Raw genomic sequence first — 60,948 nt, forward strand, 5'->3', positions numbered from 1 at the left:
ACACAACAAAACCTTAGATAACATTAGTATTATTTGGGTTCAGGCACAAGACAAGATTGCTGTTGTTTTTTTAATTCGTCTAAAAAATAAAACACACCCTCCATACCCCACATTCACAGTTTTCACACAAACCAGACTCTGCCTTCACCCTATCCCCTTCCTCCCTACCCTCTGTGAATGGCCCAAAACTCTGCCAGTGCCTCCCTGGGAAGAAAGCTCCAGGCTGCTGTGACGGCCCATGAAGAGGACATGTGGATGGCTTTGCACACTGGAAGGGCTACACAATGGTCTCCATCAACTAACTGTTCTTAAAGCACCAGCCTCAGTATCTGATGCTCCTGGGCCCTCCAGGTGCATCTACTTCTATTTCTCAGTTGTGAGCAAGGCAGCCACAGAGCTGTGCCCTAAGTCATGAACAAAAGTTCACATTGTAATCAAATAAAACACACAACCAAGCTAATCAGCCACATGTGGGGTCTGTGTATTATGATTTTTCTGCTTCTTGGTGATAAACTCTCAATGATAAGCAATGGCTCAGATAGGAGGCCTCTGTGTTTTTCCTCTGTCAGTTCTGAATCTTTAAATAGTCGTGGTGTGAGGTTGAATCCATATCACAAACACATCTACTGAGATTCGCTCTCAGGAAATTCCAAAGAGCCTGACCCATCTGCCAGGGCTCCCTGTGGCCCCCACCCCCACCCACACATACAGGCTGAGGCTCCCCGGATCTGCAAGTGCCCCTTCCTTTCCTCCCTTTATCAGGGTGTCTAGAATGTCAGCTTGTCCACTGGTCTCGGGGAGAGCAGATACTAAATTGGAATCCCTTGGATTCAAACCTTGGCCCTGCCCCCTCACAAGCTGTATGACCCGGAATGCATCACCTGTCTTCTCAAGATTTTAGTTTCCCCATCTCTCCCTGAGGTCGTTATAAGGACAGACAAACTAACAGAGCAGCGCCTTGTGCAGACTCTGGCATCAGACTGCTTGGCTATGAAATCCCAACTTGGCTCTCCCTCAACTGTGTGGCTTTGGACAAGTCATTTGATCTCTCTGAGCTTCAGTTTCCTCGTCTGCAAAATCAGAAGAGAAACAGTCCCTATCTCCTAGGATTGTGGTGGGGCTCGACAGAGACATTGCACGCACAGTGCTCGGGAGAATGGCTAACGCTCAGAGCGCATGCGACAAGTGCTTGGAATCCTGCTCGTGACGCTCTTATTTCCTGAAGTGCTTGTCAGTCCTGTTGCTTGTTCAATGCCTAGCACCCTTGAAGCCCTCCTCTCAAACGCACAGGCTCCCTGCTCCCACCGGAAGAGACAGCCTGAGGGCCCTGGGCAACGGTAACCCTGGAGCCCACAAGCCACAGCTACAGGCCCAGTAAGTGGTCACACTGACAACTGAACTTCCTGGGGGGGTGGGTAAAGGGGCGGGCCAGGAAATCTGAACAGGGAAAAACCAGGGAAAGAAATCAGGTGCAAAGGCCAGGGCGCAGGCAGGGCTGGCCCCCCAGACTTTGACTTGACAGAGATGATGGGCCCAAAAATGTGGGCCTTTGCCCTTAGCAACTCTATGACAAGATGCCCTGAAGCCCTGTCTTTGAAATGTGCTCCACTCAACTGGGAATGAATAATTTACAGCCTTTAATCTTACGCTGCTGAGGAGGGAGAGGGAGACGACCATCAGCTCGCCGGGCACCAGAAGATGAGAAGGGAAATATAACCCTTTTCCAGGGTCTCTGGCCTGTCAAGTCTCCCTCAGAGACAAGCTCCCATGGTCGCGACGCTGGCAGACTTGCTGATCCTTCTTTGCGGAGGGCCCACACCCCCGGATGTCAAGAGCTACATGAACAAGTTCGGAAATCGTGAGTGCATCAGTAAGACGAGCAGGGGAGAGAAAGGAAAAAATAATGTGTGAGTCATAAATGGGTAATGCCTGTTCCCACATTGCCAAATGACTTCCATTTCCCTCACTTAGATCCCACCTCTCCCATGGACAAACTACTTTTCTCCCTCATTCGGAGAATATCGAGATGGACCCTTCTTCACCAGCCTGTGGGCATGAATGGCACGAACAACACAAAATATTGCTAGCTCCAAGCGCCTACCTGCCAACTCAGGGATTTCAATCCTTTGCCAACTCCCTCCCATATCTGGGAGCCCCCAGGGGCATCTCACTCATGACTAGGCCTGGGTTTCCACACTCTTGATTGCTCTGCAAATTAGCTGCAACAAAACCCTTCAGTAAATGAGGTGGGTTGTTTTTTTTAATCTTATCATTACTTTAACCAAGTATGTTTGAGCACCTACTTTGTAGCTGGCAGGTGCTAAGAATTCAGCATTCTCCTGCGGGGTGGGAAGAACATTCCCGCAACCTGTGTTATGTTCGGGTGTTGGCAGGAAGGGGCCCACTGCAGTGTTGTTTGGGCCCCAAGAGGTTAAAAAGTAAATGAAATGACTCTTCCAGTTGGCATATACACAGTTTTTTTTTTTCCTCTGGAACACTCAGACTAGCACTGTCAATGGGTTCAAACGAACTTGATGACCAGCCTGTTCCCAGAACCACTGCCCCTCCAGGCCTCAGGCAATCACAGCAGCCAGACGTCAAGACCAGACCTCTTCAGCCTCCTGTGATGAATTCTCCTTCATAGACCCCGCTGTTCCCCAGCACCCCGGCTTTCACTGCCCCTTCCACTGGCCCCGCAGACACAACTCTAAATATGTTACCCCAATTGTGGACAGAGTTAAGGCTTTGAGTGCCCTCCTCCCCACTAGCAAAGTCTTCCTCTCCCATGAACTGGCAAATGCAGGGATACTGAGGGTAAGAAGGGTCATCACATCAGAAGTGATGTCACTTGCCAGCGACATCAGAAGCTGGGCCACCCCAGAGTTGGCTGTCTCCCTCTTCCATCCTGACTCTCAGCCCCTCCTGTGAGAAAAAGTCACTGAAGCTCTAGGTGGGATGAAAGACCCCTCCTCCGACATCACCTCTCCTGCAGAGCCAGGCCTGCTCCTCTCTGAGTTGTCCTGGGAGCCCAGTGTGAAAGCACCCCGGGGGGAAGGTGTTCCTGGCCTGGGAGCTTTAACGCGGCCCTCCCAGGTGGCACTCAAGGTGAGCAGAAAATACACTGAGAAAACTCTGAAGGGGTGGGAGAGTGTTACAGGGAGCTACACACCAACACTGGACACACACATCCCAGACAGGACAACCTATCCACGCCTTCGCACGACCTAACGCTTCCAACTTTGACCTGGACCGGGGTTCTAATGAATGTTTTCTCTGGCCTCCCACCTTAAGGCCAAGTTCCATTCCATTCTGAGACCTGTGACCCAATCCTTGGGCTGGAGAGCTTGCCTCAGCAGCTAACTAAGAGCAATAATAAAATCAGTAATAATGGCTAATATTTATTAAGCCCTATAGCCAAACACTATTACATAGAATTCATTTAATCTTCACACACCTATGAAGCAAATACATTATTAACCCCACTTTGCAGATCTGAAAGCTGAGGAATATACCCCAAAGGCTGATGGCCCTTCCTATCCACCTGCTAACAGACCTCTGCAAGGTTGACCCTTCACCTCGCACTTCCCCTGGACATCATATGGCCAGTTGGTGGCAAAGCTGAGGACTGGACCCTGCCAGGTCTGTGGAAATGCCTCACCTACATCTTATTTCATCCCCAACATGACTTCTGACAGTGAGCCAGGCAATGAGCATTATTGCACTATCCGTAAATTCCAATAGTGAGGCTCAGGAGGGACATGGCCAGGTCCACCGAGCTAGTCAGTGGCAAAGCTAGGAAGTATACGGCAACCTGTCCTCCTGCTTCCTACCACCCAGCATCCCCTCTACACAAATATCCAGCACTTAATTCTGATAGGCAGAGGTCCCACCCCTAACTCTTCTCCCTTCCCCAGCTCTGGTGCTGTTGTGTGGGGGTGGTCTCTGTTCTAAGGGAGACAAAAGGCAAGAGGAAAAATCAGCCAGGCAAATGCTGGGGGCATGAGGGTTTGGAGAAATTGTCTGAATGCTGTACCCTTCTCCCCTCCACCCTGTTCCTTCCCTGGGGAATCTTGGTGAAGAGAGACACACTGAGATGGAGGCCTCTTGTAAAACTAATTAAAAGGCCCTCCAAGCTTGACAAGCAGGTCCTTCGCTCCCCTGAGAACAGGCTCCTGGGCTCAGGTTGGCAGGTGCCCCTCTACCACGTGTGGGGAGTGTCTCTTAAGCACCTTGCCCAGCCTCACCTCCAGGGCCATGGCCCCAACCAGAGGCGAGGGGCTCTGTACTCCCCCTCAACCCTCATGCTCTGCCCCAGCACAGGAGGAAAGAGCAGACCCTGGTCTTGCTTTCCTCCTCTATCCTCACTCTCCTGTTTCTCTTTTGTTGAAATAAATCCCCTTCCCCCAGTCAGAAGAGCCACTTCCCGAGCTCCCAGATCCTGTCACCAGTCTTGTCAAACCTGGCCTCCCACTGCCTCTTCCAAGAAAAGGGGACTTCCCTGAATAGCCACCCCAAGTCTGCATCCCCCAGCCTGGGATGTGTCCTTTCACTGTAGTTGGAGCCTGAGTGCTCTTGACAAAGTGGGGGAGCTACCTGAACTCTATCACTTGGCCTTTATAAATGCTAGCTCGTCTTCAGGAAAACCCTTCACCCACCCTGTCCCCCAAATCTTCCTTCAATGCACAGAGCAAATGTGAATGGCTTTACCACTCTGGGAAGCTCCCCACCAATCACACCCAGTGTTCATCATTCCCCGCTCAGTGCCCACCAGGACCCCCCCCCTTTTGCCATCCCCATCACCCTGTGATGTAACTGTAGACCCAAAAGACTGAGCTCCTTGACATCAGGGCAGTGCCAGCACATATCAGGTGCTCAGGAAAGGTTGGGCAGTGACACAGTTTTCCCATTGCCTGGGAGGGGAGCCCTCGGAAGGCTGGATTCAAGCCTTTGCAGATCTAACACTACAAGAGGGCCTGGGGCCGAATCCACCGGAACCCGGGCAGGACTTGGGTACAGACAGCACACCACATGCATAGACCATGAGTAAAGCTAACATTAACTGGGCACTTACAAGGGTGCTGGGTGCTGTATGAAGCACTTTACACCCATTATCCTATTTACTCCTCACAATAACTATGTCACATGGACACCATTAGCCCCATTTTCAGATGGGGCAATGGAAGATCAGAGGGTTAATTAAGATGACCAGAGTGACACTGCTACTTAGCGGCAGAGCCTGTCTTCAAATTGGACTTGTCTGACTCTGGAGTGCAGGCTCTTATCCATACCAGCCCCTGGGCACTCATACCCCACTTCACACAGTGACCCCTAGTTCGGGTTTTAGGATCTGTGAGGGTCCCTCACGCAAAGAACCAGAGGCTCAGGTAAAACCGACAATGCCACCCCTAACCCTTACCCACCCGCCCTCCCCTGCCCCAGGTCCCTTGTGCGGGGACTCAGACTGCCAGAGGACACCATCAAAGGTAAAACATCCTGGTCAATTACACAGTCAATTCTCCGGCTCCAGCAGATAAGCCTCACCTGTCAGATGAAAGCCTTACCCTGGGCGCACGGCCACCTGCAAATCACAACTGCAGGGAAGCCCAGGGCCTGGGAGGCCGCTGAAACTCCTGGCTCAGACCCACAGGTGCACCTCCCCCTGTTCTCTCCTCACTCCAGCCGCCCAGGCCTCTAGACCCTTTCCCAAACGGGAGCCTTAAACCTGCCTCCCTTGTATTTTTTTAAATTATTATTATTTTTTATTTTGTTTTGATGAGTGGGAAAAGATATTAACATATAAGGTCAAGTCAAAGCTAACAAATACCTTCACCTACAGTTAATTGGCTACCTAGCAAACTGGCCAGCATGGATGGGCAACCTGGAGGAAGAAGAGATATCCTTGCTGGCCCAAGGCTCAGGGCCTGGCTTGGCAAAGGTCCCAGGTTCGAGGGCAGCTACAGGGTACTCAGAGCCACACACACATTGAAAAGAACTTAAGAGTCACTTTTAAGTGAAGGAGACAGTCTGATCTTGAGCACTTCATATTCTGAGCCCCCACATGCTCACCTATAAAACGGGTGGGAGTCCTAACGGATCTGTCTCAGAGGCTGCTGTGGGGGATTCACACAGCTCACTTAGGGGAAAGCCTTACAGGGAGCCCAGGGTCATGCACATACATGGGACTGTGACAATTAATAGTGACAATAGGACCTTACCCTTACAGAGTACTCACATGGAGCAGGCACTGTCCTAAGTGCTTTCCAAACATTCAGACTCATTTTAGGGATGCCTGGGTGGCACAGTCAGTTGAGTGTTGGATTCTTGGTCTCAGCTCTGGTCATGGTCTCAGGGTCATGAGATCAAGTCCCACGTTGGGTTCCACGCTCTGCACAGAGTCTACTTAAGATTCTCTCTCTCTCTCTCCCTCTGCCCCTCCCTCCTGCTGGCGGCTCATGCACTCACTCTCAAATAAATAAATAAATCTTTTTTAAAAACTCATTTTAGTTTCAGCACAACCCTCCGAAGTAGGAATTATTATTACCCCATTTTAGAGATGAGAAGACTGAGGCAGGTTAAGTAAGTTAAGAAGACTGAGGGAGGTTAAGTAAGTTACCTGGCTCACCTGGCTAGTGTGTGGCTGCTGCAGGCTTGTGAAGCAGGACAGTGTGGCTCCACACTCTGCTCTAATCACTAGACCATGCTGCCTCTCCAGAGCTGCAGTTTATGGGGAGAAAGATCAGGGAGTCAGCTTCTCTAGACAAGATGGCCAGAGGGAGCTGCCCCTGGTGGAGCACCTACCATGTGCCAAGCACTTTCCTCACTTCGCCATCCAGCAGCCTTGGGGGAAAGGTATCCTCACCCTCCAGTCCACCCATACCCTCCCCAACACTACCCCAGGTGACTAAGGGCCAGAAAGCCCAAGGTCTCCCGGCTGATAGGGCTTTGAGCCGTGTCTTCCCACTGCCCTTTCCCTTCGACTCCCACTCTTCCCCAGCTTTGTCTTCCTGAGCCCAAATCCCCTCCCATCCCCTGCATTCCTAGGTGCTGGGACTGTGCGCCCTGGGGGGTGGGCAGTGAGGTGACTAGAGGCTGGACATGGGCCACACCATGCTCACACCCCCGCCACAGGGTCCATCTCTCCCTGTGCAGGTAGCCAGCTGCTGGGCTCCCTACCTTCTCTTCCCATTGCCCGTCCTGTCCAAGGCACCCAAAAGAGCCTTGTGGGGGGCGGGGAGGTGTGCCTGGCAGGGCCATAGCTTGGCACTGGAGAGCTTTGGGCTATGGGTGAGAATTGCTCCCCTGGACCTGGCTGAGCTGCCCCTCAGAATCCCCAGACACTCCCACCCACATGCCCAGCTGTGCCCCCGGTTAGACTCAGGGTGCAATCTTCCCTCCTCTCCCCTCTCACAAGCCCAGGGGAAAGGAGGAGGGGGTCAAGTTCCTCTGCCTCTTCCTCCTGGAGCCCCAGACTAACCCTTAGAGCAACTGGGCTCCACAGGGCTCTATAGAGGGTGTGTAGGGTAAGGCTGCCCCCCACAGGCAGTCAGGGGAGGAGGTTGCTTTGCTCAGAAAACCTAAAATCTCTGTAAACCTGGGGTGGGGTTCTCTATGCTGGATTGTAGCTGGGACCCTGAGCCTCACCCCCAAACCCTGAAGCTGGGAGAGATCCATTTAAAAGGATATTAGGAGCAGGCTCAGAGTAGAGACTGCAGGTGAAGGGGTTCTAAGTCCAGCACCTGGATGTGGGACTGGGGAAGGCGGTGGGGACATAACTTCTGAAGCAGAACTCTCCCCAAGAGCAGGGTCAGAGGACATTTCCCCGCCCACCAACCACAATCCCACCCCTTTCACTGTCCCTACTGCTTGTTCTGGGACTTAAAAACTCCCGTCCCACGTGTACCCTCCGGCAACTCCTAAGTGTCCCAAAGTGCCTCCTAGGAGCCAATCAGAACCCCACCTGCTGCAACTGAAACCCAGGCCCAAATTCTCTGGTCCTGGCCAGTCCAGGGTTGGGGGAGACGGGTGAGTGGACACAGAGCTGCACCCTCAGGGCTGCCTGGAGTAGAGAAGCAGGCAGAGCAAGTACTGGAAGGGAGCCAGCAGGGTGGGGGAGTCCCAGGGGAAATCTTCAGGACAAGGGCAGCAAAGCCAAGAAGAGAGCATTTCCTTAAGACAGATGTCTCTGCTTCCTACAGCCCAAAGTCCCATTTCCATTAAGATACACTCACTGCTCTTTCGCCTAATTGGAACATGTCCGTAGGAAGGAACGCGTGCTGACACCAGCGGGAACATCACTAGCCAGCATGAGCAGGGGTTAGCCTGTGGCTGCCCCTGTGGCCAGGCCAGGGCCTGGACAGAGCAGCTTCTCCTTGGGTTGGAATGCCAGTTCTACCACTTCCCTTCTGAGCCACAGTTTCTTCTTCTGTTAGGAGGAAGAATAATCCTTGTCTCTTTTGGTATTGGGAAGAATTTAAGTGGGGTATTGCTTTGGAAGGTTTTAACACCAAGCCATACACCAACCAATATTCTCAGTGCTCCATACACGTTCAACAGCAAGTCCTTCTAGGCATAGCCTTGACTGGGTGGCTTATCCAGCCATCTTGGGTAACTTGCCCTTTCTGTGTCTCAGTCCATCTGTAGAGCACAGACAACAATACCCACCACAAGGTTGCCATTACACTTGAATAAAGCAGCATTTGTAAAAAGCTCCTGGCACACAGTAGATCTGTGCTGAGTCGGAATCATTGGTAACCAGACGCTATCAGCCAACTGTTGGACATAGCAAGGAACTCTGACATTTTAAAGGGAATTCTCAAGCCAGCTGAGGGGTTTCCTGACAGCACCTCCAGTGCTGTTTCCTCCCCCTGAACAGTTATACCCAATGTTTTAGGGCACAGGATTTCAGGGTCAGAGTCCCTAACCCCTCACTGGGGAAGAAGCAAAAAGATGTGTCTGCGGATTGGTGATGATCACCACTGGTTTCCCTGGTGTGGTGTGGACAAATTAGCTACCTGTCTGCACCTCAGGGCCCTCACACCATGCTAGACTCGCTCCAAACTCTAGCTCTGAGACCATTTGTATCAACTCACTCTCCATCTGCCTGCCTGAGCCCAGGAATCTCCAGAAGGACAGAGAGAGTGGGCTTCTGCCTGGCTCCATTCGGGGCTCTGTCCTGAGGATCCCCCAGAGCTGGCTAATCCTTGGCTAAGACAGTCCTTCTGAGCTGCCATATCTACAGGAGTCAGGCTGTGGCTGGGGAGAGGGCCACTTATAGGAGTAGCCCAGAGAAATAAGGGTCAGAGGATGAGTCACCAGTGACAGACTTGAGAGCAGACCTCACACCTGCTAAGTCCTGGGCCAGAGTACTTCCTCTGTACCCGCCTTTCTCCCGAGGCAGGGAATGGCTTCCTTGAGCTGGGGAGCCCTGTCTCAACAGTGCGTTACTCTGTGCTAAAGTGCACAGGCAGATCTGAGTTCAAAGTGTGGCTCTCCCACTTCCCAGGTACCTCATGCAAACCCACTTAAACTCTCTAAGCCTCTGTGGATTTTTTTTTTTTTTTTTTGAATCTGCAAAATGGTGGCAAAATTGCTTCCTTCACCAGAGGCTGGGAGGATTCAGAGAGAGGATGGAAATGAGTTAGGGAAAAGGACATAGCAAGTGCCTGGTACATGAGAAGCATGCAATATGGGGGAGCAGTTGCCACGACCACCCCTCTACGAATTGTTTTATATCCACACACACACAGAGGCACACACAGCATGCCTGCACACAAATGTGCATACACACCCCACACACACAAACATGCCCACTCAAATAAGCATGCACACCACAAACTGTAAATGTTAATGAAAAGGAAGAAAATTAAAACCTTAAGCCAAAACCTGGGACTTTGTCTCATCCCTGTACAAATTTTCCTTTGATGGCACTTGGGGGAGGGGGGAAAGAGGGAGAATAGGAAGCAGGAGGACCAGACATGACAAGGGGCAGGAATTCACCTAGGAGCTAACAAAAAAGGGACCTGGGTTTTCCACAGCAATCCTGCTCACCTCTCCCAACCGGCCCCTCTGGTCACCTAGCAACAAGCATTTATCCTGAACCCTTCCTCAATCTCCTCAGCAGTGCCTCCCATAACTCCCCATCACCCGCCCTCCTGGCACAAGCAGCCCTCGCCTGGAAATCCACCCCTGATGTGTCCCCTGTGCCCACTTCTCAGTGGGAAGCACTGTGGTGACCTCGATGACAAGGTGTTCCATGTGCAGGGAAGGGGCAGCCGGCCTGGGCTGGGCAGGATCAGGGCCCAGGAGGAAGTCCACAGTCCTGCCCTGGGAAGGGAGAAAGGGCAGAGCCCACTCTGAACCATCCCGCCGGAATCCAGAGCCATCGGAGAACAGTTTTCAGAAGACACAGATGTGAAGACCCAGAGCTGTGTAACGCCAGGGACCAATGTTTAGGGAAAGGCAGAATGGAGCAGGGGAAAGAAGTGAGAAGCACATTCGCTGAGCTTGTACTGGCTGTGTGCTGAGCATTTTACACACACTGTCTCAATCCCCACACCCTGTCGGATTAGGACTCCAACCCCTCATTTTACCAATAAAGCTGCTGAGGCCAGAGGAGAGAAGTCCCTTGGCCATGGTCAGAGAGCAGATGTGTAACAGCCCCGGGGAGGGAACTCAGATCTGCGGACCCTGGGACACTGGAATTTCAGGGCTGGTGCCAGGAGTCTATGAGACAGAGCCTGCTCAAAAACAGGCCTCTGAAGAGTGCCCAGCAACCACAGGGCCGTCAGGGCTTAACCAAGTCAGCACAGCCACCTTCCCCACCCCTTCCCAGTAGCCCTGGGCTCTGGGCTCCCATGGTGAGTCATCAGGCCCCTCCAGGGTTCCTCCAAGTCCCCAGGTCTCTGACAGGCAACGGCCATCCACCCAATGAGGCTTCCATGCCCTTCTGGAAGCCCCGAGCTGACTCTGGGAGCCCAGGGCTCTCTACTACTGAACCAGCACCATTCTTCAAGCTACGCTCTGCACACAGCTAGCAGCATGGCTGGCAGCTCCATGGAGGGGCAGTGAGGGGGAAAGAGGTACTTTCCCCCTCCCTGCCCCTCATCGAGGCGGCCAGCACCCCCAGGATAGGTCCAGGGTATGGGTTGGGCTGGCAGCATGGAGAGCCCTACCCAGGACGCCAGGAGCTGCATTGTTGGGTATGTGTCCACCATGGCCCCGGTGGCTGCCCTCATAGCTCTTTTGCATTCAACCTCCTGTCCTCTGCTTCACAGCCCCTGTGATCCAGTCTGCGGCCCCCAGAACGCGCGGCCCTCTCTCCCACCTCCATGCCATCCCTTGCCTCACACTGTTCCCACCTTCCCCATCATCAGTTCTTCCTTTCTCCCTACAGCTCAGCCGCTCTCACTGTTGGCTGCACATTAGAATCAAGAAGGGACATTCTGATTCAGTGGGTCTGGGCAAGGCCTGGGCATTAGCATCTTTTAAAAGCTCACGGGTGCGGGAGGATATCCCACCATGCCAATATGAGGACTTCTTCTAGTGGAACTGCCTCTTTTCCTCATACCTGAGCCCCAAAGTCACCTCTCCTCAGAAGCCTTCCCTAACCATCCCTCCACTCCCTGCCTGGACAGGGCACCTCCCCTCTGAGTTCCTGGGTCCCCTAATACCTCCAACTACCAAAGCCCTTAACACATGATACTACGACTGAGCTTATTACCAACCTGTAATAAGACAACAGTCAAGTCCAGGGCCAGGACTGGGTCTTCCCCGTTTCTATGGCCCAAGCTATGAAGAAGGCCTGCTATGAAGAAGAGGCTGCAGAAATGCTTGGTAAATAGAAGAATGAATGAACAAGCCCAGGTGCCACTTGCTCTGCCTACCGGTATCTCTTGCCATTCTTCCTCACACAAGCCTCCCAGATGGCTAAGCGGCCCAAAGGCCCCTCTGCGTAACCGTCTGGCTCCAGCCGCCCAGCCTTTGCTGATGCAGGGTCGTATGCCAGGGGTGCCCAGCACACAGGTGTCAACCTCTCAGATCATCCTACCTGTTCCCCAAGACTCACCTCCTTCAGGAGGCACCCACAATTAACCAAGTGGACCCCAACAATCCTCCTTGATTTAAAACACCCTGGTTACTTCCCACCACTTCCCCCCAACACCTGGTCTTAGAGAGTCAGCACTTGGACCGACCTCACAGATGACGCTCGGCAATAAATTCAGGCCTATGAGTCAAAAGACCTGAGTTCCTGCCGCCAACTTGCTGTATGACCCTGCGCCAGTGACTGAACCTCTTTGTGTCTCAGGTTTCTCATCTGTAAATGGGGGACATAATAGTACCCTCCTCACAGAGTTGCTGTGGGGATTCATGAGTTAATAGACGCATGGCCTTAAAGTAACACTAGGCACAGTGTCTGTTAGGCACTCTTATCGACCAATCGCTAGGCTTGCAGCTTTTCCAACCTGGTGCATTATTTTACATCCTCCGCCCAAGCCCTTACTCGTAGGCAGAGCCACCAGCAAGGGACTTCTAGCCCCTCGTCTGAGTCTGTTGATATTTCTGTAAAGACAGCCACGATATACCCAGGCCAGCACCCAGCCAGGACCGGGGCTGGAGGATGATCCACACCCCAGAGCTCAGCCCCAGAATGCAGGCCCACCCATCAGGATGGGGAGAGGAGCCTTTTTCTACACATCAGGTGGCTTTTCCTGCTTGCTTTTCAGCCTGCAAACTGCCCCCCACCCCACTACCACCAAGGCCCTGCACACTCTCCCCTCCCTTTAAACAGGCGGGAGCAACAAAGCGCGAAAAACATTGAAATTACCAAATGCAGTTTCTCTCCAGAGATGACAAATCTGTAGCAATTTGTATTTCCAAACAGGAGCCGCAGTTCCTGAGCAGCTCGCAGGCAGCTTCCCAGCCCCCACTGACCATCTCCTTGCTAGCAGAGAGCCCCCCCCACCCACCCCCGCCCCGACTCCACCCCTGCAGAGGAGGGGAAACCCCTCCCCCAGCCTCACTCCAGGCTCAGCAGTACTAGCCTGGGAAGGGGTCAGCACAGTGGCAGGAAACAGAAAAGAGACCCAGGCGGCAGGACCCTCGGGGTGCACTCTGCCACATGTGCTCCCCAGATGTCAGCCAGAGCACGCAGCGCGGACTCATGACCCTGGCTGCTGTATGGGCCTTCCTCTAACACACGGTAACGATGCAGCACAAGCTTGGCCACTTTATTTACTCCTGGCTCTCCTACCTGACAGTCGGGTGGTCTTTTTCCCATTTTACAGGAGAGGGTATGTCGGAAGAAGGCTCCGGGGGAGGCCCAAAGACACTCAGCTAGTAGGACAGGATGCTGGACCTCTCATGTCCCTGATGCTAAAGCCGGCGTGCTTCCCAACCACCACCTCGGACACCTCATTAGACCTTCCTTTTCTTGCCTGCAAGTTGGTTTGGACCAATGTTTCTTAATATATATATATATATATATATATTTTGTTTTTTAAGATCTTATTTATTTATTTGAGAGAGAGAGAGCTCGAGTGGAAGGGAAGGGCAGAGGGAGAGAGTCTCAAGGAGACTCCAGGCTGAGTGCAGAGCTCAAAACAGGGGATCAATCTCACGACCCCAGATCATGACCCGAGCCAAAATCAAGAGTCAGATGTTCATCCAACTGCACCCTAACATATATATATATGTATATATACATATATATTTATTTATTTTAAATATACACCTCTGTTTAAGCCACATCAAGATCTCATGCCCTGTCAGTGACCTACACTATGAAAAATGTAAAGGATTTTTTGTTTCCCAAAACAAAATTTTGTTTTCAAAGAGAAGCTCCATTTCCAAAGATCCTAACACCAAAGTTGCTTTTTTTTTTTAAGATTTTATTTATTTATTTGACAGACAGATTATAAGTAGGCAGAGAGGCAGAGAGAGAGAGGAGGAAGCAGGCTCCCTGCAGAGTGGAGACCCCCCCCCCCCCGATGTAGGGCTCGATCCCAGGACCCTAGGATCATGACCTGAGCCGAAGGCAGAGGCTTTAACCCACTGAGCCACCCAGGTGCCCCCGAAGTTGCTTTTTCATGTGCTAACTCCTCTTTGCTCCCAGGAGATTCTGAGGTGCTCCTGCAGGACAGGGCATCCATTCCTCACCCCGCCGCCTTTATTTGGGAAGCTCCAGGCTCAGACTCTGGGGCACTATCACTGCTCATACCCTATGAAAGGCAGCAGAGCCTATGTTTGGGGCGCCCCACTGCAGTGAGAGCCTGGGCAAGTTATTTCTCCAAACCTCAGTCAGTAACATGGGAATAAAACAGTAGTTCCTACTGATGCTGTGAGTTTTGGATGAGCAAATACCTAAAACACACCTAGAATACTGCCTGGCCTATGGTAAGCCCTAAGTGTTAACTAAGTTATCTTTTGCCAGCCTCCAGGAAAATTCCTGTAGCAAATGCCTGTCCCTTGGTTGGGCCCTGGGAGATCACTTTATGGACGTGTTCCATCACTGTGGCCTCTCACTGCTCATATGGCCCCAGGAATATTGTGGGTCCTATCATCTGCCAAAACCCAAACAAATCACAGCCTCTGGTTTGTCTGGATTCAATTCAAACAAATTCAAACAAATCACAGCATCTGATTTGTTTGGGCTCAATTCAAACAAATTCAAACAAATCACAGCCTCTGATTTGTTTGGGTTTGATTTCAAATATGAAGGACTTCCATTTCTTCTTATTTGAGAAACTAGCCATCTGGGAAATATTTAAAGTTAGATCTTTACCTCACTCCACGCTCCAAAATAAATTCCAGATGGATCCCGGATTTAAACGTAAACAATGAAACCATAAATGTACTTCTAAAAAATGAATCTGAAAGTGGGAAAAACACCTTTCTAAGTAGGACACAAAACCAGAAACTGTAAAAGAAAAGACAGATCAATTCAACTACATACAATTATTTATTTTTACATGAAAAAAACTGTAAACAAAATTAAAAGACAATTGATAAAGTCAAGGGAACATATTTCAATACATATTTCAGAGAAAGGCCTCATTTCTTAGAGAACTAGAAATGAATGAGAAAATAACAAAGACCCAGTTTGGAAAAAATGGGTAAAGAACAGACAATCCACAGAGAAAGAAACCAAAATAGTTCTCAGACATATGACATGAGATCCTCAGCCTCATTAACAAGGAAACACACAAAACCAGAAGCACGATACCTATGGCTTTTTATCCATCATTGAAAAAAAAAGTTGTCAATTATACTTCAGTAAAGCTGAAAAAAAATTTTTGACTTTAAAGTTTGAGAACATTCTTGGAGAAACAGGAAGTATCACATTTTGCCGGTGAACTGACAAAATGGGTATAGAAGGCATTTTGGAAAAAAAATTTAAGACTTGATTGACTGATTTTCAGGAAGTGGGGAGTGGGGTAGGGCAAGAGGAGAGGGAGAGAGAGAAAGAATCTAAAGCAGACTCCACACAGAGCACTGAGCCCAATGCGAGGCTCGATCCCACCATTGAGAGATCACGACCTGAGTCAAAACCAAGAGTCAGTCGCTCAATGGACTGAGCCACCCAGATGCCCCCAGCTGTTGTGTTCTGTCCAACATGCATAGCAGCTTGGTCAGCAATGGGAACAGAAAGAATGGCTTTCCCAGAAGCAAATTTTGAAGAGCCCATCCCAGCTCTTGCCCTGGGAATGTTTTGGTTAAGCAGACGGAACTATTCCTTCTTTCTTGGAAAATCTACCCAAGCAACGGATGAAAACCTTAATTAAGGCCAACTAATAATAACAGTAACAGCTAACGTGCTGTGATGTGTTTTCTAAAAGCCAAACAGAGGTAAGCATTTACCTCGTTCTTCATACAACTTTATCAGGTAGGTATGGTTATTCTTTCCAGTTTAGAAAAGAGGAAACTGAGGCTCCAACCTGGAGAGATTTACACTGCAGGTAAGTAAGCGGCAGAGCCCACATTTGGGCCTGGGTCTCTGTTACATCAGCCCTGCCCAGGTGGGTACTCCGTGCACCTGGTAGTTGTATTTCTCTGTATAAGCCACAGGGGAGCACCCTGGCTGGTGTGCGTCGGCTTCTTCCATGTATGTGTCATTGTGAATCAGCACCAAAGACAACCTTTCTCAGCACAGGACAAAATTAGGGCTTGGAGCTTAGGAGGCACGGGCCAGCTCACAGGACTCATCCAGCCCATGTGAGGCACACACTTCTGTCCTTATCCCCACTTCAAAGAGGCAAACAGGCTCAAGGTGACATACCTAGGAATGGCAGTTGTATCCTGCCTCCTTCCTACTGCATCTCTCTGTGGCACCTCAGTGCCTAAGAAACCGAGGCAAAGGCCTCAAGGGCAGGCAGAGGGCAGGCAGGGTGAAGTGTGGCCCCCTGCCTGCTCCTACAATGAGAGGTCCCTGAACAGAATCAGAATTCCATCCAGGGCCAGGGAGCCCCATCCCCTCAGGCACAAGGACAAGCACACCTGGGCTGCCAGCTGTCCCAGCTCATGGGGTCAGCACTGGGGGAGAGGTGTGCAGTAAGAGCACAGCTTCCTGGAACCCTTTAGCACAAGGTAAATTGTTGCCTCTGATTTCATTTCTCCCTTCCTCGCCCCCGCCCTATGGGGCTTCCTAAAATAATAAGAAAACACATTTCTCATCACTGCGTTTAATCCTTCAGGCAGGGAACGGGAACTGCGCATCCAGTTCCAGGCTTGAAATGAAGAGGGGTGGAGAAGCCCAGGGCCAGTGGAGTCCAGGAAGAGACTCAGAGGGGGAGATGGCTGGAAACGAAATTCTTGGGGAGACAGGGCATTGCTTCTCTACTATGTACTTAGCGCGTGAATCATGCTTTCACTCAACTAGTATCCACTGAGGTAGGCCCCGTTTTTCTGACTGCTGGACAGACAGAAAAGAGAAAGACACAGTTCAGGATTCACAGTGTAATGGGGGACACTAACCTATAAGCCACTAGCTATACAGATTATAGCATTCCACAAACTCGAATAGGGGAAAGTCTGGGCTTTCAGGGAGCAAAGACCAGGGAAGGCTTCACTCTGGCTATGGAAGACTTTGCAGTGGACAAGGCATTTGTGCTGCTCTTCAGAAAGGCAAGTGACGTGGGGAGGATAAAATGTCCATTTCATAATGGCATTCTAATACTGCACAGTAAATGTGTACAGGGCTTTACAGTTTGCAAAGGTACGATCATCTTAGTTCATCTCGTGCATCCCTGTGAAGCAGGGCTTATTCTATAACCCTCCCTGTGGATGAGGAAACAGAGGCCTGGGTGGGTGAAGTGACTCCAGCCAATCAATGGCAGAAATGGAATTCAAGCTCAGGTTTGTCTGACTCCATGAACCTGTGCTCTTTTTCAAGGAAGCCAATTTATCCCCAGGAGGAGGATGCTGCAGGGGAGGCAGTGGGATTGGAGTGGGCCCAAGGCAGGGTTAGGGAGGGCTGTGAAGAAATGCCCACGGCTCCCCAAAACAGGTCAGTTGCCACCCCCAGACCCAGGCCAATCCACCCACATTGCAAGGTCTGAGCTGAGCGATACCCTGCCCTTGGGGTGACATTCTCAGTCAGCCAGACAGCTGTAGTGGACAGTGGCCATGGTTAGACGATGCCGTTTAAAGACGATGCTGTCTGGTCTGTCAGCTTAGATTTCTCTTGCCTGTAATTATGGAGATACACGGAATGAGCTGCCATTTTGAAAATGGACTGAAGGAAATGGAACAAGGACTTAAAATGTGCCAGGTACTACACTGTATTATTCATTCTCACTGGCTCCTCCTGATTACCCTACCAAGGGAAATACCACAATCCCCATCTCACACAAGAGGAAACTGAGGCTCAGAGAGGTGACCACCCAGAACCTGAGCTCATGATCCTTCCCTTGCACTGTAAGCATCCAGAAAAGGAGCAACCACAAGTGCTCAGGACCTGAGGAGCTGGTGACCATCATCTGGCATCCTCCTGGATATCCTAGGGATCTGCACAGAGACCACGTCACCTTCCTTTTAAGATGATAATCTTAGGGGCACCTGGGTGCCTCAGTGGGTTAAAGCCTCTGCCTTCAGCTCAGGTTATAATCCCAGGGTCCTGGGATCGAGCCCTGCATCGGGCTCTCTGCTCAGTGGGGAGCCTGCTTCCCTTCCTCTCTCTCTGCCTGCCTCTCTGCCTACTTGTAATCTCGGTCTGTAAAATAAATAAATAAATAATCTTAAAAAAATTATAATCTTAATTTAGTGCTAACATTGATTTATCAGAGCATGACCCTGGGAGTGGCAGCCACAAAGTTAAACCAAATCACAAGAGAGAACCAAAATTCCCAAATGATACCATTTTCTTATCTAAGGAAGTATGAACCCAAGAAATAAAAAGAATATAAACAGAACAGCATCTCCTCAAGGTCGAAGGTTATTGAAGCCTGGGGACAAGAGGATAGTTCAGTATCTCAAGAGGCCAACAGATGCGAAGACTGACCATATGTCGTGGTGGCTTAGGGGGGGCCTCACACTTCTGTAGTGAACTGAAGAACTGCATAATGAAGGCCCCAATCCTGGGGGGCACACTGCGTACCCACCTCCTTTACTTATGGAGTCCCTGACAAAGCATTTCAATATGGAGCTGAGTGGGTTCCATCAAGGCCACTGATAAGGATCCAGCCAGCATCATGGCCGATAACTGACTGTTATGCAACCTCAACTGTTTGAGAAGGTGACCCCCAAAACCACTTAGGAAGGTATAATTATCTCCTTACTGGGTAAAAATCTTCCATCTTCAAATATAGAAATGTTTAGAAGTATCCTCAAGGATAGAAATTCAAACCCACGGGATAAATATTTTTAGATGTTAAAGGGTCCGTGCATATTGGCACCTTAAGTACTTGTAGTGTTTTGAGAATCTGGCCTATTTGAATAGCAAGTTGGCCTTTAGTTCCAATCTAAAATGTAATTTAATAATTGAGTTAGATTTGTGATTTTAAGGTGAAAAAATCATCTTAAAATTCATATGTGTTAAGTGTTAAAACACTTAAGATAACTTAAGATTCCCTTGCATTTACAAGAATTACTTAATTTCTTGGGAAGTTTTGTCGGTTAGGTAGTAAATTGTAGTACTTAAAAATAAGATGAAAAATATTAAATTTATCAAATGATATTTTAAGTATTTGAGGATGTTTGGCTAACTTTGTAAGTGGAACAAATATCATCCAAAGGCCCCTTGAAATGTCTGTTAAAATTTTGGTAGACATAAAAAGAAAAAGAAAAATCTTTTTAAGCTAAATCTTAAAATTCAGATTTTTATAAAACTTGTAACTTTAATGAATTAGATATTGCTTTCAAAAACGTAAGAATCCTCTTAACATCCTTTCTGTGCAAACTGTCTTCAGGCTCGAAAGAAATCTCAGTGACACAGAGGACTTCCTACATGCACAGAACTAATACTTTAAATGAATGATCTCATTCAGCAACTCTATAAAGTAATTACAATTACTATCTTCATCTTCTGGGCACTGAACGCTGGAGCCAAGACTCTGAACTGGGGCAGCTGGGGTTTCAGAACTATGTCTTAAGCCCTGTGCCATGGTTCCCACATAAGAAAGAACCCCCTTTCAGGGCTGGCTTGGAAACACCAGTGAAACAACCTTGTGATCGTGAGTGTTAGAGCTATAGCTCCTGTCCTCATGCCGGATTTTGACTCTATAGCACTGCTACTCACTATATGTTCCAAGAATCAGCAGCACAAGCATCACCCGGAAGCTTGTTGGAAATGCAGAATCTTGGGCCCCGCCCCAACCCTCACGGATGAGAACCGCATTCACAGGATGCCCAGGTGGTGTGGCTCCCCACCAGAGTCTGAGAAGCTCTGCTCTACAGTATTTCTTTGGATCAACCTCACTCTACCTGGCCAAACAAGTTGCTGCTCCTTATCCCTGTCCGCAGAAGATGCCAGCCTCTTGGGGATATGCGCAGCGTCGGTAAGAGAGGGGCAAAGCCACCTGGCCCAGGCCTTGGTGAGTGTGGGGCTCTCCCACCACTCCAAATTCTACCAGCAGTTGCTGAGAAAGGTAAAGTTTATTGAACTGCCCAAGGCCACGCTAATCTTTAATTATGCCATTAATGTTGGTCTCCCCCCAGGTAGCTGTTATGCCGGCTGTTATGGTGCTGCCCTGGCTTTAAACAGCTTGCAGATTTCCTGTCAGCATTAATGGAAGTTCTGCAAATTGATTTGGGGAGATTAGATGGAGAGAGGCTGGTGTGACTTGATGTGAAGCCCATTCTAAGCAGCTCAGCTACTCCCACCCTTGATTCCCACCCAGGGCAAGAGGAGAAAGAAAAAAAACGTCAGGAGATGTGGGTTCCGGGCCTGGCCCTCCAAAAGCAGGCTTGTGACCCAGGCCTGTCATTTCCTGCCTGGGCCTCTCCTTTAAAATGAGAAGGTTGGGCTAGTCCAGATTTACCAGTGATTTCTCCGGGCTTGCATGACTCCAGTGTCTAAGTCTCAGAGGATGCCAGAATGGCTTGCCTTCGAGGAAACGAGCTTCCTTCCTTCCTGCTTTCCCTCATCCATCCATTCACTCACCTCTGCACTCAGTCCACATGACTGGGGACCTGTAGGAGGCTCTGCAGTGGGCCCTGAGGACACAGGTGTCGATCAGCTGCTTCTGGCTGGCATAGTCACCCTCACCATGGACTGAGCTCGGCACCAGGTTGAGTACACTGCCTGCCTCCATCATTCCCTCTGCTCCAAGACTCACAGTGGAAGGACCAGAAGAGACTGTGAGATGGGGCAGAAAGAGAATGGGTCTTGTGCCAGGCCTGGGTTCTGGAGCCAGCTCTGGATCTAAGTCTGTGTTAGTGACTTGGGCAAGTCACTTTCTATGCCTACCCACCAGTCTCCTTTTCTGGAAAATGGGGAAACAGGGATGATGATCCTGTTCTATCTTGCCGGGGGGATGGATGGAGGGGGAAGAGCAGGGAGGGCTACTATTGAAAAGAATGTCATTAGTGAACCCAAGGGCCTTTTGTACGTGATGGGAGAGAAGGACTGCCATCTATTCAACTACCAAGGAGCTGCCCCCCCACCCCCATCTCCAAGAAACCTAGCCATGGGGCAGAGTATCCAGGCGATCAAGACTTGGATAACATCTCCATCGCCCTGCCATAAGCATCATAAATGACTGTGACCTCAAAGCCTTTAAAATGTTCCCAGGGAAACAGGGAGGGCAGGGGCAACAGGAAAAGAGACTGAGGGTGGAAGGAAGCAGTCAGAGCCAGGATAAAACCAGGGTCTGCCCCCACTCCCTGAGAAGGCCCTCATCCCTAAACCAACCCATTGCACAAAGCCAAGGACCCATCCTGACTCCAGTATCCCAGGGAGGGGAAGAAACTGACTTGGGGAAGTGGCCTGGCCAGACACAGGGCAGTTAGGAGATGCTTTGGGGTTCCTGGTTCCCCTCATGTCCAAGGTGCCTTCCTCTAAGCTGGGCCACCCCTGCATCTCTGGCCTTGTTCCTCTAGCCACCAGCTTCTGGCTTTTAGCTCCTTTCCCCACCCTTTCTGATAAGCTGGCTAACACGAGCTCCTAAATTTTGCCCAGCACCACCCCAGGACCCCAAAGCCTCTGTAACCTAGGGACTCACTGGCCCACCCCCCTCCATCATCACTGCCACTGGCAGCAAGAAGGGTTTATGGGCCTGGGTTGTATTCTAAAATTAAGTTTCCAATTAAAGTTGAGAGGTATGAGAAAAAGCAGTCTCGGGCAGGCAGCCCCTCTCTGAGGCTTCCTCTCAAAACAGATGGTTGTAGCATTTTTAATTAATGAGAGATGTGCAGATGGGGGCCCTTAAAAACCTGCAGCAAAATACCGAGGCTGGGGGTGGTGGTGGAGCAGGCTGGCCCTGAGCAGCCCTCGGTCAGGGGGTGATGCCCAAGTGGGAGAAGGAGCCCTGCCCTTCAGCTCTGTCGCTCTGTGACCAGCCCAGTCTGCACCCCTGGGCCTGCCCTGAGGATGAGAAAGTCTTGCACCCTGGATTTTCTGAGCTGTAGCAGCATGCAGTAAAGGAGGGTGGGAGGGCAAGCGGCTCACACAGTGACCATTTGTACCTGAGGTCAATTGTTTGATCCTTGTGGATATTAAAACGGAGACAATGTATACGAATTTACTTTGTAAGCTAATTGTAAGTAACTTTACAGGAACAGAGGGCCGCCTGGGTGGCTCATTTGGTCAAATAACTGACTCCTGATTTTGGCTCAGATCATGATCTCAGGGTCATGAGATCGAGCCCACATCACAGGCTGAGCACGGAGCCTACTTAAGATTCTTTCCCTCTGCCCCTCCCCTGCTTGATCTCACTCACGCTCTCTCGCTCTCTCTAAAAATAAATAAACAATTACAGGAGCAGAAGATCGGGAGCCAGGAGAGAAAAGAGGGGTCCCAGAACAGCAGCCCAAGCCTTGATGTTGAAGCCCACCAGGTGACAATCAGCCTCCCCTGCCCAATCTCAACCCAGAGTTCAACCCCAACCTTAGGCTTAAAAAGGAAAAAATGGTCAGAGAAAGGTCAGCGTTAACCAGCATCCCACTCCATCAACAAAAGCTGCTGGAGCTCCTACTATGTGCCAGGGACTGTTCTAGGCACTGAGCACTCAGATGGAAATAGAAAGCACTTTCCATTCCAGTGCAGGGGAGACAAACAATTAACAATTAGCATTTTTATTGAAATCCCAGGCAGTAATGCCTGGTCTGAGGAAAAATAAAGGAGACAATGCAGAACATGGCAGGAGGAAGGGTAATTTAAAAAAAAAAAAAAAAAAAAAAAAAGTGTGACTAAATTAAGTGAGGGAGTAAAGCATGCAGGGACCTGGGGGAAGAATGTTCTAGGCTGAGAGAAAAGCCAAGTTCCCCAGACAGAAACAAGTGTGGGGGGAGGAACAACAGGGAGACCAGTGTGGCTAAAGAGAAGTGAATGTGGGGGGTGGGGGGGCAAGAGCTGAGGCTGCAGAAGTGGGTGGGGTGGTACAAGGTAAGGCCTGTAAGGTGACAGTCATGGGTGGAGGCTGAAGATAAAGGAGAGCCCTCCTGACAGGAACCCTCCTCCCATGCCCACCGCAGCAACAACCCCCACTCTCTGTGCACGCTCTGCTGCTGCTTAAGGTTCTAGGAGGAGGAAGAGGAGGTGGCAAACTCTTTTGTCACCCACTGAGGCATCGCCAAAGAGAAGTAGGGTGATGAGGGAGGGCTGCCCAGGTGGCCACAAGCACCGGAGAAGAGGTGCTTCATTATTCACGAGAGACAAGAGGATGTGAATCGCTGTGGAGAAGAGAAAAGAGCATTGGTGGAGACAAGGTGCTAGGCAGAGGAAGGAGAATGGCAAATGAAGGTAGCAGCTAATGCCATGCACAGGGAACTGTTCTTAAAGCTCTGTATCAAGTCTCCTCATCTTCCCAACAAGCCTGTGAGGTCTGTGTATTTTATAGATGAGGAAACTGAGGCACAGAGCAGTTAAGTCCCAGCCAGTTAAGAGACAGAGCAGAGAGCCAAGCCGTGCTGGCTGGAGCCAGGAGAGAAAACAGGGCTCCCAGAACAGCAGCCCAAGTGCTGGAGAGGCAAAGATAAGATTCCAGTTCGAAGTTTGCCTGACTCCAGATCCCTTGCTCTTCCATTCATCCAAAAGCACTGATGGGCATCTACGAAGTGGCACTGAACCAAGTATTCAAACGTGGGGAAAGGCACAGCCCTTAGAAGGAGCCCTTGGTTAGTGCCCTTGTCACCGACATCCTCTACTCATCCCCCTAAGGAACATTCATCTTATTCCTGGCCACAGCTAGCAAGAGCCAGAGGGTTGGGAAGAATACCCCTGAGCTCATGCTCTGAGCTTGGTTTTTTTGTGCATGGCGTCCCGGAACCCTTCCGTCAGCTAGCTCAGCAAGGCAGATGTGGCTGGGACTGCCTGCCTACCCCATGCCACGCTTCCCTACTTCTATAGCGTGAGAACTCTGGTCTTAATGAGAGTGTCAATGAGCCTAACTAAAGACCACATTTGAAAGTCTCTATTGCAATTAGGTAGAGCCATAAGACTTAACTGTAGCCAAGGAAATGTCAAAGTCATTGTGTGGGACTTCTGGAAAAGATCTTTAAATTGAAGAGACTCCTGAGGTGGGCCCTTTCCCCTACTTCCTGCCTGGAACTCAGCTATGACAGCTGAAGTTCCAGAAGACATCACGGATCATAGAGGCGACCCTGAGGATGCAAATCTTATGTTTGGAATTGTGCAATTAAAAAATTAGGGGCCTGGGTCCCTGATGCTACTGAGGATGCTACTTCCAGCTTACCCACATGTATGCATAAGGTCAAGCCTGCATCCCTAGAAAGTTTAATTTGGAGTGACAGAAAAGAACTCTCAGCTAATGTCACACAGTACCTAGGCAGAAATATTTTCCCTACACTGTAGGGAAAATGGCTTTAGGCCTTATGGTCTTTCAGGAACATTACCTAACCCTCCCCCCACACACAGAAAAAAACCTACATAAGTTTCACCAGTCATAGTCTGTGGTAGAGACTAACCGTGCGTCCAACGGGGAAACAGGAAAGAAAACACTCATCTGACACACCCCTCTGGCATAGTCTCAAGCATCCAACCTGCCTCCAAGCAGCAGGATCGTGGTCCTACCGCTGAAGCAGTGTTGACACTTCTTGAGCTCTAGCAGCTAAAGCCAGAAGCTTGCAGAGTTATTGTCACTAGTTGATGTTACTCTATTTAGGTCACCAACTACCCTGCTCTTATGGATACCATCGATGGTAATAAAAATAATAGCTAAACAGCTGTTAAGTATAAAACATGGACCAAGCACTGAGTAAAACAATTTATATATACTAACTTATCCCCACAAGAATCCTCTAAGATAGGTACAATATTATCCCTCTTTAACAGATGAGAAAACGTTGGTTAATTAACTGGCCCCAGGTCCCACAGCTAAAAGATGATCAAGACAGAATATGATCCCATGCACTCTGGTTCCAGGGTGAGCATTCTTAACTGCCAGCACAACCCTGTTCCACAAAGACAACCGCGTGACAAAGGGAGTCTCCAGCACTATCTTCTGCAGAGGACAGCCCGTCACATTCTCTGACCCAGATTGGGGGTGAAGGAGAAAAGAGTACTTGTTGAGGCTGAAGTTTAGTGAAGACAAAGAGCCAGGTAATAAAACGATATACAAATGGGTCGATTCCTGAACGGCTGGAGTTTTCTCCAGTGGTACATCTTTCAGAGGACATCTGGAAATGCAAGGGCATTCTTGGCTGTCTTAAGAAATTGGGGTATACTGCCTGAGCGCCAGGGATGTGGAACATCCAACAATGGATAGAACAGTCAAGCACAATGTATAGTGCCTCCCATACATCAATAGCGCCTCCACCAACAAATGGCATACAGCACAGGGGCCTTGCATATAACTCAAGGACTACAGGAGAAAGAGGGAATAGGAAAGATCCTTTTAAGCTCACTGCTTCTGCAGCTTTACCCTATGCATCTTGAGCTTTTTGTGAAGCACCTGCCAGGCAAGCATATGGCCCAAACCTGTTCTGTAACCTCTGCATCTACATTTATCTCCAAGGCATGGGCAAGAGCCAGATTTAGGCCCACAGGCTGTTTGTCCAACAAGACACTTGGCTCCATCCTGGCCTAGGCAATGAGCAGACACAGGGCTATGCCAGCTGATTTTGGGACCAAGTAACTGAGGAATGCTGAGAAAATCTCAGAAGGAAGGAAACTGCAGTCATTGCTCATTGTGACTGTCATCAGCTCGGTTCTATACCATCAAGAACTCTACTGAGCATGGAGAAGATGGCAAATCTGGTCATGGGTAAACCATTCTTACCATCTGTAGGCTCTGGGGAAATATCAGCACTCTGGTACTTCTCTCTCTCTCTCCTCAAATAAAAACCCCCCCTCAGTAAAGGCTCCAATTTAGATGCTCAAGTCTCCTTTTAAAGAAAGGCTAACATTAGGGCTCCTGAGTGTCTCAGTTTAGCCTCTGACTCTTGGTCCAGCTCAGGTCATGACCTCAGGGTCCTAAGACTGAGCCCTGCACTGGGCTTCACACTCAGCAGAGTCTGCTTGGGCCTCTCTCGCTAAAATAAATATATCTTTTTAAAAACCCTTAAGGGCTAATATTTATGAAATAACTAAACAGCAATGTGGTCACGAATCCATAATAAAGGGGCGCTTGGGTAGCTCAGTTAAGCATCTGCCTTTGGCTCAGGTCATGATCCGAGGGTCCTGGGATCAAGCCCCACATCAGGCTCCCTGCTCAGCGGGAATCCTGCTTCTCCTTCTCCTGCTCCCCCTGCTCTCACTCTGTCAAATAAATAAATGAAATCTTTAAAGAATCCATAATCAAGTCTACAGTGCAAGGCAATCTTTAAGAATAGCTTAGCAGCATGTTTGTTTTTCACTAAAGCACTGAATCACTGATCTTCTAAACTCTAAAACACTGATCTTCCAGTTTTCCATTTCTGTCCCTTTCCTTTATAGGCTAAAGATCTGTCCAGGAAAAGGACAGCTGAAGATTAATTCATGAGGCCCTTGATTTCCTTGTTGATAAGCTTAAAGACCTCAATCTAGAATAGGATAAGGAAAGCAAGTCTATTTATAGAGTCACTGGGGATGTCCTTAATGATTGTATTCCTGTTCCCCTAGATCTCTTTGACAATTATATAGGCAGCTGTAAAAGAAGAGTGAATGGATTGTTACAAGACCCTAATATTTAGAGATATTAAACTGAATTATGTTCAAGAGCCAAAACTCTGGGATAGCAGTGGTATTGTGGGAGGCTGGGATGAGAGCAATGTATGACTATCAGATAGGATCAAAACATAAAACAATAGTGATGGCACCAATAAAGTGATCTCAAAGAGAGAGTTATTGTTACGGAAAAGACTTAAAAAAAAAAAGGTAAGAAACAAACTGTTAGGAGAATGGCAGGCGGCGGATAACGATTCTTGGCTCATGAAACTTTAACTGAAACTGAGAGGTTTATGAAACAAACTTGGGACAAAGTCTTTTTTTTTTTTTTTTAAGGGAACTGTCATGAATTTTTTACATACTAAAAGTTGACTACTCTACAGAGGCACCTGGGTGGCTCAGTCCATTAAGCGTCTGCCTTTGCCTCAGGTCTTGATCCCAGGGTCCTGGGATTGAGCCCCATGTCGAGCACAGAGACAGCTCCTCCCAGTCCCTCTGCCATTCCCCTAGCTTGTGCTCTCTGGCTCTATCTCCCTGTCAAATAAATAAATAAATATTATTTAATTACTTAAATATTTTTTAAAACTATACTGAACTCAAAAGTGAGGGAGGTTTTCCTCATGAGGAAACCCAAACAGAGTGATAAACTCTAAAGGTGAATAGCAGAAGCCCAGGAAAATAAGAAACTAGATGTAAGATCTAGTTCAGGTGTCAAGTTTTTGATGCTCACACAGAAGGAAGGCCACCGTTGAAGGAAGGAGTTGATACTAGGCCCCAAGGGAAAGAAGAGCCTTTGAAAGCCACCTCTTCATGATACTAGGCAAACTCTACCCACTTACCGAGTAAACAGTAAGGAAACTTACTTTGCTCAGGGCTCCTACAAGAAACAGAAGCCCAAAGTCTGCACCATGCTCACGCACAGATGAAGAATTTATGCTATCTGATGGGACACCTCACCTGGGTGTCTCAGGCACTTAAGGTGCCAGCTCTTGATTTTGGCTCAGGTCATGATCTCAGGATCCTGGGACTGAGTCCCACATCAGGCTCCCCAGTCAGCAAGGAGTCTGCTTGAGGATTCTCTCTCTCCCTCTCCCGAGGTCCCTCTCCCCACTCATGCACTCCCTTTCTCTCAAATAAATTAAAAAAAAAAAAAAACAGAATTAACCCTATATAGCTACAAAAAACTACTGCACTAATAAGAGTTTGGCAAAGTTGTGGAATACAAACCCAATATGAAGACTACACAAAGGGCCTACAATACAGTGATGAACAATTAAAAAGTACAATTTTTATAAAACATCCAATTCATAATAGCTTCCAAAATGAGACTAATAGGAATAAATCTAGCCAAAGATCCAATGCATTTTTATAGGAAACATCTAAAGCTTTATTGTAAATAAAACATTTACTAATATAAAACAACTGAAGCACTGGGGTGGGTGGGTGACTCAGTCAGTTAAGCATCCAACCGTTGATTTTGGCTCAGGTCATGATCCTCATGATTGTGGAATCAAGCCCCCATCGGGCTCTACGCTCAGCATGGAGTCTGCTTGAGATTCTCTTTCTTCCTCTCCACTTGTCACTCACCCCGCTCACTCTCTCAAAATAAATACATAAAATCTTTTTTAAAAATTAAAAAAAAAAAAAAACTGAAGCACTTAGTAAGACAGAAATGAAGGGATATTAAACATTTATGAGTAAGAGGTGTGTATATACACCTACATATTCATTTCAACCTGAAATCACCTATAAAATTATTGCAATTCTAATCAAAACACTAACTCAAAAAGCTGATCCTAAAATTCATATGGAAGAAGGGAAAGAAGAGATCCAGGAATAGACAAAATAATTTTGAAGAAAATGAAGAAGGGGTTGGGGGCCACCCTACCACATATCAAAACTTTTTTATAAAGTTTTAAGAATTAAAGCAATATTGTTATAATAACAATCTACCCAGACCAAGGGAACAAAATATTTAAATCAGAAACAAATGCAAGTTTTAAAATTTTTTCAATCCAAGAGAACACAATATATGATAGAGGTGATAACATAAATCAGTCTGAGAACACTTGGTTGGCAATGTAGGGGGACAAAAACTAGATCCACAACACACAGTATACACAAAAATAAATTCCAGATGAACTAAAGGCCTAAATGTGATAAAATTTGAAAACTCATAAACTATTTTAAAGATCTTTATTATTGAAGTAGAGAATTTCTTGTAGAGACACAAAAAAATTGAAAAGAAAAATATGACAAATTTCAGTCTATAAAAATAAAAATGTGTATCAAATTCTTCTGTGTATTTTGCAAAGGTGAGAAGGCTTCAGGCTGGAAGGAAATATTGTAAAATACAGATAAATAGATAAGTAGAGACAGAACCCCACATATGCCAACCTGAAAGACAAATCCAATGAAAAAAATGGTCAACAGTATGAATAGGCAATTCTGTAGAACTGATAATGGCCAATAGAAAATATGTTCAATTACACTAGTAATCAAGGCATCTGTGTAAGATAAGCTATAATTTTAATATCTCAGATGGGCAAAAATTCAAACTTTAAAAATATTAAGACTTAGCAAGGTTGCAAGGGCATGGAACAACAGTTTTATACATTGCAAGGGAGAATGTGAACTGGTATAATCACTTTGTAAATATAAAGATGAGGAATGCTAAACCGAAGCCATTCCATTTGTAGGTATAATCTCTAGAAACACTCTCACAAATGTGCCCAAAGAGACATGTACATAGAAATTCAATGCTGTGGTGTTTAAAGGGATGTAAAATTAGAAATAACCAAAAGGCCCACTGATGGATCAATACACTATAGTATAGAAATACACTGGAATACTCAAAAACAGCTAAAGTGAACGAACACATAAATCTCAAAACCATACGTCAAGCAGGAAATAAAAGCAGCAAAAGTATATACTTTCTCCACATTTTAAAAACCCAAAAAGAATAATTTTACATTGCTACGGGCATATGCATACATATAAAAAGGGTGGGTTTTGGGGTTTTTTTTTAAGTGCATGGGGATGATATATATCAAAGATCAAAGACTACCTCTAGGCAGTCTTTTTCTAGGGAGGAATGGTGGGAAAAGCATGCGATGGGATGTGGGTGGGGAAGGGTGGCAATTTAACAACAAAGAAAATCTGAAGCAAACATGACAAAATGTTACTATTTGTTAAAGCTAGGTGGAGGATACAAAGGAGTTTATATTTTTTCTGTCCTTCTGGTATATTTAAAATATTTCATAATTTAAACATTTTATGTAGAACAAAGTCTGGCAGTATGCATGGTGTGCACGTCTTAAAAGGCCTATCCTATAAAACAAGGATAGAAGCTAAAAAAGGAGATTTTTTTTTTTTAAGATTTTATTTATTTACTTGACAGAGAGAGAGAGATCACAAGTAGGCAGAGAGGCAGGCAGAGAGAGAGGGGGAAGGAGGCTCCCCGTGGAGGAGGGAGCCCGATGAGGGGCTCAATCCCAGGACCCTGAGATCATGACCTGAGCCAAAGGCAGAGGTTTAACCCACTGAGCCACCCAGGCACCCCAAGATGTTTGTTTTTAATGGGAAAAAAAATTCAAAAACGGAATTAAATAAATCGCAGAATAGCCATACAATCAAATGTCATGTAACCACAAAGAAATTACAGCTCAGAAGGATGGTTATTAACTTGGAAAGATGTTGACAATGTATCAAGTCAGGGGAAATGGGGTATCAAAGAACAGGTTTTCAACTCAGGCAGGAAATGGTTAAACAAACCTCTTTTATGCACTAACGGGCCAAAGCTCCTTTCAATGCACTTGGCTTTTAATCTCTTATGAACTTGCATCCATGGAAAGAAATTAACTACAAGCAGTCTAATGATAATAAAGAATACAACAGGGACGCCTGGGTGGCTCAGTTGGTTAAGCAGCTGCCTTCGGCTCAGGTCATGATCCCAGCGTCCTGGGATTGAGTCCCGCATCGGGCTCCTTGCTCGGCAGGGAGCCTGCTTCTCCCTCTGCCTCTGCCTGCCATTCTGTCTGCCTGTGCTTGCTCTCTCTCCCTCTCTCTCTCTGACAAATAAATAAAAATCTTTTTAAAAAATAAATAAACAAAATAAAGAATACAACAGATTAATTCTATCTAGTGTTTCAAACAAGAAAGCTATTGCTATAATACTGATACAGAAAGCTCCATTCAAAGCCAAAAACAATTATTTCCCAATGTTAGTGCCAACACTCCCCCCAGCTTTCCAGATGAGACCTGCTCCATTTAACCACCTGGTCAGAGAGCTAGCACAGAAGTGTAAGCAGCTGATCATATATACCAAAGAGCCAGATAAAATATAATACATTATATGCAAAATAAAATGTCAGGTATCAGTGAAATCCAAAGCTATCATCACAAACTGATGTCATACTTATAAGCGGAATCAGTGGCAGCAAGAAGTTACTGAAGGAATTTTGAGAGAGAATAAAATGTTGACCTGCTACATTTATGCCCTCTGATAAACCAGAGATTGACTTGGGTACTCAAAAACCTGTGCTCTGTATTTTGTTCACTAAAAGTTGTCCAACAGTCTAAGAATCCCAATAGATTCAATTTTATGAAAAGTGCAGTAGCCTACTAAGGCAACACTGCTTCCCCTACTCACAACACTTCTGACACCAAATATGTGCGGGAGTTCCGAACGCCAACCAATCCTCCCAACTGTCCAGACACCCAGTGGGTGTTCTACAATTAGTTCTGACACTACCTACCTGCAGGAAGGGCAGACCGCACAGATCAAGGGCTGAGTCCCACAAGAAAGACTCCCACTTCAGACACCAATTGCAAGCTGTGGGTACCCATTTTACTCACACTTCTGTCCAACTGGGCTACAAATCAGGGGTTCCCCATCACCACCTCCTCATGTTCAATCATTTGCAACAGAAGCTCACAGAACTCATGGGAACACATTTAGCAGATTATAAAGGGTATAAATGAACAACCTAAGGAAGACGTACATAGCGCGAGTCCAGAGGATTCCTAGGCACAGGAGCTTCTGTCCCGAAGAGAGCTGGACTGGGCCGACTCTTCTCGCACATGGATTTGTTCACCAACCTGGATGGTCACTGAATCCCACAGTTTAGAAATTGTTACGGAGGTTTCATCACATAGGCATGACTGGTTAGTAACTCAATTTCCAGCCCCTCTACCTACCCTAGAGGTAGAGGGGTGGAGTGGGACATGTGGGGAGAGGCTGAAAGTTCTAACCCTCTGACCACAAGGTTGGTTCCTCTGGCACCCCGTTGCCCTCTTAAGGGCCCATCAAGAGTCACTAATTAGCATACAAAAAGACACTCATTAGTTCCAGAAATTCCAATGGTCTTAGAAGCTCTAAGCTTTTTTTTTTTTTTTTTTTTAAGATTTTGCTTATTTATTTGACAGACAGAGATCACAAGTAGACAGAGAGGCAGGCAGAGAGAGGGGGGGAAAGCAGGCTCCCCGCTGAGCAGAGAGCCCGATGCGATGCGAGGCTCAATCCCAGGACCCTGGGATCATGACGGGAGCTGAAGGCAGAGGCTTGGAGCCGCCCAGGCGCCCCTGAAGCTCTAAGCTTCTAAGCTGTTTTCTCTGGAAACAGAGACTAAGACCAAATATTATAACCCAAAAAATACTCCTATCACACCTGTTACTCAGGAAATTACTAAAGTTTTAAAAGCACATGATTTATTATTTCATATCAAACATACAATAAAGGATAGGAAGTTAGAACTCTTTTTCTCTTACCATTTAAGTAATCTCTACCCCCAGTGTGGGGCTCAAACTCATGACCCCAAGATCAAGAGTCACATGCTCTTCTAATTGAGCCAGACAGGAGCCCCAAAGTTAGAACTCTTTTTTTTTTTTAATATTTTATTTATTTATTTGAGAGAGACACAGTGAGAGAGAGCATGAGCGAGGAGAAGGTCAGAGAGAGAAGCAGACTCCCCGTGGAGCTGGGAGCCCGATGTGGGACTTGATCCCGGGAGTCCGGGGTCATGTCCTGAGCCGAAGGCAGTCGTCCAACCAACTGAGCCACCCAGGCGTCCCCCAAAGTTAGAACTCTTAAGGAAAAATATTTTCATTATTATTCCTTTACTAGGAAAGTCCTTGTGTTCTTTATACGTTGATGAAGTATTATTGAGACTACTAAGGCCAGCAAATATAAACTGCTTTTATTGTGCAAAAATTAAGAATGGCTCAGGTTATATAATGGTAGCTGATATAACTGTACTAAATCTCAGCTTCTGGAAGAGTTGATTTTGAACTCAATCACCCTTTAAGAGAAGACATACCAGCTCGCATAATTTCATCAACCAGGAGAATGTTGGTGGCAATCACCGTGCTGAGGAAAAAGATAACAGGGTAAGTAAAGCCTACCAACCCGATCTCATCTTCCCCCCAGCAATCTTCAGCTACTAAAAGTACTTTGTTCTTTAATGTGTTGGTCTGAGAAATTACCAAAGTTATTGTAAATACAAACATCACCCTTGTTCATAATTTCAGATCCTCCAGCCAATAAAACAAAAGTTTGACTTTATGTACCAACAAAACTGAGCTCATTTTTAGCACATCATTTGCTTTTCCCCCCGCTAGACGTGTAGTACAATTTCAGTAAACTTCTTCTTTCCCTTCCCCCTCAAATAAACAGTAAGGGAAACATTTCTAAATCTGACACTGCTAGAATTAAAATGGACAAAGGACTGTAAAATGACAGAAGCTAGTGTTAGTAACTGGATACTACACCTTTTCATACACTTAACCATTTTTCACTATAGGGTGGCAAAAACAATAAACAAGTTTTAGTATATGTGCTGCTGAAGCGAGCACAATAAACAAGTTTTAAAGTTACTGATTATGTCTCTAAAAGTCTTTCTCTTTTTACTAATATGAATTTACCAAGAATGAAGAAGTTGTTTTTTTACACAATAATTATCCCAAACTCCTGCATCTGCCGCTACCATGGGCTCACCTGCAAAGTAAAAACAAACTATTTTAACACTACAATCTTGATATATTCTATTAATACTGGTTATATATTCTAACAGTGTTTAATATACCACCAGAACTACTAGTGTCCAGGTCACAATGACCTCCATGTTATCAAATCCAACCCAGTGGTCAGTTCTCAAGCCTTGTGGATCAGCAACACTTACAGCCTCCCGACTACTCTAGCTTCACTTGTCTTCCAGGACACCACACTCAGCCTGGTTTTTTCTTTTACATTAGTGACTCCTTTTCTGTTGACTTTCCTGGTTCTTCCTCATCTTCCCAGAGCTCTTAATTTTAGAGTAGCCAGTGACTTAGTCCTGGGTTCTTTTCTTCTCTCTCTATACTCACTCCCCAAGTATTCTCATCAAGTCTTCTGGATTTAAACCATATACACTCCAAAGACTCTCATTTTTATCTCCAACCCAGAGCTCTTTCTTGAGCTCCAGACTCATATTTCCAACTATTTCACTGGAAAGTCTAAGACACTTTGATTTTAACTTTGCCAAAACTCAGTGCTGGCCTCCTCCCCCAAAGCTGCTCTACCCACAGTTCTCCAATGTGGTTAATGGCCATTGCAACCTTCTAGTTGTTCAGCAGATTTCTCTCCACAGAATAACCAGAATAATCCTTTTAAATGTAATTAGGCCAGATCACAGCTCTGCCAAAAATTACTCCCTCTTCCACTGCAGTAAAAGTCAAAGTCCTTGGACTGGCCCCCACACCCTGCATGATCTCTCTGTTACTTCTCTAATCTCCTTCCTCCTCTTCAAAAACTTCAGACACTGGCCTTGCCACTGGCTGCTCCTTCTGCCCAGGACACTCTTTCTTCAGTTCCTGAACATGGCTACTTCCTTACTTCCTTTGATTATTTTCTACAGACATATTCTCAATGAGGTCTACCCTGCTCACCCTCTCTCTTTAAATTGTGACCTCCCCCTCATGCTAGCATTCAGTCTTCCTTATAGGGTCCTTTTATTTTTTTTCATTGTATTTATTACTCCTTAAATGCTCAGGGAACTTATTAAGCTTATTATTTATTTTTTTAAGATTTTTATTTATTTATTTGACAGAGATCACAAGTAGACAGAGAGGCAGGCAGAGAGAGAAAGGAGGAAGCAGGCTCCTTGCTGAGCAGAGAGCCCAATGCGGGGCTCGATCCCAGGACCCTGGGATCATGACCTGAGCTGAAGGCAGAGGCTTTAACCCACTGAGCCACCTAGGCGCCCCTAAGCTATGTATTTAGTGCCTATCCTTCCCTGCTATAATATAAGCTTAGAAGGGCAGGGGTTTTGTCTCTTTTGTTCTTGGTCAATCTCAAGAGTCAAATAACAAGCACTCAAAAACTTTTTCTTAAAAGAATGTTTTCTTTCAAGAAGCTCAAAAGTAAATTAAAGGCACCCAAATTTTAAATATTGAAGTCCCCCGAATCTCCAATCCCTCACTATAAGTTCTAGGTCACTGTAGTATGACCTCTTTCTTTACTGAGCAGCTAATTTTTCTTCACTTTCTTACCTGTATCCAGATCTATACCAACAGGTTGTTTTGATTCAGAATGTTCAGCCTGAACTTTTACCAGTGTTTCCTGCAGGTCAAAACCAGAATTCTGAGCAAGAACCTTTAAGAATAAAAAAAATATATGTGTGTGAATTATCTTCACATATATATTTGAGTATCAAATATAAAAAGTGAGGCTCTGCCCTCTGGTCTTGTGAAAACATATTCATAATACAGTAATCATTTCCTTTCAAAGAATTCCATTCTTAATCAAATTATTATTTCATGTATCTAGCAGTTTTTATATTTACATAAACATCTTCCCTATGTGTATTACACTAAATTCTGAGGACATTACAGCCCCTCATCCCCACCCCATATTAATTTCCCTCCTTGCAAAGGATTTCTTAAAAAATGGATGGGGGGGGTACCTGGGTGGCTCAGTAGGTTAAACATCTGCCTTCGGCTCAGGTTATGATCTCAGGGTCTTGGGATGAAGCCTCTCCTCCCTGCTTATGCATTCACGCTTATGTGCGTGCGCTCGCTCTCTCTCGCTCTCTCTCTCTCTCTCTCTCTCGTGCTCCCTCAAATAAATAAAATCTTTACAAAATAATAATAATAAATGGAAAATTAGTAGAATGGTATTATTTCTTCTTGTTCCTTGAGCCACACATTTTCTAGCTTTTCCTAGGCACCTGCTAAAGGAACCCTCCATATTTTCAGGATCTTTATGTCCTCATCAACATGAGGACAGTCATGACCTGTGGCAACAGGAATGGAGACAAAAGCACTCTAAACCTGGTTTATTTCCAAGTAGAACCAAACCACCACTATATACCAGGCTTACCGGTTTGTGTAAACTACTGGACCATCACTTACTGACTTTGCTGTTTTGGGCAAAGATAAAACAGATATCCAATTCTCAAAGATTCCACAAATTATGAATAATTTTAAAGCAATTAACAAAAAGACTTTGCTGGCACTGTTCTTAATCTTTTACTTCATGGTAATAACATGACATGGTCTTCTCTGTTTCTAAGTGGTTCACAACCAGATTAAGGCAAAGGAAAAGGAATGGTAATTCTCTGTCCTTCTTTCAACACATGGAATATCTGGTTTCTCTCCTTTTCTAGGTATTAAAATGAAAATGACAAAAGCACGCTTATATTTGGCAGTGCTAAACAGCCTGAAGGTCTAGTTTCCCACAATTTAAAGTGATGCTAACACTTTGGATACCACCACTAAGATAAAATTCTACCCTAAAGTCTAGTTAAATTTTAAGTTCTAAACTTTCTCATTATGATTAATCATGAACCATTCTTGAAGGAAATTTCTGGACTTACTTCAAATTTCGCACTCAGAGATAGGCAAAGGGGCAATTAGTGATTTCATGAAACTTTGACAAGGATTCCAAGCTATTATCCAAAAGTTTCCCTGCTTAACTGTAATGTATCTTAAACAAAAGTGCCTGGGGAAATGCAAATAAAAACTGTCTCTCTTACTCTCACAAAACAAAGCGAGGTTTGCTGGCGGGGAGAGGGGTAGGAGAGGATGGTTGAGTTATGGACACTGGGGAGGGTATGTGCTATGGTGAGTGCTGTGAAGTGTGTGTGTAAGCCTGACGATTCATAGACCTGTACCCCTGGAGCAAATAATACATTGTATGTTAATTTAAAAAACTGTCTTTCTACTCTGGTCTTAGATAATGTGGACAATTTACAATCCAACACCCTTATGTCTAACCACTTGTTCTTTGGCCATTAGGATAGTTGTACCTTAGGAATAATGAGCAAGGCATCAGCAAAAGCTTGGACTCCAAGACGAGCTCTTCCTTTTATACTGTGCTTGTAATTAACAAGGGCTTCCGCTATTGCCACTTCAACTGCACCTGCTCCCGGAACTACACAGCCTGTTGGAGGGAAAAGATTGGCAAGGCATGCTGGACAGAAACACCGGAGAAAAAAGCACTTAGCTATTCAAGTGTGTTCAAATTATACCGCCGACACCTAAAATATACCTAAATATATACGGAAATAAAGTAAGTTGCATAGTTCAGTGGTTACTCAGATGCCTTATGAAGCATCCTTAGGCATGGTACAGACAACTGGCTGCAAGCAGCTTACTTCATTCTCTGTTAAGAGCAGACATTTCTTCCATCTTCATCTTATTCTTTATGACTATATTTAAAAGGTAGTTATTTATAATTTGGGGGACAGGAAACTAACTGTAGTATCTGACTTGAAATAAAATTTAAAAAAAAAAAACAAAAAACTTTAGGCCAAGATAATTTCGTCACCATTTTGGTATAGAATTCTTGAGACTTATGATTGTATTTGTTTTCTATACTGCAGCGAAACCCAAACAGCTACCTGAGGGAAAAATACAGGTGTTCTTATTACTTTAAGGTAAAAGCTCTGGTTAAAAACATCGATTTTCACAACAGGATATGACTTTTATACCTGCTGATATGGTTTTCATAAAGTTTATGACTCTCCTTGAATCAACAAATTTGCCTTGGAATCACCCATCTTTAAAACAGAACGACACAAAAAGAATCTCTCCTTTATCCCACATTTTTTTTTAATTACTTGCCCCTTCCTCTGCTTCCCTGTACAACATAACTGCTCAAAAGAGTCGTCTATCGGGGTGCCTGGGTGGCTCAGTGGGTTAAAGCCTCTGCCTTTGGCTCAGGTCATGATCCCAGGTTCCTAAGATCGAGCCCCACATCGGGCTCTCTGCTCAGCAGGGAGCCTGCTTCCCCCTCTCTCTCTGCCTGCCTCTCTGCCTACTTGTGATCTCTGCCTGTCAAATAAATAAATAAAATCTTTAAAAAAAAAAAAAAAGAGTCATCTATCCACTTGGTGACCATATCCTTGCCACCCATTCACATTTTTAAAAAGTTCCTTGTGATATAACACTGTATGTTAATTATACCAGAATTAAAAAGTAATTTTAAAAAATTTTTCAAGTTCTTGTGAAATACTGAATATACACAGAAGGATATTTATATGTATAAGGTATAAAGAATAAATGTGGAAATAAATGTACTCATGTACCTCCCACCCACCTTAAGAAATAGAACATTAGAGAACATTACCAGTAGCTGTAAAAACTTCCCTGGTCCCATTCTGAGAAAACACATAAAATATGTGGGATGTTACTAAAGCAACACCTAAAAAGAAACTTGTATCACTACACACCTACATTAGAAAAGTCTCAAACCAATGACTTCAGCCTCCCCCCCTAAGAACTAGAAAAGAGCAAATGAAACTTAATGTAAACAGAAGAAAATAATAAAAATTGGAGCAGAAATCAATGAAATAAACATGAAGAGTGTCAAAAAAAGGAACAATGTCAGAAATGAAAAAGGTAATTATAACTAGAGGTTCCACAGACGTTAAAAGTACAATAGTAAGGGAATATTATGAACAACTTATGCAAATCAATTTGAAAACTTAGATCAGGGATTAGCAAATTTTCTGCAAAACACCACATTTAAATGTTTTAGACTCTGTTGGCCATGCCATCACCTTTGTAACTATTCAACCCTGCCACTGTAGCACAAAAGAGGCACAGGTAATACCTGAATGAATGGGTATAGCTGTAGCCCCATAAACTTTATTTACCAAAAACAGGCAGCAAACAGGATCTAGCTCATGGGCAACAGTTTGATGATCTCAACAGATGAAACAGACAAATTTCTTGAATGACACAAAGTCAAAAAAAAAAAAGTATCTATTAAAAAGACTGATTATAGCTTAAATTTTTCTCATGAAAAAAACTGCAGGCCCAGATGGCTTTACTGGTAAACTCTACCAAACATTTAAGAAAGCAGTAATACAATTCTACACAAGAATTCAACACTTTCAGAAAATTAAAAAGGAGAGAATGTTTTCTAACTCATTCTTGAGGCCAGCATTATTCTAACAGCAAAAAAGATAAAGGCATTATAAGCAAAAAATATATATAAATACCCCTTATGAATATAAATATAAAAATTCTTTTAGTATTTTAGCAAATCAAGTCCAACAATATATAGAAAGGACAATACACATATCAGCATTACTCACAACAGCCAAAAGGTGAAGTGATCTAAGTTTCCATCAATGGATAAATGGATAAGTAACAGGCTGTGTGTGTGTGTGTGTGTGTGTGTATACATGCCCCTCAGAAGGAACTTTTTAAAAATGTGAATGGGTGGCAAGGATGCAGTCACCAAGTTGATAGATAGATGCTAATATTCTGTCCTAATCTCAGATATATACATATATATATATATACCTGAGAATATATATATATGTGTATATATATATATTTATATATATATATATAAAGGGCAGTGTTATTCAGCCTTAAAAAGCAAGGACATTCTGACATATACCACAACATGGATGAACCCTGAAGACATTATGCTAAGTGAAATAAGCCAGTCACAAAAGGACAAATACTGGATGATTCCACTCAAACAAGGTACATAGAATAGTCAATTTCACAGACACCGTAATTAGAAGAGTGGTTTCCAGGAGATGGGAAGAGAGGGGAATGGAGAATTATTGTTTAATGGCTATGGATTTTCGGTATTAGAAGATGAAAAATGTTCTATTGATGGATGATGATGGTTGCACAACAACATGAAAGAATGTAACTTATAGCCACTGAATTATAACATTTAAAAATGATTAAAATAACAAATTATATACATATATATACCCAAAATTTTAAAAAATAATTTAAAAACTGTAATCTACATTTAAAGAGGATAATATATCATAAGTAAGTAGGGTTTAACTCAAGAACGTAAGGTTGGTTGAACGTTTAAAAATTAATGTAATTTACCACATTAATAATCTAACAGAGAAGAAACATATAATCACCTCAATAGATCACCAGAAAAGCAACTGGCAAAATCGAACATCATTTGTGATAAAAACTCTCAGCAAGAGAACTTCCTCAATCTGACAGAGGACTTCTAGAAAAATCTATAGCTAAATATCATACATAATAGAGAAAGGCTAAATGTTTTCCCCGTATGATCAGGAGCAAGGAAAGGATGCCCACTCTCACCATTTCCATTCAACAATGAAGTTTCTAGCCCATGGAATAAAAGGAAAAAAGAAATAAAAGATAACCAGATTAGAAAGGAAGAAGTAAAATTGTCTTTATTAGCAGACAACATGATCATTTATACCACGTATGTAGATAAGTCCGTGAAATCTCTAAGAAAGCTACGAGAATGAGTGAGTTTAACAAGGTTGCAGAATTTAAGATCAATATACAAAAATCAACTGTATTTCTATATCTTAAAATCAGAAATGGAAATTTTAAAAACATCATGTACCAAAGGACCAAAATTCATGAACTACATAAATCTGAAAAAGATATGCCACTAAAAATTACAAAATATTGCTGAAATATACATATATATATATATATATATATATATATATAGCTGAGATAGTCAAGAAGGCTCAAATAAATAAATATACCATGACTCAATATTAAGATACCAATTATTCCCAGAATGTTCTACAGATTCAATGAAATTCCAATCAAAATCTCAAGTCTTGGGGCGCCTGGGTGGCTCAATGGGTTAAAGCCTCTGCTTTCGGCTCAGGTCATGATCCCAGGGTCCTGGGATTGAGCCCCGCATGGGCTCTCTGCTCAGCGGGGAGCCTGCTTCCTCCTCTCTCTGTGCCTGCTTCTCTGCCTACTTGTGATCTCGGTCTGTCAAACAAATAAATAAAATCTTTTAAAAAAAAATCTCAAGTCTTTTTGGTAGAAACTGACATGCTAATTCTAAAATTCATATGAAGATGCAAAAGATTTTAAATAACCAAAATAACTTGAAAAAGAACAAAATGGGAGAACTGACACTGCTGATTTCAAGATTTATCATAAAGTTACAGTAAACAGGACAGTATATTAACACTGAGACAGACAGATCAATGGAACAGAATAAGAACACAGAAATAGAACCACACAAATACGAACAATTGATTTTCAATGAAAAGTTTCAAAGGCACCTCAACTCACTGGAAAAAGAAAAATCTTTTCAACAAATGCAGCCAGAACAACTTGATCAAAGAATATTAAGGTATACCGTAGGTATACACCTAAAAGTTGATTTGTTGGGTCATCTAGTAACTCTGTGTTTAACTTTGTAAGGAACTCCCTACTATTTTCCAGCAGTTCCCACCAACAATGTTGAGGGCTCCAATTTCTCCATATCCTTGCCAACACTTACTGTTGTCCAGCTTTTTGATTTATAGCCATCATAACAGTTGTAAAACAGTATCTCTTCATGGTTTTGATTTTCATTTTCCTGACAATTAATTATGTTGAGCATCTTTTCACATGCTTATAATTCTATTTTAAATGGAGTTAGTTTATAAATTATCAGTAAATAATACAAGCTAATATTCTTTCCTAATTTTTCTGAAAATTACACTGTACCTAAGGTAATGGAATGAGTTCTAAGCTGTAAAAGCCTTTTCACGATTTTAAAAATAAATTTCTTTTTTTTCTTTTTTTTAAGTAGGCTCCACACCCAGCATGGAACCCAGCTTGGGCCTGAACTCATGACTCTGAGATTGAGATCTAAGTTGAGATCAAGACTCAGATGCCTAGCTGACTGAGCCACCCAGGCACCCCAGTGGTTTTAAAAATAAATTTCTAAAAATAAAAAAATGATACTACAGCATCAAATTAAGTGCTTTTTCACTTCATAAACAGAAGTTAATTAAAAGGGCAGCATACTAGGGCACCTGGGTGGCTCAGTCAGTTAAGCATCTAACTTCAACTGGGGCCATGATCTCAGGGTCCTGGGATCAAGCCCCAAGTTGGGCTCCCTGCTCAGCTGGGATTTGTCCTTCTCCTTCTCCCTCTGCCCCTCCCCCCAGTTGTGCTCATATACCCTCTCTCAAATAAAAAAAAAAAAAAAAAAAGCACAGCATAGTTACTAAGAATATTCCAGTGGAAAAATCTTAGTAAAAAAAAATATAGTAATCATTCATATCTTTTAAAATACCATATATCAGGATAGATATATTACTACTTTAAAAATACATTAAGGTTCATAATCCATCACAAAAAAGAGCCTACCATCTTCAATGGCATTTTTGATGGCACGAAGTCCATCCCTTATAGCGTCCTTGATTTGTGTCAGAGTATGCTTATTCGGTCCTTTAACCAACAAGGTGACAGAACGAGGGTTAACACAGGCCTCAATAAAAGTGAACTTTTCTTCACCCTAGACGATAATCCAAGAAGATATAACTCTAATACTTAATGTTACTGTGAAATGAAGACCCAGCTTATAATAATAGAACCCAATCTTCCTGTGAATTTTTATCAAACATAAGTAAATATGTGTTAAAAGCAGTTGTTATATTTGAACTCTCAACAAACATTTAGATAAATAAATTGTAAAATCTGTCCTGTGGATTATTCAGACACCAAAAGGAAAAGCCTGAATTAAAAGACTTAGTATTTTTTTTTAAAAGGGTGGGGCATCTGCCTTTGACTCCGGTCATGATCTCAGGGTCCTGAGATGGAGCCCCACATTGGGCTCTCTGCTCAGCGGGGAGCCTGCTTCCCCCTCTCCCTCTCCCTGCCACTACCCCTGCTTATGTCCTCTGTCAAATAAATAAACAAAATCTTAAAAAATAAAATAAAAAAGCAAAAGGTTTACTCTTCACTTTATAACCACTGTCATCAGAGATACTCACCAAAGCACACTCATGTACAAGACCAGCATGTCCCAAGCAATCTACAGTAAGGTCTTCAAGACAATTCACAGCCATTCCACCACAAGCAAGAGAGAGTCTGAAATGACATAAGGTACCATAGCTTTTGTTATGAAAGCACTAAAGACTTAACTTCTTAAAGGTGAAAAGATATCTAACACAGAAGAGAGCATTGTCGCTGTGTTGTATTGTTTTTAAAATCTGTTTAAGAAAGGGCACCTGTGTGGCTCAGTTAAGTGGCTGCCTTAGGCTCAGGTCATGATCCCAGGATCCTGGGATTGAGTCCCACAGAAGGCTCCCTGCTCAGCAGGGAGTTTGCTTCTCCCTCTGCCCCTCCCTACTCCTCATAGTGTCTCTCTCTCTCTCTCTCAGATAAATAAATAAAATCTTCAAAAAAAAAAAATCCTCAGTGCTCTGCCCATTCATCCTTTCAAAAAAAAATGTTTTAAGATAAAAACCTTCTTTGTACTTCAACAAAGTTCTGAGGTAGGTTAACAGTCTCGACTTTTTTTTAACAGTCTTGATTTTTGACACTTCCATTATTTATTGAAATTAAAGACAGTATTTTGGAATCTGTATGCTATTTTGCTCACAATGTTTACATATAAACTAAAAGGAATACCATGGGATCATTTCAATTTTATCTGTTAAAAAATAGGATACATAGTAATCTGCAAGCTTACCTTTCCATATTTCTTCTTTTTGCTCTGCGAAGAGCTACTATGCCATGTTTTGCAAGAGCATCTAAGGAAAATGGATCAATTCCCTAAAACCAAATTAGCATAAAAGTTATAAGCACATCTTAAGCCAGTAGTTCTCAAACTTTCTGATCTTAGCACTGCTTCATGTTCTTAGAAATTATTAAGAACTCAAAAAGCTTTTATGTGAACTGTATTCTATAATATTTGTCATACTATAAATTAAAATTGAGAAATGTTTAAAATATTAATCCATTCAAAATAATAAACAACCCATTTTATGTTAACATAAATAACATCTTCAAGTGAAAATTTACTATTCTTTCCTAAACAAAAAAATATAAGGCTTAAAGTAATGGCACTGTTTCGTTTTTGGTATTCTTCTTAATGTCTGTCTTAATAGAAGACATCTAGATTCTCAGATCTGCTTCTGCATTCAATTTGGTGTGATATGTTGTTTGGGTTAAAGTATATTATGAAAACTTGGACTCAAACAAATATGTATTGGAAAATGGAGGAATATTTTAATAGCCTTTCCAGATACATGTGGATATTCTTCTTTGATACTATATCAAAACTAATAAATGACAGTTCCTTAAAGGTTAGTGTCAATGTGAAATATGGGACCTATCAATAATCTTTTCTATATTCTTTCATATTAAAATCCATTTGTCTATCTTACACTTTGAATGTATTATCTACCCAGGCATGTCTTTGTTAATCATACATTTTTTACTCATTTAGAAAAAAGTGGTTCACTATGTTAAGCAGAGCTTCCAAATGTTGGTACATTTCACAGGTATATAATATCAAAAATACCACATTTGCTAATATCACCACTAATACTATCAGAAAAGTCCTTTAAGCACTGGAAAGCAGTCAAATTCACAGAGGCAGTTATAAGTTTTCCAAAATTTTAATTTTGACTTGAAAGCTCAAATTTATTTGGAACAAACACTGTCAGTTGTTTTCCTTGAAATGACAGAACCGCTTCTTCCTTTTTGAGAGAAGCCTGCCAAATACCTATATCTAAATAACCACAGTTTTTCTGTCAGTTATTCTTTTTTTTTTTTTAAGTAATCTCCCTGCCCAAAATGGGGCTTGCACTCACAACCCCAAGATCAAGAGTTGCATGCTCTACTAACTGAGCCAGCCAGGCACCCCTGCCAGTTAATCTTTAAAGTAAAAATGGCGAGACGCGTGGGTGGCTCAGTTGGTTAAGCGACTGCCTTTGGCTCAGGTCATGATCCCAGCATCCTCAGATCGAGTCCCACATCGGGCTCCTTGCTCGGCGGGGAGCCTGCTTGTCCCTCTGCCTCTGCCTGCCACTCTGTCTGCCTGTGCGCGCGCTCTCTCCCTCTCTTTCTCTGACATATAAATAAATAAAATCTTTAAAAAAAAAAAACAAGTAAAAATGGCATTCCATGAAAAAAGTGGATCAATTATACATATATACATATGTATATATGTATAAATGTGCAATTATATAATTGCAACTCAATTATACAAGAACTCTCCCTCTAGACAACTATATTTTTTAAAAAATTTCTTTTGAGGGGCGCCTGGGTGGCTCAGTGGGTTAAGCCGCTGCCTTCGGCTCAGGTCGTGATCTCAGGGTCCTGGGATCGAGTCCCGCATCGGGCTCTCTGCTCAGCAGGGAGCCTGCTTCTCTCTCTCTCTCTGCCTGCCTCTCTGTCTACATGTGATCTCTCTCTGTCAAATAAATAAATAAAATCTTTAAAAAAAAAAAATTTCTTTTGAGAGAGTGTGATCACGGGGGGGGGGGGGGTGCGGGGGGGCCATGGGGGCTGGGCAGAGGGAGAGGAAAGAGAAACTCCCAAGCAGACTCCATGCGCAACTCAGCACAGAGCCTGATGCAGGGCTCAATCTCATAACCATGAGATCATGATCTGAGCTGGAACCAAGAGTGGGATGCTTAACAACTAAGCCATACAGACACCCCCACAACAACCATATTTTGATATTCAGATTTCACACTCTATCACATAGAATTATAAAAGGATGTATATTTAATCAAAATTTAATTAGTAAGTTTTACCACTTCAAGATATTCTCAAATGGGGGCGTGTGGGTGGCTCAGTCAGTTGGGCGTCCGATTCTTGATTCTGGCTCAGGTCATGATCTCATGGTCATGGGATTGAGCCCCATGTCAGGCTCTGCATTCAGTAGGGAGCCTTCTTGGGATTCTCCCTTTCCCTCCACCCCTCCCCGCCACACACACTCTCTATCACTCCCTCTCAAATAAATAAATAAATAAATAAATAAATAAATAAATCTTTAAAAAAAAAGATATCTCAAATGAAACTGCCATTTTTTTTTTAAACCTCAAAGACTCCCTGAAATGGTCTTTGGGATTCCTAGGAGTCCACAGACCACACTGCAAGAAATGCTGAAAAACATTTAGAAATAGTTAAAATCTGAACTTTCTCACCTTTTGATTAATGACAACAAATCCTTTATTGGACTGAGCACAGACTCTGTCTTTCAGGTCTATTATTTTTTGTACTCTATCTTCAATAAATTTTCTTTCAGCTTTTACCAACTTTTCTTTCTCTTCAGCAGTCTTATAAAAGAAACCAGAGCTCACCTCTCTAAAAGATTAATAAAAACGAGCGAGTAAAAGTGGAGAGAAAAAGGAGGGAGGGAAGAAAGAGATTAAAAAAGACTTTTAGGGAGCACCTGGGTTGTTCAGTTGGTTAAGCATCCAACCCTTAATTTCAGCTCAGATTATGATCTCAGGGTCATGAGACTGAGCCCTGTGCCTGCTTAAGATTCATTCTTTCTTTGTACGGCACCTTGGCCCCTCCCCCACTTGTCTCTAAATCAATTAATTAATCAAAATTAAAAACACTTCTAGAAAATATAGTTTCAACATTTACAAAGAGTAACTGCCACGTACGTTTTTTCATATTCTAGTGACACGTTGCAAGTAAGAATAAATGCATCTTCTACTCGCTTCTTCATGTCTGGATGACGGGCACCATGGTCCAAAACTAATCCTCTGATCAATCTATTAAAAATATGTAATGTGTCTTACTTAGAATATACACTCTAAATTTATTATAAAATAAGGATTGTATTCTTAAAATTGTAACAGATCAGGACACACATTGTTTCCTTGCACCAAATTTACACATAATTAGTAAAACTGGAAAAGAAAATCCACTTTAACACAGTATGACTATGAAGTCACAATGAAAAGTCAACCCAGAATTATTCTCTAAATTATGTGACTCAAACATATGACACAGCTGGTCAAGTAATGAGAGGCAGACATACAATGAGTTTCTTAGGAACATTTGTTCAAAATAATTATATGGAACAACCAAAAATTGTTAACCTAAATGTCTAACAATAGGGCATTGTTCAGCAAATAAATGACCCAACTATTTGGTGGTCATGAAAACTATGTTAATGACATGGAAAAATATTTACATAGGTAGCTGATAAACACAGAACAACAAACCACCTATAAAGAATGATTATAACTATTCTTTAAAAAAATAAGCACCTTGGTATTGACAAGAAAAAAATGAACCTAGAGTAAAGTTCTGCTTGGGCAGTAGGAATACGGATAATTTGGGGGTGGGAGAGGCTCTTTTCCTGTTTTCCAAATTTTCTTTCAAAAGAAAATATTTTTGTAACTTTCAAAACTTCATTTATACCCAATTAGGGAATGATATTTCTCCTTCTTTTATAACCAGTATTTGTTCTACATTAAAGTAAAGAAATAATTTTTAAAATAAACATGATTACAAGGAAGTTTTCAAATTTTTAATCTAACTACTGATTTTAATCTAACTACAAAATTTAATCTAATTACTCCAACTTCTAACTGAAAATGAAGATATTTAGGAAGAAACAAGCAAATGTATGTTCAGTATTCAAGCTTCCACTCTTTCCCTCTTGCTCTCAGCAAATGACCTTGCTGCTTTGAGAAAATACAAGCACTGTCCCATCACTACCTCTACCAATCCACCTGCACTTGAACCTGAACCTCTTATTCCTATGACTGAACTGTCCATGCTCCTCTGCATGTATGTACTCTACTCCTTTTCTCCTCTCTGCTCTAGCAATACCCCATCCCCCTACTGCCATCAATTCCTCCTGCCTCCAGGAGCATTCTCATCAGGATACAGATTTGCCATGATAATTCCCATCTTCAAATTTTTTAAAGATTTTATTTATTTGACAGACAGAGATCACAAGTACGTAGAGAGGCAGAGAGAGAGGGGGAAGGAGGCTCCGCGCGGAGCAGAGAGCCCAATGTGGGACTCGATCCCAGGACCCTGAGATCATGACCTGAGCCAAAGGCAGAGGTTTAACCCACTGAGCCACCCAGGCGCCCCGATAATTCCCATCTTTAAAACAAAGAATGCTTCTCCTTCAAGTCCTTTCCCATACTTCCTTCTAGCTACTGCCCCATTTCTCTAACCTCTTTGGATTGGTATAAGCTTGTATCCTCACTTCCCTAACCCTTCTCTGTGGAGCCCACCTTCAGGTTGACTTTTATACCCACTCCTTTACTAAATCAGTTCTCATTAAAGCCACCAAAAACATTAAATGCTTTCCATATCTAAAGGTCATTTTTCAATCCACAACTTGCTCCAAGTTTCAGCAGCATATGACACAGTTGATTATTCTCCCTCTAAAACATTTTCCTTTCTTAGCTTCGGGGCCTCTAACTTCTCTTGGCTTTCCTCTACCAGTAACCACTCCTTCTCAGTCTCCTGTGCTATATCCTTTTGTCTTCTCAATTTCTAAACATCGGAGTTTCCAGGGCTTAACTAAACTTCCTCTTTTTTTTTTAAGATTTATATTGAGAGAGTGAGCGAGCGAGAGCGCGAGAGCAAGAGGAGGGGTAGAGGGAGAGTAAATGTCCTCTTCTATCTATATTCACCTCCCAGATGAACTCATTACCTCTCATAGGCTTTAAGTCACCTACACACGGATAACTCCCAAGTATATTTCCAGATCAGACCTCTGTTCTAAACTCCAGACACACCTCTCCAACTCTCTACTCAGCATCTCCACATGGATGCCTAATAGGCATCTAAAACGTAACATTTCCCAAACCAAACTCTTGATTTATTTTCCCAAATATTTTCCTCCAAGTCTTTGCCATCCCAAGAAAAAGTACTTCTCCTTTTCCAGCTGCTCCATGCAAAAACCCAGGAGACATCCTTCACTCTTTATCTGTCGCATTCTGTGTTGAACCATCAATAGATCCTATTGTTTCTTCTTCTAAGTATACCCTGGTCTAAACTGTTTTCATCCCTCTCCTGAATTACAACAGATTCCTGACTGGCCTCCAAGCTTCTGCCCTTGCACTGGCAGGTGCCCTGCTCCACAGTGCATTCTCCCTACAACCACCAGCGAGATCCTTCTGAAATATAAACCAAGAACTGCTTTGCCCTCAGCAATGGCAGACTAATTTGGACCAACGCTACCACCAAAAGCAACTAAAAATTCTGGGTTAAAAACAAAAACCCTGGGGCACATGGGTGGCTCAGTCAGTTAAGCATCCGACTCGAGATTTCAGCTCAGGTCATAATCTCAGCGTTTTGAAATTGAGCCTTGCATCAGGCTGCATGCTGTTGTGTGGGGCCTGCATAAGATCTTCTTTCTCCCTCTCCTTCTGCATCTCACCCTCACTGGCTCATGCACACACACACACACACACACACACACACTCACTCTCCCAAAAACAAACAAACAAAAACCCTTAAAAACACTGAAGAGCTATAAAACAGTAAAGAAAGCATGAGCTCCAAGGGGTAAGAAAAGAACTGCACACAAACACCCCAGCACACTTGTGTGCCTCAGGGCCTTTTCAACCGTCACTCCCTTGACTCAGAACACTCTTCCCCCAGATGTGCACATGGCTATTCCTTACTTCTTCGGACACCTCTTAGCTCTCTATCTTCCTACTATGAGGACCTTCCCTAAACATTCTAAAATCACACACAAGCTCTCACACAGTCACTCTATTTTCTTCAAGCTTTTATTATCACTTAGGTATTTATTACCTCCCTCAACTTGAAACAAAATCTTCTTGGAGAAAGAAATTGTTTTGTTTATTCTTTATCCCTAACACTCAAAATAATGACTAGCTTGGGATAAGTACTCAATTAATATATGCTGAATTAATAGACTGATGTTGAATAAAAGTAAGGCAATTAATGAAAAAACATCTGAACTAAACCAAATATTCTAGAATCTATGTATTGTCAAAGTTTATGTAACTTACTTTGTATCTGTTTCTGACTGATGCTTCATCTCCATGATTTCTACCATGAAGAGATCGATAGGATAACCCGGTCTTCTAACAGCCAAAACAGAATCCACCACAGCCTGAAAGAGAAGTAAATGAGAACAGTAATTCCTGTTCTATTAAAAGAAATCACTGGCCTAAGTAATCACCAGACTAAGCAGATAAAGGGCTTCAGACCTCAAAATACAGAGCAAGGCCAAAAAGGGCCACTTTGTCATGGACACCAGTAATAACCAATGCCAATGGATACCCTAGAACCTAAAGGAACTTCAGAGATCATCAAGCCCAAATCCTTCATTTTACAGATAAGTAAACTCTGATAAAACTTTAAGTTACAGTCTTAGGGGTACCTGAGTGGTTCAGTTGGTAAAACATCCAACACTTGATTTTAGTTCAGATCATGATCTCAGGGTCATGGGATCAAGTCCCACATTGGGCTCTGCACTGGACATGAAGCCTGCCTGGAATCTTCTCTTCCTCTCCTTCTGCCCCTCCCCACACCCCACCCCCATCAGCTCACACTTTTTCTCCAAAAAAAAAAAAAAAGAAGAAGAAGAACTTAAAAGAGTCTTAAAATGGGTCTAAAAGGCTGTAGCAGGGGCGCTACTGCCTTTGGCTTGGGTCCTGATCTCAAATAAATAAATAAATAAAATCTTTAAAAAAATAAAAAATAAAAGGCAGTAGCTGAACCAGTACTGGAATTCAATTCTTTTCTTTTTTTTTTTTTTAAGATTTTATTTATTTATTTGACACACACACAGAGAGAGAGAGAGAGATCACAAGTAAGCAGAGAGGCAGGCAGAGAGAGGGAGAAGTAGGCTCCCTGCTGAGCAGACAGCCTGATTTGGGAGCCCAATCCCAGGACCCTGAGATCATGACCTAAGCCGAAGGCAGAGGCTTAACCCACTGAGTCACCCAGGTGTCCCTAGAATTCAATTCTTTTCAACTGCCAAGCTACTACTCTTTCTATTACCAACACTACTTAAACTTTTCCACCAAAGAACATATTAATGGAAAAGAAGGAAATGTAATGTAAGGTAAAAGCTAAAATTTGCTGGCTTTACAAGCCAGAAATTTCTAAGGTTTTGTGTTTTATCATGAAAAATTTCCACATCATGCTATAATATACATGTTTGTTTTAATGTGAAAGTAATGCTTTTCCCCAAAACTGCAAAGTAAAATTGAGACTCTAGAAAGACCTATCTCACTTATTCTGCCACATATGCCCAGGGGTATACAATTTGAGAAGCATGGTACAATACATCCTACTGTTTAGCTCAGAAAGTAATTGGAAGGGGCACCTGGGTGGCTCAGTGGGTTAAAGCCTCTGCCTTCAGCTCAGGTCATGATCCCAGAGTCCTGGGATCGAGTCCTGCATCAGGTTCTCTGCTTAGGTGGGAACCTGCTTCCTCCTCTCTCTCTCTCTGCCTGCCTCTCTGCCTACTTGTAATCTCTGTCAAACAAATAAATAAAACCTTTAAAAAAAGATAAAAATAAAAAAAGAAATAGGAAAACAACTAATTACAGAAATTAAGTACTATAGTATAACCATCCTAAAATATAAATAAAGCAAAAAACTATACCCTTGAAAACTTTACCTGAGGTAACATGATATTTGGTCTTAAGCCTAATAGGGAATAATGACAAAAACCACTGAATAATGAGAATATCAGTGTTTCCAGAACTCCAGAAGAGAATGGGGGCCCTAACCAGATAAAATGAAGATTCTGGGTCACTTGATATATGTCCTCCAACAAGACTCCAACTGCAGTCTTTATTTGAACTCTGTTGAGCAAGAAATTGTCTGATCTTAATCTCATTTTCCAAGTAGGTTTTCCTATTGGTTCCAGTCTATTTGTCATTTATATCTCTCAAAGTAAATTAGCAAGAAAGCATTCTGATTTATATATCAATGTCTTGTGATTTGGGTTATGAATTCATCATTCCTGATGAAGCAATATATTCAAGTTTCAAAAAATACAAAGCTGAGGAACAATGATGATATCAAACTATAGCCACCTGATATAAGTCTTCCCAAAATACCCAGTCTTGTCTTTATATTACATATATTTTACCTTTGAAGTAAACAAAACAAATATGCATTTCCCAGATGTGAATATTATCTATTTAGTACCTATCTATAGAATAATACTTATCTATCGATATTATCTATCTATTAATCATGGTTCATTAAAGTGGTAAGCTTAACCAATTCCCTTTGTGTCTCCTCACATAATAAATATGGACCTCTGGGTTTAAGAGACCAGTATGTCACCCCAATGGCACCCACAAGGGACAATCCACAGGCAGCCACTGTGGTAATCCACAGGCAGTAACGTTCATGGTAATTTAAAGGTTTATTATGACACTTTTGAAAAATTTCACATACTGTTCTAATCAATCAAGTCTAGTCTCTAGGTAGGTCTATAAGTGTTTGTCTTCCATATTTCATTTCACGTGCAAAAGAACCATATGCAGTGGTTGATTATCTTATAGAATAAAATACCATCGCGCATTAGTCTATACTCATTCCGAAAGCAAGTTTAGTCACATACCTCTATTAACACATCAGCCAATTCAGCATGAACTTTAGTTTGCAGAGATGTTCTAGCTACATCTAAGAGGATTTCTCTTTTCATCTCTTTGTTAATTTTAACTTCTTCCAAAACTTCAAGTGCTTTTATCTTAGCAGCCTCAAATCCTTCAGCTATTATTCTAGGGTGCAGGCCCTGTTACATCAACATAAAACTAAAAATTATAAAGTCAGTCATCCAAAGTAAAAGTAACCATCTTCCCTTATTAACAGGTATATCCAGAAAAAGTAATATTACCCACATCAATGCCATTAATATGGGTATGTATATAATTTATAAAAGTAATTTTTCAGTGCTTCATATTGAAAGTAATCTCAGACTTAGAGAAAAATTGTAAGTCCAGTACAAAAAACTACAAAAGTCCTCTTTATTTCCAAATATTGTAATGTTGCCATGTGGTACTTTTCTGTATGGGCACAAAAGAAAAGAGAGGCTCCTTTTAATGTGGAGGAAAAGAACCAGCACTGATTTGGAGAAATGTACAGACAGACATCACCTTCACCAAATGTTAACATCACAGTAATGGGACAAATAGGCATCACGTGCCTCCTGATACAATGCATTAAGAATACTAAAGCATGTCCATGGTATTCATGCCAAAAGTTTGTAACCAGAGTCTAATTACAATAAAATAGTCAAATCCAAATTGAGGACTTCCTGCAAAATAACTGGCCTATATTCTAAAAGTAGCAATGTAAAACACAAAACACAGCTCAGAATTATTCCAATTTAAAGGAAACCAAAGGGATATGACAACTGAATGCAATGGATGAGCCCAGATATTTTTCTGCTATAAAGGACACTGTTGGGACAGATGATAAAACTGGAATAAAACCTGTAGGTTATACTACTGTATCAGTGTGACAATGTTAATATTAATTTCCTGGTTTTGATCACTATTCTGTGATTATATAAGAGAATATCCTGGTTTTAAGAAATATACACTAAAGGGGCACCTGGGTGGCTCAGTGAGTTAAAGCCTCTGCCTTTGGCTCAGGTCATGGTCCCAGGGTCCTGGGATTGAGCCCTGCATCGGGCTCTCTGCTCAGCGGGGAGCCTGCTTCCTCCTCCCTCTCTCTCTCTCTCTCTCTCTGCCTGCCTGTCTGCCTACTTGTGATCTCTGTCTGTCAAATAAATAAATAAAATCTTTTAAACTTGCAGAGCCTGACTCTAGAGCATGATTATGAACCATTTTCAAAACATTACCTCAGTCTAGGATCTCACACCTTCTCGCCTAGACTACTATGATCTTCCAGTATTGTCTCCCTTAAAACTGTCACCCAAATTTTTAAAATGCCAATCTGACTGCATCAGTCATTAACACATAAACATGAACATTCTTCTTGGTTAGCATACTACATGCCCTCTGTGATCTGGCTCCCACCTACTTCTCCAGGCTTTCATTACTGTCCATATCACTTTATTTTTTTAACTGTATTTATTTATTTGAGAGAGAACACACATGACAGGGGCAGAAAGAGAGGGAGAAGCAGGCTCCCCACGGAGCAGGGAGCCAGATGACCAACTGAGCCACCCAGGAGCCCCTACCCTTATCACTTTAAACTTTGCCAATACCATAGTGTTTGTGGCTTTACACACATACCACATTGCTTCTCCTCTCTGTGCCTCTGCTCGTGTTGTTCCTTCTGCCTGGAATGTCATTCTCCTTACCCCTCAGTCTTTCCTGTGGCTCACTCTCTCTCATCCTGAAGATTTAACCCAGGTCTTATTACTTATTACTTCCTCCAGGAAGTGCTTCCTAATTCAGGCTAGTTTAGGATATCCCTCCCTCCTCAGTGTTTCTATCATATTTTGTGCCTAGCTCTATCACTATACTGCTACAGATTTATAATTACATCAGTGTCTGTCAGCATCTCCCCTTTCTTAAACTTCTTCCTCCTTAACAAAACCCTAATTTTGTTTAGGTTATCCCTTCCTCCAGTCTTCAGAGGAAGCTACCCTCTCTAGATAGCTCAAAGGGTAGATCTTGATTAGATTAAGTCAATTCCAACAGGATGGACACAGATCAAAGTTGACCCAATCATATAAAGAAAGGACTTGGGGCACCTGAGTGGCTCAGTGGGTTAAGCCTCTGCCTTCGGCTCAGGTCCATGATCTTGAGATCCTGGGATCGAGCCCCGCATTGGGCTCTCTGCTCAGTGGGGAGCCTGCTTCCCCCTCTCTCTCTGCCTGCTGCTCTGCCTACTTGTGATCTCTCCCTGTCAAATGAATAATTTTTTTTTTTAAAGGACTTATAGGGGCGCCTGGGTGGCTCAGTGGGTTAGGCCTCTGCCTTCGGCTCAGGTCATGATCTCGGGGTCCTGGGATAGAGCCCTGCATCGGGCTCTCTGCTCCGCTGGGAGCCTGCTTCCTCCTCTCTCTCTCTGCCTGCCTCTCTGCTTACTTGTGATCTCTGTTTGTCAAATAAATAAAATCTTTTTTAAAAAAGGGAAAAAAAAAAAAAGGACTTATATTCCATAATTGGGCAAATGGCTCTTTCTTGTGCTCTCCTGCTAAGTGTTACTAAAGGAAGCAGGTATTCCTAATTTCCTCTGACAGTCTTATAATCAGGATGGAAATAAGCTTTATCATGAAACAGCATTGTAAATGGAGGCACTAAGAGACAGAAAGAACCAGAGTACTTGATGACTAATAGAATTTTTTAATCAACTACCTTGGATGTTCTGTCATGGGAGATAATTTATTGTTTAAATCATTTTTAGTCAAATTTCTACTGCTTAAAGCCAAAAGAATCCTAAAAGAGGTACGTTGCAGGTACTGAGTTATTAGACAATTCCCAATTCTAAGTAAATGCAAAGAAGTAATAATTCTAGCATTTTGACCAAGTAATGCTTTGTTGAAATGGACCTTGAAAGAATGGAAACTTTTAAATACTTAATCAAAGAAGACAGATAAGTAATGCCAAGAAAAGAATACAGATTGAACAAAGTACTGAGGTAGAAATGTGTTATAGTGATTTTAAAGGCTAGGGAGTAGCATGGAGGAGTCTCGCTAGAGTAGACGGTTTATAAGGAAAATAAAACTAGAAAGATAGGTAAATTCACAATGTGAAAACCTTCAATCATTTTTCTCCAGTTATTTTTTTAAAAGGTGCATAATTTGGCTTCAACTTTATCAGTGATGTTGTCTTTTTTAGGCCATTATTCATGGGTAGATGGCTAATTTTTTACCTTCTTATCTATCTTAAATACTTCATTTTAAAAAGTGGGATATAATTCCAATGAAAGGCATTATTTTGTAAAAAAAAAAAAAAAAAGTTCATGATTATTTCCATTTATAATTGTCCAAAAGTATCTTGATAAAAATTACTTTTGCCCTCTAAAATTAAAACATTTTACTAGTGAAAACAATTCCTCATTCAAAATAAAATATCACATGAATGTGAATTCTGTAAAATGCTAATACCTCAGAAATGTAAAGATCAGCTTGTTTTAGTAACTCTCCAATAATGAGAACATTGGAAGTAGTACCATCTCCTGTAATGTCATCCTGGGCTGTTGCTACCTTTGCTATCAGGGAAGCTGTTGGGTGTTGAATTTGCTGGAAAAAGTAAGCAACAGATTAAAAGAGAGAATGAGATTTAAAAAAAAAATAGTCCAATGAAAACTAGATAACCTAAAGACCAATAATAAAATTAAGAAATAAGCTTCATTCTACAAGTTCACAAATTCTTATCAATACTTAATAAATGTCATTACCAAATTTTTTAAATTGAGAACTAATGAGGTTTGAACATTTTGTAAAAGTCTTTGCTTTGAATGCAATGACGTTTCCAAAATAAGATCAAATTCTTCAATCTCTAAGATGAATATATTTACTAAAATAGCAAAGGATTTTTTTTTATATTTTCATATTACAAAGAACACAATTCAGTGCCTTTAAAAGATGTAACTAATTTGGTAGTATCCCTAAGCTATTACTTGGACTGTATAAAGATTTCAAAACAATCAAAACCATCTTTTATTAAGATCTAATCCAACAAGTATTACTAACTGCAGTATTTAACTGACAGCTTTGGTTTAAACATCACAGTTTGGGGCTGCCTGGGTGACTCAGTCAGTTGAGCACCTGCTTTAGGCTCAAGGTCATGATCCCAGCATCCTGTCACATATCGAGTCACACATCAGATTCCTTGCTCAGAGGGGAGCCTGCTTCTCTCTCTGCCCCTCCCTCAGCTTAGGTGCTCTCACTCTCTCTCTCTCAAATAAGTGGATAAAATCTTTAAAAAAAAAAAAAAGTGGATAAAATCTTTTAAAAAATAAATAAATAAAGGGGTGCCTGGGTGGCTCAGTCTTTAAGCATCTGCCTTTGGCTCAGGTAATGATCCCAGAATCCTGGGATCAAGCCCCGCATCAGGCTCCCTGCTCAGCAGGAAGCCGGCTTCTCCCTCTCCCAACTCGCCCAGTTTGTGTTTCCTCTCTCACTATATCTCTGTCAAATAAATAAATATATATATATATATATATATATATATATATATATATATCTGTACTATGTTCTAGGCTTGTTAAGATTTATTGAAGTCAGCAGTATCAGCTCACCATCTCATGGAGCAGCACATTGCCATCTTTGGTGAGTTTGATGTCACCTGCACCAGAAACAAGCCTGTTCAGAAAATAGTGATATTATTAACCTCATATGGCAAGGGTTAAGCAAGACATTCTCAGTTCTTGCCACTCACCGTCCTTAGTATAAGGAACTGAGCTTCAAAACTTCCAAGTGCCATGGGGCAACACCATGGTAATCATCACCATGTGCAGCCTACAGAATCACTTCCCATATAGACCACTATGATGATTTCATTCCAAATGGAGCATTTACAAGTTTAAGAGGAACTGATGAGTTATGAACAGAAGTTTAGTCAAAGAATACTTGGAAGCCTGTAAACAACAAAACTATAAATTTCCTGCAGGTTTTTTATTTTGGTACAATGTACCATTCATTCACTCAACCTAGTTTCTTCCCTCACCCCTCACATTTATTAGATCATCAAGTTCTGATAATTCCACAACCTAAGTATTTCTTCATCTAGTCCCTCCTCTCCGTGTCCACTGTCATCAACATCTCTAGCCTGGACTACTTAGACAGCATCCTGGTATCTCTGAATTTGAATCTACCCCACACACTATATTTATTTCTAAAAAGTAGTGTGACTCAATTAGCTACCTGATCAAAAATCTTTCCATGAGTTTTTATCTTCTCCATCACCTTCAAGGTAAAATCCGGATTACTTAGCAAGGATGACGTTGTTCACCTTTCCCAGTCTGGCTTATGTCTACTTTTCCTGCTGCATCTACCAAATGAGATCTTGTGGGAAAATCTTGTGGTTCCCTTAATACAGCATGCTTGTTTTTATTTCTGTTGGATTTACACCAGTGGGCTTTCTTGTTCCTGAAGTTACTACAGAAGGCCTTTTTACTCCCTTCTCCAACTGGTGAACTCTAACTTACCTTTCAAGACTCTGATCAAAAACCTGTTATCTGAGAAGCTTCTCCTTCTCCCTACTCCCATCAGTAATTAGTCCCTTTCCTCCATATAATCATCTTCACCATTTCTATTTTCCCAGCACCCAAATAGCATACAAGCGCCTTCTTCTACCGTTAATTCTGCTCATTCCTCTTAGAATGTACTCCTCCTCTTAGACATTTTAGCGTTCTTTTCCTCACTCTTCTAAAAAAAAATAGTGATGCTAAGTAAATATACGCCGAAGGGGTAAATAAAAAGGAAGAAGCGTAGGCACAGAGTGTGCAAGTAACTTGCCTAACGATGCACAGCTAGAAGGGAACTTGGATTTGAACCCATGGCTGCCAGGCTCCAAGACCTGGGTGCCCTTACCACTACAACACGGGGCCGAAAAAAAAAAAACAAACTAAGGGCATGTAGTCCCAAAGAGCAGGAGAGTTAAATGGCTCATGCTTCTCAAGACAAGACACACGAGATGAACTGACTTGCAACTGCACATGAACTTTAACACAAGTGAAGGAGTGAGGGTGTACAAGCTTCACTCGGGGCCCTTTCCTCGGGAGGCTGTCCTCCCGCCCCGGGCCAGGGGTGACCTCCGTACAGGAATGAGAACGAAGGTATCCCGTCGCTCTAGGTTCTTCGCGGAACGTCTGCCTCAAAGCGCGCCGCGACACCCAACAAACCCCCGGCCCTAACCGCCGTTCCAACCGCCGGGCCATCTCACATTTTCATGGTGCCCTTAGGCCCCAAGTTGGTACGCAGCACATCCTGCAGCCCTCGGGCGGCACATATGTTGACAGCCAAGGCCGCCTGGGCCCGCGCCACCTCGGCCTTGCAGTTTACCGCCTTTATCGCAGCCATAGCAGCTTCGAGCGTGCGGCCCAGCAACTAAAAACAGCCTCAGCCCGGATCTCGAGAGAAATCCCAGCGCCGCCGCCCGCCTTCCGGAGCCTCAGCCAATCCTCGCCGAGACAGGAAATGACGTTACCAGACCTCGCCCGCACGGAAGCCGGAGTCGCCTGGGGTCCCGACGCCGAGATGGCCTCAGCTCGCACTCCGGCGGGGAAGCGAGTGGTGAATCAGGACGAACTGCGGCGCTTGATGAAGGAGAAGCAGCGTCTGAGCACCAATCGGAAACGCATAGAATCTCCATTTGCGAAGTACAACCGTTTGGGGCAGCTGAGCTGTGCCCTGTGTAACACCCCGGTGAAGAGCGAGCTCCTGTGGCAGACCCACGTCCTGGGAAAGCAGCACCGTGAGAAAGTAGCCGAGCTCAAAGGCGCGAAGGAAGCCACCCAGGGTCCGTCCTCCAGCGCCGTGCCCCCGTCAGCCAAGAGGAAGGCGCCGGATGCGGATGGCCAAGATGCCAAAAGACCCAAGGCCTCCCCGCTGCCTCAGGTACAGCCCTCCACATCCGCTTTGCCCACCAATTCTGACAGAGCAGGGAAGGACTCGGCCAGAGCGACCCTCAGTAAGGCCTCGGGACTCGGTTTACTCCCTGATTATGAAGATGAGGAAGAGGAGGAGGAGGAAGAGGGAGGAGAAGGGAAAAGAGGGGACACCAGCAAGCAGCCGCCCGACTCACAGGGCAAGGAACCCTCGCTTTCCTCCTCGAGAGAGGCAACAAGTATGCTGCCAAGCGGTTTCTCGGATACAAATCCTCCCAAGGCCCCTTTAATTCCTCATTCGGGGTCAATTGAGAAGGCAGAAATACATGAAAAAGTCGTGGAAAGGCGAGAAAACACAGCGGAAGCATTACCGGAAGGCTTTTTTGACGACCCTGAGATAGATGCTAGGGTACGAAAGGTTGATGCCCCAAAGGATCAGATGGACAAAGAGTGGGACGAATTTCAAAAGGCCATGAGACAGGTCAATACTATTTCCGAAGCTATAGTTGCTGAAGAGGATGAGGAGGGACGGTTGGACCGGCAAATTGGGGAGATCGATGAGCAGATAGAATGTTACCGTCGGGTGGAAAAGCTTCGGAATCGCCAGGATGAAATAAAAAATAAGCTTAAAGAGGTTCTGACTATAAAAGAACTTCAGAAAAAGGAAGAGGAGAATGTTGACAGCGATGATGAGGGAGAACTACAAGATTTGTTGTCTCAGGATTGGAGGGTAAAGGGGGCTTTGTTATAGGGTTTCAAAGACCCAGGATTTTCATACCCTCAGCAACAGTACCAAAAGTGCTGTCTCTGGATAGGATACTGGTTACTTCATGCCTCGAGATTTGATAACCTAACTGGGTTGTTGAGATAAATGAACCTGTGAAGATAGCACTTTTGAAAATTGGTGTAAAATATTTTTGAGGTAAAGTTGTTTTTGAAATTTTTGGCCTACTATATACTAAAATGTCAACTTTTTCACACATTTACTTAAGTGTATAATTTTGAATTGTCAAATCTGTAAGCTGTAAGTATTATACATAGTTAAATATATATTTACTTAAGTAATTCTGTTTTGAAATTTATGAAAAAGTAGAAGCCAAGCCAACAGACAAGCTTTTAGATGAATACCAAGTGTGATATTTGGGACATATGTGGCTTTTTCTTTTCTAATCTCCTAAATGAACTCCAGAGTGTTTTTCAGGGAGGTGGGGGAGGGGAGGTTGTTTTGTTTTTATGAATACTATTCGCAAACACTCTTCGTAATACGAATTCATAATTCAAAATACTATTCGTAAGTCATTCGGGGTAAATCAGTTCTCTGAGTAGTCTGCTCTGTTTCAAAAACATGCACTAGGAGAATGGATAGATATATCGATCGATCTCCCGAATGTTTCTCTTGATTAAACCAATGATTCTTGGTTGAGGTGCACATGGAGATCACCCACCAAGCTTTTGAAAACATGCATATGAATCACCTTGGA

General features: G+C 43.5%; 2 protein-coding genes across 6 annotated transcripts; one reads left to right on the forward strand and one right to left on the reverse strand.

The window, feature by feature from the left end:
- Positions 1–32,831: 32,831 nt before the first annotated feature.
- On the reverse strand, positions 32,832–58,999 carry CCT6B (chaperonin containing TCP1 subunit 6B). Of its 5 annotated transcripts, XM_032843270.1 has the most exons (15): positions 58,804–58,999; positions 57,158–57,221; positions 56,022–56,156; positions 52,557–52,730; positions 49,978–50,081; positions 46,627–46,737; positions 46,159–46,318; positions 43,692–43,774; positions 42,991–43,087; positions 42,365–42,512; positions 38,361–38,435; positions 37,039–37,172; positions 35,282–35,384; positions 33,677–33,749; positions 32,833–33,122 (listed from the first exon to the last, which is right to left on the reverse strand). In XM_032843270.1, exons 1-15 carry the CDS (start codon positions 58,938–58,940, stop codon positions 33,050–33,052), a joined length of 1,671 nt encoding a protein of 556 aa, XP_032699161.1. In that variant the 5' UTR covers positions 58,941–58,999; the 3' UTR covers positions 32,833–33,049. The 5 variants fall into 5 exon arrangements, with proteins under 5 accessions (XP_032699163.1, XP_032699161.1, XP_032699164.1 ...); XM_032843272.1 differs by lacking the exon at positions 56,022–56,156 and having other exon boundaries at positions 32,832–33,122; XM_032843271.1 differs by lacking the exon at positions 38,361–38,435 and having other exon boundaries at positions 32,836–33,122.
- Positions 59,000–59,057: 58 nt separating this feature from the next.
- On the forward strand, positions 59,058–60,532 carry ZNF830 (zinc finger protein 830). The gene has a single exon (XM_032843293.1). The coding sequence runs from the start codon at positions 59,058–59,060 to the stop codon at positions 60,216–60,218; it is 1,161 nt and encodes a 386-aa protein (XP_032699184.1). The 3' UTR covers positions 60,219–60,532.
- The last annotated feature ends 416 nt before the right edge of the window (positions 60,533–60,948 follow it).

Source organism: Lontra canadensis, unplaced genomic scaffold (assembly GCF_010015895.1).
Source record: "Lontra canadensis isolate GAN:19392208 unplaced genomic scaffold, GSC_riverotter_1.0 scaffold137, whole genome shotgun sequence".
Taxonomy (NCBI): Eukaryota; Metazoa; Chordata; class Mammalia; order Carnivora; family Mustelidae; genus Lontra; species Lontra canadensis.

Coding starts and splice junctions, on each gene's coding strand:
- ZNF830 (XM_032843293.1), top strand. CDS start 59,058: ATGACGTTACCAGACCTCGCCCGCACGGAAGCCGGAGTCGCCTGGGGT.
- CCT6B (XM_032843270.1), bottom strand. CDS start 58,940: ATGGCTGCGATAAAGGCGGTAAACTGCAAGGCCGAGGTGGCGCGGGCC. Junction 43,088..43,691: donor AAAAGAAGAAATATGGAAAG/GTAAGCTTGCAG, acceptor ATGTCATTTCAG/ACTCTCTCTTGCTTGTGGTG. Junction 37,173..38,360: donor GGAAGTTTTTACAGCTACTG/GTAATGTTCTCT, acceptor TCCCTCCAACAG/GCTGTGTAGTTCCGGGAGCA.